The 72089-nt window shown below is 39.7% G+C and overlaps 1 protein-coding gene and 1 long non-coding RNA gene across 3 annotated transcripts; one reads left to right on the top strand and one right to left on the bottom strand.

Moving 5' to 3' along the window:
• Window positions 1–3140: 3140 nt before the first annotated feature.
• On the bottom strand, window positions 3141–45455 carry OBI1 (ORC ubiquitin ligase 1). Its single transcript, XM_069601862.1, has 6 exons — window positions 45279–45455; window positions 32266–32401; window positions 30022–30113; window positions 27695–27943; window positions 24385–24473; window positions 3141–5876 (listed from the first exon to the last, which is right to left on the bottom strand). Exons 1-6 carry the CDS (start codon window positions 45348–45350, stop codon window positions 4361–4363), a joined length of 2154 nt encoding a protein of 717 aa, XP_069457963.1. The 5' UTR covers window positions 45351–45455; the 3' UTR covers window positions 3141–4360.
• On the top strand, window positions 44956–47301 carry LOC138446648 (uncharacterized). 2 transcript variants are annotated; one of them, XR_011259490.1, is made up of 3 exons: window positions 44956–46169; window positions 46377–46441; window positions 47130–47301. It is a non-coding gene; the product is annotated as an uncharacterized lncRNA (long non-coding RNA). The 2 variants fall into 2 exon arrangements; XR_011259489.1 differs by lacking the exon at window positions 44956–46169 and having other exon boundaries at window positions 46357–46441.
• Window positions 47302–72089: the final 24788 nt, after the last annotated feature.

Raw genomic sequence — 72089 nt, forward strand, 5'->3', positions numbered from 1 at the left:
AAATAGCACTTCAGAAGCCACCAGGTTTCCTCTCTGCTCCAGGCTATCCCCGGTGCAGACACCTTTGTATTCACCAATGTTACATGAGAATTAGAGTGGGCCAGACCTAGGTCCTCCTTGGTATATGCCTATGTGAAATCCTTGCCCTAGGGTATTGGATCTTTACATCCTCAAATTATGTCACACTAGGCGCACACTTCTCCACACTTGGTTAATCCAACTAACACTGGAGAGGATCCACTCCCTGTTAAGACAAAGCAGACCTAGGAATGCACCTAGTTTCAAGTGGAGCTTCAATCAAAGGTATTCTAGACTGCCTCTGTCAGAGCAGACTGAAGATCAACCGAGCCTAAGCTTCAGACGGGTTCTTAAAAGAAAACTGCAACTTAATAGATGCTTCCTCTCTGAGTGGGGTTCCGAGAATTAGGCAATAAATGTTCACTATGCACTCTGAGATCATTGCTTAAAAGGTTTTCTCTCTGCCAAGTATTATTAAAAGGATCAGGTTACATCATGATAGGCAAAGACTGTGGTAGGACTCCCTAGAATAGGAACAGAGACCTTCTTAAGAGGCCTCAGGAAACACTTCTAATCTGATAGGCCAAACTCCATAAAATGAAACTGTTCTCTACATATATCATTCACAGGTACAAAAATGAGGGGGGAAAATTCTAGTGCATGAATTACACTTTGAATAATTGAATACCATGTAAGTAAATAGAGAGGCAATGGCACCCCACTCCAGTACTCTTGCCTGGAAAATCCCATGAATGGAGGAGCCTGGTAGGCTGCAGTCCACGGGGTTGGGAAGAATTGGACACGATGGAGCGGACTTCACTTTCACTTTTCACTTTCATGCACTGGAGAAGGAAATGGCAACCCACTCCAGTGTTCTTGCCTGGAGAATCCCAGGGACAGAGGAGCCTGGTGGGCTGTCGTCTATGGGGTCACACAGAGTCGGACACGACTGAAGTGACTTAGCAGCAGCAGCAAGTATATAGAAACACCTTAAGAATCAAGACCAAAGTTCTTCCCTTGTTCAGCAGTACCATTAGAGGTTTCAAACCAGTAAATATGAATTTATAAGAAAACACAGCAGATTTGATATTAAGGGACTATATATCTTAATGGCTGCCATTTTAAGGCTCAGTTGATCCATTAAAAGGAAAAAGACATGTAATTTTGGATGGGATGGAGATCTTAAAAACTAAAACACTAAAGGTCATGTCAAAAAAATACCTAGCATCTTGCCACGTTCGCTTAGCCATAGCATTTTAAAGAGATGAGCAGTCAAAAGGTACTGTTTTTATAAAGACATGAAGTGGTATGTCTTTCCCCTTTACCACTTGCACATCTTTTTCAAACAGTTTTAGTGCTATTTTGAAATTCGTCTAAATGTCAGAGTTAATGTGAATCTTTATAAACTTAAAAGTAGCACACACATAATTCCCATCACTGAGCTTCCATTTAGGAGCAGACTTAGACCCAGGGCACAGGCAGGAGTTAAACGCTACTTGAAAAGAAACATACTAATATTTCCAAAATACTTTAAAAAGAATCCTTGGAAATTTCAAATCCACTCATCCTTTGGCCTGCAAATGTGAGCTCCCATGCATCTGACACTTGAGGGATGAAGACTACAACCTCTGGAGTCTGAGGCCCAGTTCCAGCACAGGGTTCTAAGCTCTGTGATCACTAATTCTCAATTCACTTATTGGTAAACTGGAGAAAATTCTTGGCTCAGTTTGAAAAGATTATACAAGACAGAGGCTAGCAGAGTACTTGGTATCAATAAAAGGTAGTTTTTATTTGAGTGTGTATATACAATAGACATATTTTAAAATGGGACTGGGCCTTCCTGATGGCTCAGTGGTACAGAATCCACCTGTTAATGCAGGAGACTCGGGTTCAATCTGTGGGTCAGGAAGTTCCCCTGGAGAAGAAATGGTAACCCACTCCCGTATTCTTGCCTGAAACATCCCATGGACAGAAGAGCCTAGTGGGCTACAGTCCATGGGGTCATAAAAGAGTTGGATATGACTGACTAAACAACAACAAAATGAGACTACCATATTTGTCATGACATTTGAAATTATGGTAAAGAGATTAGGAGTACAGAAGTGTCATTAAAATCAAATCCTGCACAGATTATTTCCTCTAATTGAGTAATGTCAGGTTATTTTAATATGATACATGAGTTAGTGTTTTAGAGAGGATGAAGCAGTGTTTCTGAAGCAGCTGGGAAATACTCCAGCCCAAGAGAGACACCCTCACCCCCATTAGGCATTAGTCAATCAGGCTACACACTCTGCATTTCCATGACACAGTGTCAGTTTGTATTAAAAACTAACACACTCATGGTGAAAAATAAAAAAAATTACAGACAGAATTACAGTGAGGTTTACCCCCAAGTTTACTCTATTCAGAAAGATTTTAGATTTCTACATTTCATAGAATTTCAAATGCATATCTACATTGTCAAAGATATTTAAATGGCGGTTATCTATGAAAGTTTATCCATTAACTTAAAGATTATCAGAAAGACAAAGTCATGCACAAATAATTATTGGAAAAAATATGATAGAACAAAAATTACGCTTTACATTAAGCCTTTTGTGTGTGTGTGGGGGGGGTTCTTATTATTTTTAAAAGCAGAGGTCATGATTTTCCAACTCATAAAAGTGGTTTTTTATATTTCTATGGTTTCATTGAATCCTGAGTCAATTATAACAAAGGTCAGCAAATTTCTCTGTAAAAGGCCAAATAGTAAATATTTTAGGCTTTGTGGGCCATATGGTCTCTGCTGCAACTATTCAGCTCTGCTCTACCAGTGCTAAAGGAGTCCTATCGGATAAACTGTAAAATGTGCAGCTGTGTTCTAACAAGACTTTGTCTAGGAATATTGAGATTTAAACCTCATATCATTTTCCTGTGTTACGAAATATTCTTTGTATTTTTAAAAACCATAAAAATGTATAAAACATTTTTGGTTCACAGGCCTTTCAGGAAAACAGGCACAGGCCAAAATTGGGACCATTGGCCAAAGTCTGCCAACCCCTGTATAATAAAAGCAATACAATAAAAAATGCTAAGTTGTACTGGTCTTCGTAGGCTAATTCAACATGGGACAACAACAAGGATTACAGTGTTTATGACATCCTTTATTCAGTTCACATAGAAAAGCATGCAGTATTAATGTAAAACAGTACAGTATTAATGTAAAATGTTCAGTGCACATTAGATAAACAAGTCATTAACATACAAACCATTTTTAAAGGCCTATCCGGGCATACCAAACATGTTTAGAATATATCTTTTAAGAACCTAAATTAAAAATTGTGCTTAGCTCACCTATTCTCACCCTCCTCTCAACATTCTTCATGAAAAACAATCTTTTTTTCTGTCCTACATAAAAGATAATCTTTTAGCCAACTGAAACTTCTTCTTCTTAAGTAAGTAAAACAGTGCAAGCAAGACTGCTACCATGCATACAGAGTTTCCATGAAGAACAGTAACATGCAAACAAGAACTGTACCACTCCAAAGAAAGCTCCCCTAGGGCATAAGTGGATCAAGAACTTGGCAATGAGTGCTTTTGCACCTGTATATCTGAAATAATGAAAAGCCACCATGTTTAATCTTCTCCAAACCTGCCTTCTTGCTAAAGTAGGCAAATTTCTGACTTTCAACACACACAAAAAGATAAAAGAATGAGAGCTACCAGACATAAAACAAATATTTTCATACAGAAAATGATTTCTCTCTTCCTAGCAACATATTTTCACAAAAACTGGACAAAACACATTGTTAAAAATGCAAACATATATGTAAAACCTAAAAAAAAAAGCCAGTGAGTACTGGACTAAGGTTTGAGTGCTGTTTCTCCATCGTGGCCTTGAATAAAAGACTATCACTAAACATAAATTAAAAGGGGCAGGAAAAAGAATTTCCACCCTAAGAAGCTTTAAAGAAAAGTGTCTTATGAACAGTATATAGACTGCACCAAAGCTTTTATTTAAGAAATCCAAATTCTGAAGATAACGGAGACTTACTAATAGGTCATTGTATCCAAATAGATAAATCAAGATTCAAGAAAACAAAATATACCAAAACCAGACACAAAAGGAACCCTCTCCCTAACTTCTCTGGTCAAAAAGATCCCTAAATGAAAATGAAAGACTAAACTCTTCAAAATGAACAAAAGTATCCAGGGTACAGGCTAATCCACCATTCTGACTTGACACCTGACTAAAGATTATCAATTCAAAATTGTACAGAGCTTTTATGAGGGGAAGAAAAAGTAACTTTAAAACCTTATATTCCTCTCAGGACAAAAACATAAATGACATCTTTCTAATTTGTCAACTTTTAGTTGCTTTTGATGGGCTGGCATTGGAAAGGCTGCTCTGGATTTTTCTTTTTGCTGATTGATTCACATTTTTATTCCTTTTTTCAGGCACAAAAGAAGCAGACCAAGGAGACTGAAGGTGGTTATGAAGACCAGGCATCTCTGAGGACATCTTAAACAAAGATGACCCAAACCTTTGATCTTCAAATAGCCGGTTTGTACTGCTTAACAAAACACCCTGGGAAAACTCAGTCTGAAACAAACAACTTGGTGGTTTGATTTCATTGGTTCCTGGGTTTGAACTGGAATGGAGTGAAAAATCTTCATTCATTTCTTGGTCAGATGGAGAGAGGAGAAAAAAAGAATTGGGTTTCCATTCATTTCCATTTTCTAACTGATCAGTAGTTAGAGAACCTTTAGAAAGGTTTGGTTTAGTTCTTTCTTCCAACTTATCTGTTTCCTCAAGGAATTCACTGCACTGAGATGACTTTGATAACCCATCCAAGTCCAGCGACTTAAAACCGTTATTACAGGGGCTCTTGCTGTTGTCTGACTCTGACATCATTGAATCCAGCTCTGAGATTTTGTCAAGGTAAGCTGCATCCATTGATGCTTCACTGGATGTTCTTGTCCGATTCATTTCAAAAGAGCGGAGAGAATTCAACCTCTTGGATAAACATGAACCTGGTTTCTCACTCAATTTTGAAGAAATTTCTCCAACACAATTTGCTATTGTGTTCTCTTCTGAGCTTTCAAAGTCCAAGCTGGGGGAATAGCTTGTGGAACAACAATCCCAAAACCCTGTCTTCGGGGAAGTAAAACACTCTGATTTCTTTTCACTCTCACTTCTATCATCTTCTGAAGAATCTTTATTACACACATTCGGAGAATCACAGAAATCATCAAACATCAATTTTCTAAGATGGTTTGACTGCTTTTTAGAACCTCCTGCTTTGACTACAGAGCTCTCTCTATTATCTGGCGTATTGAGCTGAAGACAACTAAGGGACAAAGGAGCACAAGAAGCTGGAAGATCGTAGAGTTCTTCATCTTTATAGGGCATGCAGTCACTTGGCTTATTTCCCCACTCTCTTTCCAGATAGGTATCCATACTTGTATCTGTCACAGTGAGCATTGTTTCCACTCGCTTCTGATACAGGTCTTGGTTCTTAGAACAATTTGGTTCTGTTTTGCTGGTGCCCTCCTGCCTGACAGAACTGCTAGAAGGTTTTGCCAGGTGAGAACTCGAGGTGGCTGAGCCTAGCTGCTTTCTTGCACCATCACCTTGGTTCTTGGATGCCATATCCTCCTCGGTGCCTTTGCTTCCCTTGCTGTCTGTAGAAAGTGCTCTCTGACAAATGGCATTCATCGCTTCCTTCTCGTCGCTTGAATTCTTCAGCTGTGTAATTTGAGACTCCAGTTCCTCTATATATTTATCACTTCGTTCCAGTGCTTTCTTGAGACGATTGGTTTCACGTTCATACTGCTCTACTTTGGACTGCAGAGCAGCTACTGTAAACCTTCCAAACCTGCAAGGAATGGAAGGATAGTTAACCTTACAGTTTAAGCTTTCTTCTTTCTAAAGTTTAAGAATGCAAACTGTCTCCACCCATCCTAATTTCATGTAACAGTGACATTTCAGACTGCTCAATGAACAGGATAAGAGCAAGGGCAGATGTACTATCTTCAAAAGAGGGTTTCCCCATTTATGTAATTACAAGCATATGATAATAATAGGAAAGACCTAATAGGATACTTCTGTGGTCAAATCACGCTAGTGCTGACAGCGAGGCAGAAACTTGCTGATGATTCCCCTCCCCAAGTGCTGGCGCTATCAATCCAGCTCATATATGCATGAAGAGTTACACCCTAAAACAATGGCAAAGATTTATGATAACATTTGAACAGTGGTCCACATCTTGAAATATTTACATTCAATCATTTTCCTATCGTACAGCAGTGTTTTACAATACATTTCTTATACAATGTCACCTTGTCAAACATAAAATGCCAATTTGAAATTCAGAAATCTTAGCAGTTCCAGCAGGGAGTGGTTTTAAATACTTATTTGGACCCTTTCAATTACAGCTACCCTTGATCTGAAGTTTTCACTTGGCCTTTTTGAATACTCGGCTTTAACTCATTTCAGCTCTACTTATTTTTGGCATTTTACAACCGTGTGGGACATCAATCTCATTTCTTCTAACTTTGAGATACAAAGTCAGTGCTTGAGATTCCAATGTAATACACATTAAACATTTTCTGAAAAGTATGGGAAAAAGAACACAACAATAATTCACTCCTCTCACTTGGGATTATCTTGGGTTCACTATTCCCTTAAGAATGAGTACTGGGTTTGGCTCAGAAAGCAGTTTTTGAGCACCAAATGTTTGGATGGTGGTATATTTGGAGTTGATGATAAAATGTTTGGTAGGACTGTCCAGCTCCAAGGGACATAAAATATCTACCTTAAATTCTATCTGATCTGGCCACCAAGGAAAATTACACCTTTCAGGAAACTGCTTCATAGGAGTCAATAAACATAGGTTTTATATCCTAATCCCATGAAAAATAACTTCTCTCCACAAAAGTATTTTAAAAGGCTTTTTATTAATCATTTTTTCAATGACTTAAATAGACATCAATCTTAAAGAATTCAAGGATTGTCTGTTTGGAGCACGGTACTTGAGAAGGTGATTTTTAAAACTTGCTTTAATCTATGGATTTATATTTTTCTTTTTTTTTCCCTAATTACAAAAATAATTAAAATTAATAAAATGTACTAAGTATTAAAACATAAAAAAGGAGAGGGAGTCAACAGTAACTGTACCTCTTTGAGTCAACCACTGTATGTTCTATGACTCCCACTCAGCACCCATCACCTCCTCCTAAACTAAAGCCCAATTCACTCCCCAGCTCTCCCCTAACATGATTCCTGCTCTTGCACTGAGGGACAAGAATAAGGGCAAAGGTAAATATAGACTCATAAAATCTCAGGATTAGAAAGGGCCTTAAAAGACAGGTTGCTGAATATTCATCTACTCCCTGCAATTAACTGAACTCCCAAAAAGAGCATACTCCCTTCAACTTCTAAAAATCAAGCAGGCACCACAAGTATAACAAAAATAAAAGCAACTACAATAACTAGCCTCCTTGTTTTAAAGACAAAGTTTATGATTACGAGTATTTGGTTAAATCAATGATGGGTGGTTTTCCTTCTTCGCCAAAGGAAAATAATTTTTGTTTGTAAAGGTGGTATTTGACAGAGCGGCAGTTTCTGCAAGAGAATTTTAAAAGGTGGATAAAGACCTTTAAGTTCATTCAGCAAAAATATATATGTGGGGTTTGGGGACTTCCCTGGTTGTCTAGTGGTTAAGACTATACTTTCAATGCAGGATGTGCAGGTTCAATCCCTGGTCAGGGTCCAAAGACCCTGCACAGCTTAGTCAAGAGCTAAAAAAAGCAAAACAAAACTGTGAGTTCCTGACTGTAACTACTCTGGCATAATGAAACCCACATACTTTTTAACGGAAAAACTGTGCAGCATGTTTAGTTAATGCAAACAGCAAAAGTGACAGTCTTAAATTTGCTTACCAAGATAAAACTTTTTTCTTATGCAGTTTTAATAATAAAACTATCCTCAAATGAAATATCAATAACCTCAGACACGCAGATGACACCACACTTACGGCAGAAAGCAGAGAAGAACTAAAGAGCCTCTTGATGAAAGTGAAACAGGAGAGTAAAAAAGTTTGCTTAAAACTCAACATTAAGAAAACTAAGATCATGGCATCTGGTCCCATCACTGCATGGCAAATAGGTGGGGAAACAATGGAAACAGTGACAGACTATTTTGGGGGGCTCCAAAATCACTGCAGCCATGAAATTAAAAGACGCTTGCTCCTTGAAAGGAAAGTTAAGTCCAACCTAGAAAGCATGTTAAAAAGCAGAGACATAACTTTCCCAACAAAGGTCCATGGAGTCAAAGCTATGGTTTTTCCAACAGTCATGTATGGATGTGAGAGTTGGACTGTGAAGAAAACTGAGTGCTGAAGAATTGATGCTTTTGAACTGTGGTGTTGGAGAAGACTCTTGAAAGTTCCCTGGACAGCAAGGAGATCCAACCAGTCCATCCTAAAGGAAATTAGTCCTGAATATTCACTGGAAGGACTGAAGCTAAAACTCCAATACTTTGGCCACCTGATGCAAAGAACTGAGTCATTTGAAAAGACCCTGATGCTGGGAAAGATTGAAGGTGGGAGGAGAAGGGGACAACAGAGGATGAAATGGTTGGATGGCATCACTGACTCAATGGGCATGAGTTTGAGTAAGCTCCAGGAGTTGGTGATGGACACGGAAGCCTGGCGTGCTGCGGTCCATGGGGTCACATTGGACACAACTGAGCAACTGAACTGAACTGATCCTCAGATGAGGAAAAAAATCAAATCAAATAATGTTACTAGACAGTAAGTCAGCTATTCCCATAGGATGTCCTTGGAGACTCAGTAGTGACAAATAAGGAATGTTTCCCAAAATATTAGCAGCTTCTTATTCTAGGTTTTAGCCTGAAATTCAGATATAATGTCATTTTATGATGCTATATTTGATGATGCCCTTCATTTTTTACTATTATGTTTTTTAAAAAAGTTAGTTAACAAATGTTCTGAGTTGAAGTCAAAATGATAGCCTAAGTGTATTTTTTGTATCACTTTGGAGAGAAAGCCAAAGCGGCACGAGAACTAAAAACAGAGGCCAGCAACAAAGCAGATCTGAGAGGGACAAGCAAGGAGGAGTCACTGATGGAGCTGCTATTTTCTAAAAGGTCACTGCCCTCAATTCTCCAAAGTTCTACTTCAATACATAATATTTTGAATGCTGCTGCTGCTGCTGCTGCTGCTAAGTCGCTTCAGTCGTGTCCAACTCTGTGCGACCCTATAGACAGCAGCCCAGCAGGCTCCCCCGTCCCTGGGATTCTCCAGGCAAGAACACTGGGGTGGGTTGCCATTTCCTTCTCCAATGCATGAAAGTGAAGTCCCTCAGTCGTGTCCGACTCTTATCGACCCCATAGACTGCAGCCCACCAGGCTCCTCCATCCATGGGATTTTCCAGGCAAGAGTGCTGGAGTGCCATTGCCTTCTCCAATACTTTGAATAGTCAAACCTTTTTTCCATGCTAATAAGGACCCTGGGCTGGTGGGCAAACCAAAAGATATATATAGTGAAAGTCAATGAACTGATCAACTAAATTAACTGATCCATGTAGTTTATCTGTTTTCTGTCTCTCTTTCTCATTAGAACATAAGCTCCAAGTAAGCAGGAACCATGGTTAGCTCCCTAGAATAATCCTCGGTACACAGTAGTTTCTCATTAAATATTTCTTGAATAAAAGTTATTTTCTTACTTTAAGATACATCAATGCTTTACATCAAGACAGAGCCAACACCATAGGATAATCCAAAGGTCCTTGGGCCTCTTTTACATGTATTGTGAGTCACTATATTAGTAAACTAAATGTTCCATGTATCTGACTGTTTATTTCCTTTCTTTTCTACTGACACCAAGGAAAGCAACAGAGAATGACATACACAGTAGAGTTCTTATTATACAGGCTTGCTGTTCTATACTCCATTTAAAATAACTTTCCACTTTCACCTTAGGAAGAGAATGAAAACATATGAGACTTCTGACATATTTTTAGCTTACCCTAGATACTGATATTAAATTTGGCAAAACACAGTTTACTTGCTCATATAGAAATAACAATTAGAGATGCATAACTGATGCTATACTTCCACGGAAGAAAACAATGAGGATAAGAGCTTATTTAACTTGGGTTTTAATACTTCTTTATTCTCTAATTCAAGATATTTCCAGAGTACATAACATTAAATGAATCAATGCCAAGGCAAGCTAGAGGGATTTCTAAAATCATTTACCATACTTCCTTTTCCTGAGCAAATTTCAAAATGGAGTATTTTTATAAACATTCCATTAGAGACCAAAGGCTTTGATTTTCAAAGCAGCAGTGATGGCCAAAGGCTTCATTACGTCAGAGAAAACAGAAAGCAGTTTGGGAGCTGCATCTGATATCAGAAGTATGTTTTGCTAGAATCTAAGAAGTTTAAGGGATTTTCCCTCTTGCAGCGTTAACCGATGTACACGTTCTGGCTGAGGGCTCTCCTGTCCAAAAAACGACATAGGTACAAGAGTGTTCCTGTCTCTACTAGAAGTAAGAGAAATCAAAGTCCTACTGGTTTGACCTCTGCAGTATTATAACTAGAATAAAGGCATCTCTAATAATGAAAAAGTCCCAAGACCACATTTTCTCATAGCTCATCATACAGGAGGAAAAGAATGTGTTTGAAGGGGTGAGAGGAAGCAAATGTGGTAAAAAGAATAAATATCAGAACCAGGTGTGAAAAGAATGAACCTCTAGAGCTCTTTGGCCATTAACTAGCTGTGAAACTTGAGTGATTGAGTTTGCCTCTCTAGTTCTTAATGGTAGCCCAAACAAAACGGATTAATGCGGCAAGCCCAGTAGGTTGCCAAGACCACCAAATTTCAGAAACATCTTCTTTTTTTTTTTTTAATTTTTAGTTTTTTATTTTTTAAATTTTAAAATCTTTAATTCTTACATGGGTTCCCAAACATGAACCCCCCTCCCACCTCCCTCCCCAGAACATCTTTCTGGGTCATCCCCATGCACCAGCCCCAAGCATGCTGCATCCTGCGTCAGACATAGACTGGCGATTCAATTCACATGATAGTATACATGTTAGAATGTCATTCTCCCAAATCATCCCACCCTCTCCCTCTCCCTCTGAGTCCAAAAGTCCGTTATACACATCTGTGTCTCTTTCCCTGTCTTGCATACAGGGTCGTCATTGCCATCTTCCTAAATTCCATATATATGTGTTAGTATACTGTATTGGTGTTTTTCTTTCTGGCTTACTTCACTCTGTATAATCGGCTCCAGTTTCATCCATCTCATCAGAACTGATTCAAATGAATTCTTTTTAACTGCTGAGTAATACTCCATTGTGCATATGTACCACAGCTTTCTTATCCATTCATCTGCTGATGGACATCTAGGTTGTTTCCATGTCCTGGCTATTATAAACAGTGCTGCGATGAACATTGGGGTACATGTGTCTCTTTCTAAATGTAAGATCAGAAACTATAAAACTCCTAGAGGAGAACATAGGCAAAACACTCTCAGACATAAATCACAGCAGGATCCTCTATGATCCACCTCCCAGAATGCTGGAAATAAAAGCAAAAATAAACAAATGGGATCTAATTAAAATTAAAAGCTTCTGCACAACAAAGGAAAATATAAGCAAGGTGAAAAGACAGCCTTCAGAATGGGAGAAAATAATAGCAAATGAAGCAACTGACAAACAACTAATCTCAAAAATATACAAGCAACTTCTGCAGCTCAACTCCAGAAAAATAAACGACCCAATCAAAAAATGGGCCAAAGAACTAAATAGACATTTCTCCAAAGAAGACATACGGATGGCTAACAAACACATGAAAAGATGCTCAACATCACTCATTATTAGAGAAATGCAAATCAAAACCACAATGAGGTACCACTTCACACCAGTCAGAATGGCTGTGATCCAAAAATCTGCAAGCAATAAATGCTGGAGAGGGTGTGGAGAAAAGGGAACCCTCCTACACTGTTGGTGGGAATGCAAACTAGTACAGCCACTATGGAGAACAGTGTGGAGATTCCTTAAAAAATTGCAAATAGAACTACCTTATGACCCAGCAATCCCACTTCTGGGCATACAGAAACATCTTCTTGAGGAACAAGAGGTGCTCTGGGGAAGTGAGCCCCTCTGCCTCATGTACCTTTGATTTTATATCTTTTCCTAATTTGGCACCTGAGCTGAGAGTGAAACAAAGTAAAAACAATCTCTGGATCTGAGCCAGCGTTTGTGATTCAGCCTGTGACCAATCGGGTCATTTCTCTCCAAGTTTGAAAGTGACTGTGCATGCGTTACCCACTTCACACACAGACAATAAAACATAGAGTTGTGCTGTGACATGACATTTTTACAAAAACGGAAATTCAAAACACAAAACTGGCCAACAAAGATGAGATGTAGCAAACAAATGGTAAAGTGATTAATGCTAGTAGTCAGTCAGTTGAGTTGCTCAGCTGTGACCCCAAGGACTGCAGCACACCAGGCTTCCCTGTCCATCACCAACTCCTGGAACTCCATTGAGTTGGTGATGCTAGTAGTAAAGTTAGAATCAAATGGAAATATAGAGAAGAATAGCTGACTTAGGAATGCTGAAACTGTTGCTATTTAAGAAAACCTAGGTAAGCCAGAGGAACTGGGAAAGGCGAACTTACTGATGCAAACTTAGGTATACGACAATTTGTTGAAGTGTCAGAAAAATTTCTGCTTTTATTATCATAAGCTATATGATAAGAAGGCAAGCACAATTCAAATTATTGTCCATAAGTTTTCAATAAAGAAATGACATTCCAATTCTCAATGCTTCTATATGTAATTCATTGTATATGTAAATATTAAGTACTAAATAGGTATCAGTTTTATTATTTTTTCATCTTTATATACTTTATAGAGATTCAATGTTTTGATAAAATTATTAAAGTTTATAGAACAATGTGATTTTTCTCACTGATTATTAAGATTGCTTTGCATTGTTTTAGGTTCAATGGTCATTTTTATGGTTCTGCACAACATGGAAAGTGAGGATTACCTGTAGTAAAGTAATGCTTGGTATGTGGGAAAACCAAGTAAACTTAAGTGAGTCTCAAACAATTGTTTTTTAAAGAACTATTACACATACCTAAGAAAAAATGACCCGTCATAGAGCACATTTTATTGCAGCGCTGCCTGGCTACACAGCTGCAGTTGTATGCCTTCTCATCCCCTGACTTGCAGAGACACCAGCAAGTATCTTCTTCACTTTAAACATGGAGGAAAGGCAGACCTTCAGGAGAACAAAATTTTCTATTGTTCCCTTCCCTCACTATTTTCTCATAAAGCATGATGTGCGAGCTGGAGATTCCTTAAGTCTGCAAATGCCTCTCTTTGATTCAGTTCAGTTCAGTCGCTCAGTTGTGTCTGACTCTTTGTGACCCCAAGGACTGCAGCACACCAGGCTTCCCTGTCCATGACCAACTCCTGAAGCTTACTCAAACTCATGTCCGTCCATAGACCTGGTGATGGCATCCAACTATCTCATCCTCTGTTGTCCCCTTCTCCTCCTGCCTTCAATCCTTCCCAGCTCGGGGTCTTTTACAATGAGACAGTTCTTCACATCAGGTGGCCAAAATATTGGAGTTTCTCTTTGATTAGACATAACTTAAGTGAGTAGTGTGTAATAGGAGCTCCTTGGGACCTGAGTTTGGCTAGAAGCGGGAAGAAAAGGAGAGGTCCCAGCATGTGCTTTGCCATGCACATGTGTGGAGAGAATGGGGAGGGGCGTATTCCAGGGAAAGCGTACAGGGAGGACCAGCACTGAGGGAGCTCCAGCCTGTATCTGCTGGTGGGGGCCTTTCTCTAACCCGCTCCCAATGACCTGTATGTGTGTGACCTGTATCTATTCTCATCCTTCTGTGTGTAACGGAAGGACTGGGGAAAGCGTTCTGTCTTTAAACTGCAAGAGAAGCTTTGGGAAGTGCCCTAGACATTCAGCCACTGCTGAACCCAATGACTTGCCAGGGTTTCTTCAAGAGAGTTTCTCTGTTTAAAATGAAAGACTCAGTTATGAAAATGGTACATTTCTTGAGACTTTGGTAATCATAAAAGTTACTATCTATGGCCAATCCTGTCACAATAGTTGAGTCCACAAAAATTTATTAAGCCACATGAAGCCTACTGAGAGAGAACTGGAAAAAAACCTTCCCTCCTGAGGACCCAAAACAATGTTTCCATTCCCTGGCCCAACATCCAAATAAATAAATAAAAGTGAACTCTGGGGATGGACATTACCAAAAGTGTAACAGGTAAATCTACAGTAGTGTAAGTGACGATTAATGACAATGATGGTGACAGTTAACAGCAGTAGTCACAATTTACTAAAGTTTACTTGTGTCAAGTACATTGCTATATACTTGATATATATCATCATGTCACCTTTATGAAGCAAGAGCTATGTTTCTTATTTTAAGGATGAAGAAATGAGACACTTAAAGCACTTGTCTCTGGTCCCAGGTTATACAGAAAGGAAGCAGCAGGAAGCCAAGTCTGCCTAAGTCCAAATACCATGTATGAAACCATGAGATGCCCAAACGTGAGATCCCTGCTTAAGTAATATCAGCACCTATTTATACTATGACATAGTGAAAATGCTAGCATGTCTACTGAGTGCCAAGTCTAGCAATGTTGTAATATTTATTAATACATACATTTGCTAATATGGAGAAGAAATAACAAGATGTAGGAAGACATTCAGATCTGTCTGCACAAAGCCAATAAACATTTATCAAACATCTATCATGTTCTAGACATAAGTTCAAGAGCATTTTCAAGCTGCCAAAGATCATTTATTAAAATGGCCTTCCAGGAAACTGTAGCACAGATCAACCTGGCAAATGCCAACCCAAAAAGGGTGACTATTTTAACCAGAGATATGTAAACTAAATCTGAACTAGAATCATAAACTGGAAGCTCCATCTTTAATTGTTCTATGTATAAAAAACATACATGATCTTCTTGTCTACCTCATGCACAATCAGCAGGCATTTTCAACTACAAAGAAACAAAGCTACTGATGAAATGAGCAAAATTTTAAATGCAAAAATTTTAGGACCTAAATATCACATAGTACTTACTTACACAGGAGTATAATAGGAATAAAAAACATAAGCTATGCTACACTGCATCTTAGTTTTATCCCAAAACAGAATGTGCTCCAATATCTGCAAGAATTAAAAAAAAAAAAAAAAGCCACAGTTCCTCCCTAAAGACAGAGGTCAGCCCTTGCAGCCATTCCTTTTTCCTCCACCTCTCAAAAAATAAAGGCAGTGTCTGGATTTGCAAGTTTTCAAACACAGAACCGAATTTAAAAATAATAGTTCATATTACTAATACGACTTTAAAGAAAGCTTTTGTGTGCATATTTATATTATTAAACTAATCATGCATCGGCCACTTCAATTCTACCTAGAAATTCTTAATAGAGAACACTCAAGTGTTGGGCAGTATATGCAAATTGAAAAGGAATATGTTCCTTTTGTGGTAAGTCTCTGAAAAGGGCCATCCCACATCTATATTTGCTGCCTGTGAAGATGGACTACTCTTTTTACTGTGAAATAAATTCCATTCTATTTGATAAAGGTATTTCAGCTCCATAGAGGAATGCCCTAATTTTCTATCCTCTAAGAGCAGCCTTGAAGTTGACACGACATAAATGGCGATCCTAATCTTTCACAGAAGGAGAGAATCTTGAGACATGCTATTTCGTATCTTTTTATAGTCCTCAGAGGAATAAAGGATTTCATACCTTTCCCCAAAGTATACTAACCTTAACAACAATAAAATCTCAATAGTATAAAAGAATACAACTGTGGTTGGGGGAAAAAAGCATACTTAAAAATCTCTGGACTAATACGATCTACACATTTGTCACTAGAGTTAAATCAATCTCTCTCTCTCAGTATGAGGAATAATATGAAACAAAATAAAACAAAAAACTGTGATACAGCCACTCCGTAATTATTACTCAGATGACAGTTACTGAAGACTAATATATGCTGAGGGGCGATGAGGAAGAAAACAAAAGGACATTATCCTTGTTCTAAAGCAGTTCGTAATCTTTCTGACAACCTTACCGCTTAGTCATTAGCATGCACTGCAGGCTCCTAAAATATCTTATCAATACAATAAAGACAAGGTGACAGAAAACTGCAGTAACTGTCCACCCCCAATTAGCTGAATATCCAGAGAAGGGCCCCTCAGGCGGCTGAGGGGCCTGAGCACACCCAGCTGTCACAGTCTGGCCCCAGGGTATCATCAGGCTCCCCTGACAGTCTACAAGTCCCCCTTCCGGGAAAACCAAAGGGCATAGCAGAATCAGTCAGTGGATCAGGCTGGGGTCAAATACCAGGAATCATTGTGTTTGTCAGAGCAGAATCATGAGAAACAAAAAAGGCCAGAAAAGGTCAGGAAGAGAGAACAGCCGAGGCCAACAAGAGCAGAGGTGTTGCTGAGGAAGCTGAAAGCCAGGCGTGGTACTGGTGGTATGTCTTGAGACACAGTTGAGGAGGAGTTTAGACCTGGGAACTAGGAAGGGGCGCAGCTCACAGTCAGCATGGAGACGGGTAAGGGCAGGAAAACCTGTTCAACTGAGGAGACTCAGACTCAAAACACAAGCCCTGGCACTGTCTCCCCTCTTCCTCTTTCAAACTCTCAAGCTCTAGGACAATTTTGGAAGACTTCAGGGAATCCCTCTGCTCCCCTCATTTGGAGAATGCCAGGAATCTCTCTTTGCCTTCTTAAACCCTATATACCTTAAGCTTCAAGAAAGCTCAAGTCTTAATTCCCTAGTCAGTTCCCTCCAAGCAGCAGTGTAAAGCATTAGAGTGTGAGACTGCTATGTCCTTTTGTTATGTCCCAGAGGAAAAATACACATACACACACACACACACTTTATACAGATACACACTGAGTTCATCACATACACAAAAAGAGTCTTGGGAATTCCCTGGCAGTCCAGTGGTTAGAATTCTGTACTTCCATTGCAGGGGCATGGGTTCTATCCCTCGCCAAGGAATTAACATCCTGCAAGCCATGTGACATGGTCAAAAAAAAGTCTTAATTCCAAGGAGTTGGAAGATTAACTGAGCATGACAGTCATGGAACTGATCAGTATACAGCATAATCCTTAAAACAATACAATAAAAGGACAATAGGAAATCTTAAGAGAGTCTCATAGACAAAATGACAACTGGGCTCAGTCTCAAAGGATGGGTAGGGATTAATCAAGCTGAATAAAAAATGAAAGGGTAATGGAGAGGACCAGGGGCAAACGAAAAGACATGAGCAAAGGTACATGTCACCACATGCAAATCCAGGCCCAGTGAGAAATTCATCATGGCCACAGCAGCGTACTTGAAGAGGAAGGCTGGAGAGGAGCTAAGAAGGCTAAGCTAAAGTCCTATTAGTAAAGAGGCTCATGTACTATACTAAGAAATCCGGCCTTCAATTTGTGAAAAATGGGAAATCGCCCAAGGTTATTAACAAGAGTGAGATGATCAAATTTATATTCTAGAATTCAGGCAACATTCAGCAAATGCTCCAGAGCTGTGACAGGACAAGAGCAATGAGGCAGAGGGCTATTAAAATTGGCTAAGCATGAAATCACGTGGATTGAAACTAGTGGGAACAAGAAGAAGAGGCATTACACAGGAATTTAATAGACAGGATAGAATATACTGGACAATAAGGAATGGGATGAGAAGAAGCAGTGGAAAATGCGGGAAAGGAAGACTGAGGTTTTTATCTCGGGCAACCAGATATGTAGTAGAGCCATTAACGAGGACAGAAACAAAGCGAGAGGATAAACAATCTCTAACGTGGGATGGATAACGGATCCAGTTATTTAGACGCAAACCTCTACCAGTTCTCTGTGCTACGTGGTGTGCCAAGGACATACAATTATTTCATCTTCAAAGTGGTACATTATGCACAGTTTACATAAAGAAAGTAATGGCTCCAACAAGTCAAGTAATTTATCAAATGTTATTTATCTGTTTATTTAATTACTCAACAAGTATGTATCAGGTGCCTTTCAGGTGCTGGGGTTTTGCAAGTGAAGGAGATGGGCAGCAAGGTTAGAATCAAGTCATACAGGCTTCATTCAGATTTCATGTCACCTCAGAAGGGTTATTTGAGAACAAGCCTTCTGTACTTCAAGTTAGTTGTTTGAAATATTTAAGAATTGCTAACAATGTATTTCGGAGCTGCAATCTATGGGGTCACACAGAGTCGGCCACGACTACTGAGCGACTTCACTTTCACTTTCATGCACTGGAGAAGGAAATGGCAACCCACTCCAGTGTTCTTGCCTGGAGAATCCCAGGGACGGGGGAGCCTGGTGGGCTGCCATCTATGGGGTCGCACAGAGTCGGACACGACTGAAGTGACTTAGCAGCAGCAGCAACAATGTATTTGCAAACATTAGTGTGAAGTAAATTAAATTTCATGTTGAATATTTTCAAGCATTCAACTCATAAAGCCACCATTAAATGTTAAAGAAAGGGAAGGAACGAAGGGAGGGAAGGAGGGAGGGGAAGCTAGGAAGGAAGCGGCCCTTTGCTTCTGCACCTTCTACTTCTGCAGTCTTGACTGCAGTGATAAAATTATGGCATGGTGAAGCAATACAGCATAAGATTATTAGCACAGACTCTGGAGCCAGACTCTCTAGAACTGAACTCTGGCTTTGTCTACCTTCTAGCATTGTGATTTGGGGGAAGATATTTAAAATTTCTGTACTTCAGTGTTTATCTTATGAAATGGAGCTAGTAGTAGTACCTATCTAGTAGGTGGGTGAGGTTAAATGAGTTAAAACTTGAGATGTACTGATAATAGAGCCCACAGTTAATGCACAACCAATGTTACAGTATCACCTGCCTTCTTAGCACTTATTACTGTCTGAAATTACTGTGTTTGTTTAGTTGCTTGAGCTCTTGTTCTGTCTTCTCCATTCTAAATTCCACAAGGGAAAGGTCATGGGGACAACTTCAGAGGACTGCTTTAGACGGAATGATCAGGAAAAGCCTCTCTGAATCTGATAACAGGAGACAGCCATATAAAGATGTGGACATTCTAAGAGATGGAAAAATTCTAGCATGTTTTAGAAACAGAAGGCAGCCAGTATGGCTAGAGCAGGATAAGGCATGGGGATGAGATGGAATAGGCAAGCATCGTGACTAGGTGGCAAAGTGTCTGGATTGTATTTTAGGAAAACACTGGACAGTTTCAGATAAGAGATTTAACAGCGTGATTTACACTTCATAAAAAACCATTTTGAGTATAGTGAAAATTGAATTGGGTAGGGGAAGGAGAGAGTAGAAGGGAAACTTGAATCCAGGTAGTCTGTCTCCAGAATTAGGCATTTATTTAACTCGTGCTTTGCAGTGAATTTAAGGTACAGGATCTTGAGTGAAAGTATAAAATAGACAGATGGAAACATGAATCTACAGTTTAGAAGAAAAGGCAAGGCCAATGATTTAGATTTTATTTTGTAATCGCTGACATATTAAGAAATTATTAAAGCCATGGGAGCTGATGAGATGGCTCAAGGAACACAAACACAGCATGAGGGGAAGAAAGTACAGCTTATGATTTATGAAGTCTATTCTGTCCTCCTCAGAACACTTCTTTTCATGTCCTAATAGAATACTGATCACCACTCAGGAGTAGCTGGAGCATTCATCTTCCTCCAGAAGTTGCTGAGGCATGGGTAAAAACTGGTCCATAATGATAAGTCTTAGGGTTGCTGGGCAGTAAAAACGATGCTTGCAGGGAAACGTTATCAAACCCACAGATCTCACTAAAGATACAATAACATTACCAAATATATATTTATAGAATAGAAAGCCATTATTAATCCAATTATGACCAAGTTTGATTTAAATGACCTATGCAATTCTATGTATACAAAATTTTGTATATGTACATATATATTTCATACCCTACACTATTAACATAAGTTAGAAGCTAAGGGCATGGGTCAGCTGCTCTGTTTAAGCCTCAAAATAGGTGGCAACATGGCACAAACTCTGCCCAGTGAGACTAGAGAAAAAGAATGGCACAACTGAACAGAGCGACCTCGGAGAGAGGGCATAATACTTCCAAATGCTTTACAAGTCATTAATAAGCTTCATAATATTTGAAGCTAAAAAATCACTAGGAACTCCTAACTCTATCAAGGACAAATATATCCACACTTCTAGGTACAGTTTAGGAATATGAGAAATGCAGTTCTACCTTCCTTCAGCTTCTTATTTTTGTTTCTTACTATGTGGAGGTGTGACACTCTCGGGATCCCCCATTAAATGGGAGATGGAGAAGAGGAACAGGAAAAATGACTAAATTTCTTCATTAAATCTTTGGCAAAATGGAAGGGGAATTCTCTCAGGAGCTACATTTTTATTCATTTACTCAACAGATATATACTAGGAGCAGAACTCTATAAAATGCATGGCTATAATAGTGAATAAAACTATAGCCCTCACTCAGAAAAATATGAAGTAAGTAATAGTTGTTGTTCAGTCACTAAGTCATGTCTGACTCTTTGCAACCCCATGGACTGCAGCACTCCAAGTTTCCCCGTCCTTTACTATATCCTTGAGTTTGCTCAGATTCATGTCTATTAAGTTGGTGATGCTATCTAACCATCTCATTCTCTGTCACCCCCTTCTCCTCCTGCCCTCAAATCTTTCCCAGAATCAGGGTCTTTTCTAATGAGTCAGCTCTTCGCATCATGTGGCCAAAGTACTGGAGCTTCAGCTTCAGTCCCTCAAATGAATATTCAGGGTTGAATTCACTGGAATAATTACACAAAACTTTAATATTCATCGAAATAATTACACAAAACACTAATTATTAGTAACTGTGATTATGTGCTAAAAAGGGAAAGTACAAGATAGTAAGGGAAACCTAACCAACTTTAGGGGTCAGAAACAGAATTTGTACAGTTCAAAGCATCTACGATACTGTCAAGTAAATAAACTTTCAGTATTTCTGGGCTGGCGGGGAGAATGGCTTTTCTTCACGTACCAGTCTTGCAAACTAAAGGACATTATCACCCCCTCTTTAGTCCAAATATAAAATCTGATTCTCTTAGAAGTCCATGTTAGAGAAAACTGAAAGGGCAGGCAGATGATTTTCTTCAGGTAAAACAAATTAGAAGAGAGAGACTAATTCAGGAAGTGGCTACATCAAGTCAAAGAAACAGCTGCATTTTTCTGGACCACCAGTTTAGCTATCAGGACAATGAAGTGTTGACAAAGAACAGAATGGATATTACTGAAATCCAGAAAAGTATGCTTAGTGGGACAGCTGCCACACTGCACAAAGGGGTTTCTAAGCTAAAGTTGAAAAAGGAAAAATATCCAGGTACACATTGAGATTAAATATAATGGAGGGTAAAAGACTAAAAAACAATAGCAGAAGAGATAAATGATAATCCAGATTTCATTTTAAAGATTACACCACTGTTTTTAAAAATTATAAAATACATTACTTTTATATAATCCTATTTACTTGAAATCAATGTACATTTCTAAGTCCCCTTTGTTCACACTAGACTGCAGTCTAGTTTCGGGGCAACAGCATGATATTTGCTTGAGTGTCCTAAAAGGGGGGCTTCTCAGGTGGCGTAATGATAAAGAACCCACCTGCCAATGCAGGAGACATGGAGATGCGAGTTCAATCCCTGGGTCAGGAAGATTCCCTATAGGAGGAAATGGCAACCTGCTCCAGTATTCTTGCCTGAGCATCCCCACAGACAGAGGAGCCTGGTGGGCTACAGTTCATGGGGTCACAGAGAGTTGGACACAACTAAGCAACAGAGCACCATGCAAGTCCTTAAAAGAAATACCTTCTGCTATGGACTGAATTGTATTCCCACTCTCCCTACCCACCCCCACCAAATTCATTTGTTGAAGCCCTAACCCTCAGCATGACTATATTTAGAGACAGGGTCTTTAGGAGGTGATTAAAGTTAAATGAGACCATAAAGAGGAGGCCTAAATCTAACAGGACTGGTGCCTCATAAGAAGAGAGACCAGAGTACACACTCTCTCTGACATGTCAAAGACATGTCAAAGACATGTCAAAGAGAAGGCGGCTGTCTGCAAGTCAAAAAGAGAGCCCTTGCCAGAAAACCAAACTGCTGAACTTTGACCTGGGATTTCTAGCTTCCAGAACTATAAGCAAATAAATTTCCAATGTTTAAGCCACCCTGTCTATATATTTGTTACGGCAGCCCAAGCTAACAAATACACCTTCTTAACTTTTTTCCCTTTCTAGTATCTAAATTTTAAAGCTCTCTCTTCTGCCTGATTCATAGAGTATGTCTGAACAACCTGAAAGATACATTAGACATTCAGGCCACGTATATAAAAAGTACACCTTGACAACTAACCAAGTAGAGGAGAAAAGTAATTGGTCAAAGCACTTCCTAATCAAGGAAATGAAATGGAATGGATGGTTTCTGTTTGCTTGCATTTACTTTTGAACTCTCAAAATTTCATACTGTTTTCAATACAAATAGGAGCGCTCCTCAAGAGAACCAGATTTGGGTATTTTCAGCTGTGGTCAGCTTCTCTCTGACTCCCACTAGGATTTAGTGATGCAGAGGTAAACAAGGCTATAAATCAATGCCACACTTTTAGTACCTCAATGCATTGCAAATTGATCGGGAACAGGGGTCAGTTCAAATCGTTTTTTAAGTGAACTTGTTCCCTTCCCCTGAAGGGAAGCAATGGAAGCTAAAGAGAGCAAATCCCAAAGTTACATGAGATTCAGAAGTGTGACTGCTTGTGAAAACAGAGGTGAGGTTTCTTTAGGTGAGATTCTTCAGTTGTTTATCAGGTAGGAATCAAGGATATTTAAAAACACACATCCTGGTGGCTAGTGCTAAATCTGAAAATCTGGTGGGCAACTTTTCAAGAAATAAAAGCTACGAACAAAATGGCTTTACTTCCATTCAGCCTGCTGTGGGAAATGGCTAATGGATAAACATTATTATGACTGGCAAGGCGAGCTGCCAATAAATAAGAAGAGCAGAGATTCAAACCACCATATATTAACGGCAACACTTCCTAAGCTTATTTCACTAATTCATCAAAGTAGGACATTATCTGAAGTGAAAAGAAAAATGAGGTTGGAGAGCACAGGGGAAGGAACTATTTAAAAGTAAAAGCTATGCTTCTTTCTCTATTGGTTAGTTATCTCTGCTTTGAGTAATTATGGTTTACTTCTACCATTTCCTGATACCACAGTTGGTTTTACTGAAGGCAATATTTTCTCCTTTTCAAATGACAAACAGAGAACTACTTCTGGTAGGATGAATTTCCAATGTTTGTTTATGCCTTTCTCGTCTTTTTCCATTAGGAGAAAATGGCTGGACAGGAAGAAAGTGTGGAGTTCTGATATGCCACTCCTCAGAGGGATGGGGCTCACACTTTCTTTTCACTTGTCATTTTTTTTCCCCTAGAACAATAACAACCTCAAGTGCTCTCTCTTTTCTTAATCTTCAAGTCTTAATTCTCAACTGTGTCTGAGCATTTTAAACTAACTGTTCAAAATTTTGCAATCTTGTATCTTTTGGAATGGAGTGAAAATATCCCCACCATAAAAGAATTCATTTAATTGTACAGTTCAAATCAGTACAAAATTCAACAAATGAAGCCTTAAATTCTATTTCAGATAGGCTTTTTAGGGTAATGGGTAGTATAACAGCTTTCAGTGTAATGTAACAGAGCACAGCTCTGGGGCTGGACTACCTGGGTTCGAATCCTATTTCCACCACTTCCTAGCTGTGAAGATTTAGAAAAATTAATTTGATCTCTATACCTCCATTTTATCATCTGTAAATGGAGAATAATAGTAGTTCTATGTCACAGATTGTTGTACCTGGTAAAGACAAAGCAATGGATGAATTTTAACTATCATTAAGATTATTTCAAAAAATATCCAAAAGGCATCATGTTAGTCTCCGTACTCTTTGTTGGGATCATTAAACAGTTATATGTAAAACCAAGTGGAGGCTCACCAGTCTTAGGTCACATAAAACAAACCTCTTGATAATTAGGTGAGGAAAAAAGATAAGAAGGAAATCCTTTCTTCCGACATTAGCATTAACTGAGACTAAGATTTCACCAATAACCTAAGTATACACTTTTGACATTTACAGGTAAGACATTCTACTTAAACTTACATGTTTCAACAAAGAATCCAGTGAAAAACATAATGTAATAGCAGCTTATTTTAAAATACTGACATAACCTGAAACATTGCTCTATGAACAAAATACATACTTCTGAGGTGATCTGTTATCAACTTCAGCTTTCAGCCGCAAATTCTCCCTCACCAGGCCACCATTTTCCAATTTCAATTTTTTATTTGCCTTAAAAAAAAAGTATTGAAAATAATTAAGCACACGTTAAAAACAAATGTGTAAAAATTATGACATGAGCCATCTGTATGTTTTAGAGCAACAGTATGAGAAAACTGAACACCAGAGCATGTCTTCAGAAACTTAAAATCACCATTGGGAATGACTTGGGAAACTGAACACGATCACACATTTTTAATCCAAATTCCCCAAGCACTTTGCAAATCTTCTATCCAGGGAAATAAACGGAGCTATGTTAGTTAGCTTAGAGTTGTTATGGGACTATCGGCAATTTTTTTTTTTTCCTTTTTCACATAACTGAATACTCTAAGCATGGTAACAATATACCACATGCAATTATTCACAAAACTAACAGCTAAGTAACTTGCATTATGAGATTGATTTTTGGTTGCTATTTTAAAAGTTTTTAGTGGTAACATATCTAATATCGTTAAACTACTTGCTTGCTTTCTTCAAAATGGCTTTCCCAAATGCTCTGGCTCACAACCTCTTGGATCAATATTTTCTAATAAATTGTATGGATTCTTTTTTGATTTTTTTTCAGATTGCAAGTATGATTTCCTTCTTGGAGTTGCATACCTAAAAACTGCCTGACAAAATATTTATTGCTAGAAAATCTAGAGGGTCAATATTGATCCTGGGCAGCCCCAAAAGTAGAGTGTCTGTTGTAGAATCTTAGAAGTGACTTCTTTTAAATCTGCTAGTCATTGTGTTTCTGAATTCCAACAAAAAATAAGACTTCCCAGGCTAGGAACCAATCTCACTAACCTAGCAGGAGAAATTCATTGTCTGACTATTAACATTCAAAGTGTCAGAACAATTGTCAACAAAAAGGTTTAAACTAAGAAAATCTGAAAATAGATTTAAAAAATCCGACCAATAATTTCTAGAATTCTTGACTATATTACTTGCCCATCCACACACAAATGCCCCAAGAGGAAGGGAAGCAGGGCGGAGGACACTCTTTTCAACACCAGACCTAACTCTCTCAGATGTATCCAGGTTCCTTTTGGATTGAGTACCTGCTTATCTTCATGGATGCAAACCAACCAGGACTGTGGAGAGTTAATTCTTTACGTGACTGATAAACACCATTACTGCCTCTCTGAAGACATAGGAAAGGTAATATACTTCCTTATACACACACACATGCACACACAATGAATTAAGCCCTCAAGCATAGCACTGTAAGAGGAGGCACTTAGTGAATGTTTTTTGATGATGAATGACAAGCTTAAATTAGAACCTCATTTGATTTCTTTTCCCCATCCCCCTGGACAAGGTCTCTCACCAGTCCCGAGGCTTTCTAAGATGCTCTTTATGGGCTGGCTAACCCTCAATTATCAGAGATATTTTCAAGTTCAGGAGAACTGGATGGGTAAAGTTACAAAAGGGAGAGTCCTTCCTGCCTATTTGTTGCACCTAAAAGAGTAATAAAGACGTCAGCTAACTATTATACTTGGTGATCTCCACACTGGCTTCATAATGGTTCAAAACGCACTTGTCTTGGAAACATGAGGAAAAAAGTCCATTTCACTCAATCTAGGTAGTCCTTTATTCTGAATCTTCAGCATTCCTATATTTGTTTTATAGTATGCTGTTATTTTGTATTTTGCATTCAAGTTTTGCCTCTGCAGTCCACTTTTTTTTAGTTTATGTTCCAGTTTTTTGCCTAGTTCTACCTAATTCCTTCACTAGGTATTCAAAATGGGCTTTTCAAGTATCCCAAATAATTGTGAGGTCTCAAGGTAACTTTGGGTATTGAATTTAACATATGATCTTTAAAAGAACAAAGAAAAACTATATTTTATGTGCTTTTCTTTTACATACATCCCTTATACCACTCTTACAAACTCAGAGTCGAGTTTTCATACATATCTTCATGCTCTAAGAAGCATTTATTGCCAAATATTTTAATGAAATTCAACAATATAAAATAAACCATACAAAACTTACTGATAGTGCAAGGACAGTTAATGAGGACATGGCTGATTGACAAACACCGTGACTTCTCAGCTACCTTTCCATGTCCTTTTCTCCTCTCAAACTAACACGGTAATGGTGGCCACTATAAACCAAAGGAACAACACACTTCCCCTAGGCTTGTAGCAAACTCAGTGCAATTACATCCATAGTTTTTTTTTTCTCTAAAAGTACTATGTTTCCAACTTTCTCTCATCTTGGCCTTCCTGAGTCCACATGGCATTTATTTTATACGTGGGTATGCAATTTGACTTAGTATTCACACAGAGTTGCAGATAATTCTCTGCTATTTAATCTCACTGAGCATCAGAGAGCCGGTATGTGGCAGTACATCTCTAAAATATGTAGAGCATTAATGATTTCAGGAGGTGGAATTCAGTAGTTCAGCACAGTGACAGTATTTTAAGAGAATGCAGATAGGTTGAATGGGGGCTGTGAATTTGGATACCACAAGCCCATCTCTGTTCAGCACAACAGGCCTCCACTGTGGATAAACCTGAAGCCAAGACAAAAGGCTAGTCCCTCTGGCCAGCACAGCTCTACATCACTTCATTACCTCTAATGCTGATGCCATGCATATCACCTCCTTACCTAGACTGGAAAATCCTAGAGGATTGCCCTTTTCACCTATGCTTTCTCTATCTTCTTGCGTGGATAAAGAATAACTGAAAAAATTAAACTGCCTCTCAGCGACAATATTCTTTTGCGTGGAGTAGTCTGAAGCCATCACTCACAGTTCTCTTGGAATTAGTAAGTCTTTAACTATTTACAATATTAAAACATCAGAGAAAGGGAGTGCTAGAGAAAAGATGGTCCAAACCTTCCATTTTATAGGTAGGGAAATGGACAGGCCTGTCTTTATGCATACATGGCAGTTACTGACATAAGCTTTTAAAAAAAAAGGAAGTCAAATCACAAAGCGGGGGAAATAGAAACACATCCTTTAAACTGATGTCGTTCTTTCACAAGAAGATGTAAACTCATATAGAGGCACTACAAAGTCTCCAATTACAAAGTCTCCAATTACAGTCACAAATAGGACCACCTGATATTTCTTGGCAGCTATTAAGATTTAAAGAGAAAAAGTTTTCTTATTGTTTCTAAATGCTCATCCAGGGATTTGTCCTTTCTCCCCAAATCATCTAAAGGATGACTCAAAATAGTATGGCTATTTATTCTTTTGAAGGTACTTAAAATACTACGGAATTTTAAACACAACCACAACTTACCTCTTTTAGCTTATCCACGTCATCTTTCACTTTTTCATAGATTTCATTAGCTGTTCTAAGCTTTTTCTTCCACTCTGCTACAGTTTCTGGGTCAATTTTACTTGGATTATCTGCAACTGGAAGTTTATCGTCATTTTGGTTGCCCTGCATCAAGGTTAAAGGATCCAGAATAGTCTTGATCTGTGATTCCAAGCTGACGTTTTTACTCTTAAGCTCGTCTACCTCTTTCTGCAGACAATCTATTTCATCCTGAAAAAACATTGCACAGCCATCAGGTAGACACAGACACTAAACACATACACATGCTAGAGTGAAGTCGACATGTTTTTAAAATTTACATTAAAAATCCTGTAGACACACAGATTCTTTATGCATTAGAATAACTTTGTAAACAGAAAGTCACATACAGCTGAAATTCTCAAAATGTATTTTGACTGATAAAAATTGGCACCTCTATTGCTTTTAATTCAATGATCATTCATGATTAAAAAATGAAAATGTCAAATCTTTAATTCCATTTTAAATATTCAGAAAATATGAAAAGTCACATGAATTCAATAAGGAAGTAGATTCTTCAGAAGAAAATTCTGAGGCATGTTTAATTCCTTTACTAAGGGGCATTTAAAAATACAGTTTTGATCAAGGAAATCCGTAGTTTTGGCTGATGTCTCTCTTTTGCTTCATATAGAAGTAAAACTATATACCATGTCCTTTCACCCTCCACATCAGAATGATACCTGCAATTGTGAACTCTTCTGAATTCTAGCTCTTTAGCTACTGCTGTGACTGTTTCAAGTATTAGTTTTCCCCATGTAGAACATCCTTGAATCCAGCAATGAAACACTGGGGCTAGAACTCTCTTCTGTGATACCATTTATTTACCTATAACGGATATTTCACCTTAAACTACAATTATTAGGAATTCTGTTCTCAGAAAATAAACATGCCAGCACTCTCCTAAAGCATTAATCTGATTAGTATCTAAGTGTGATAAATATTCATTACATAAATAAGAATACATTTTAGAGTTAACACAGAACTATTTACTATTTTAAATTACAATATGTTTTGAGTTAACTGGCATTATAAAATGAGAAAAGGGCTTTACTTGTTTGAATAAATTAATGAATAAATATAAACAAGAAAACACATATGAACGAACATTTATTCAGTCATTTATCTATGCCCTATTTTATTTCAAAAAATTTTTGAAGCAGCTGAACTGGTTTCCATTTATGTAGTGTAATTTAAAGATATTTTGTGTCAAAGGAAGAGAGCAATATTATCCCCCATTTAGTCAATATAAAATGACAACTGGACTTAATGTTTATTCAAAAGTATATATATCCATTAGCATGAAGCTAATTTAGAAAAAATTCCATCACTATGTCAAATCACCTGCATGTCAAATCACATGCAGAAAACAACTGCATGATCTCACATATATGTGGAATCTAAAAGAGTCAAACATATAAAAGCAGAGTTAAACAGTGGTTACCAAGCATGGAAGGTGAGGAAATGGGGAGGCAGGAGAAACAGGGAGATGGTTCAAGGGGTACAGAGTTGCAGCTAGAGATAGTCTAGAGACCTACGATATAGCATGATGACTACAGGTAACAATATTGTCCCGTCTACTGGACACTGCTGAGTAGATTTCAGATGCCCTCACCACACACACACACACAAATAGTAACTATGTGAGGAGATGGCTATGCTAATTAGTTTGACTGAAGTCATCACTTCACCCTGTATATGTATATCAAAACATGTTGCACACCTTAAACATACATAATTTTTTAAAAACATCATTTAAAAATTCAACAAACATTTTAAAAATGTTTCTTAAAACATGCAACAAAAAAGAAGCAATAGCATATCTCAAACCAAAATCTCTTTGTCGGTAGCTACCATAAGTATATTTTCTGTATCAGAACTTATCAGACTTATAAATGGCAGTGAATTTACAGGTAGAAACAAACACAGAATGAAGGTTACAGTACTTGTTTGCAATCATAATGCCACGTGGGGTTGGAAGACTGACTTCTACATTGAGAGTTTCCTTTATCTCCCAGCTTCTTGAGGGAGCAACTTAAAAAATGATGTTTCTGTTGAGCACAAATTTAAAATTAAAAGCAAGAAAAAGAGGAAATGTTTCCATCTGTTTCCCTATTTGAAACAGGAAAGGAAAAAAGAATTTATCAGATATTTTTAAACTGGCATTTAACGTAAGATTCCATTGGATACTTACTCTAAGAAGTCCAGACTGATAGCTCAGTTTTATCTAGAATTCAATGCTGTCATCATTTAACATTTTACTTAGTATTTACCTCGTACTCTTTGTGGAGTAATTCAAGTCTGGTTTTCCGAAGATGCTTCCTGACTGTATGGCTTAGCATAGGTTCACTTTCACTCGTTCCTCCTATAGGGGCAAAAATAAAATCTAACCTTTCATTCTGATTTGGGTAGAATGAAAATTAAAATGAACCCTTTCCTTATTGTTCTATGTAGTCTCTAGTTTAATTCCTATCCTTTTTCTTACATCCACTTTGTGTTGCCATCCTTTTCTGTACTTCAATTCTGAGAAAAAATAAGTAAGTAACACCATCAGAAATACCTTCAGTAAAATATCATGTTATGTTTACTTACTTGGGTATCTTATTAAACTCAATGAAGGCAAAGGCTATATTTTATTAACTCATTTGAACTAGTGCAAATTTTGAATACCAGACACCTGTTAATGATAAAACCAGTGATTACATCTAACCAATAAGCTGTATAATTAAAATATTATTTGTTGTATAAATCAATATTATATATATGATTATTAAATATATTATCTTATATGTCACATATATGATATACATATTATAATGCATATTATTATAACTAACGTATTCAAATATATATAGTTACTAGTAACACAACTGAAAAGATGAATGTGTCTTTCACTGACTCTAACAACCCAGTTACGATGGATTACAAATCACAGCATTAATTGTATGCCCACAATAACTCACATATACACACTCAAAATGTATTCTTCCTAAGAGCTCTTCACTTACCCTGTGGTTACCTTCTTTGTACTTCTTAGCATCATGATAACAAAGGCATTTACAAATCTTTTTCACAGGACTCCATCCAGATGCAAGGATGGATGAACCATTTTACTTCAGAGAATTTATAAAATATCACTTAGATACAAATGAATGAAGAAAGAAGGGATGCAAAAAGAAGCTGGGAAAAAAACATCTAAATTATTTTAATCAACAAAGCTCACAGTCCGCAAAGAAAGACCTGACTCCTGGTAAAGATCAGTGCAGATAAAAAAGTAAAGGCTGAGAGATTAACACTCCAGTTTGCAGCACAGCACAGAAATATTCCTCTGTAAGACTTCACCCAGGTACCCAGGAGAGAAACCTTGGAGCCACCTCTGATTCCCTTTCAGATCGCTTAGTTTCAAAGTTCCAATGGTTCTTCTTTCATTCTAGCATATATATCTTCCTTTCTATTATAAAAACTTTATATAAGTCCATTTTCCCTAATTTGGGACTATTACAAAGACGAAAGTTTTTTTCCCTATAATTCATGCTATCATCAATTCACTTTCAATTTTTCCTAAAGCAGAAACAAATAAAAATCATTTTAACAATCTAAAAGAAATAACACTATAAAAGCTCTTTAAATGTTTCATTTTCTAAGAATCTTCCAGTTCAAGTTTTACCCCTACCACCTGCCCCCAACCCCACTTTACCTACATGACTGTAGCACTGAACGTTCTTTTTCATGCCCTTAATCCAGACTCACATTCTCCCTCACCTGGGCAAGAGTCTGACCTACTCATGTCCTGTTTCTCCCCTGGAGCCCAAACTATGTATCATCACCTGAGTAATAGCCCTAGTACACACTTTGGATTATGCCATTCCTCTGCTCAAAACCATCATGCCCACCTTACCCTTCTCACCCATACAGCAACTCCCTGATTTAGTCTGTCACTCAAGATGCTCTGTGCTAAAGTCTTAATTTACCTTTTCAGTCTTACTTCAACAGTGAGACCCAACTAGACTTTCCTGTTTCCCAACTGCAGTGAATGCTGCTCCCTCTATAAGAAATGGTCTCTCTCACCTCTACCAACTGAAAATTTATTTATCCTTAAATCTTAGAGGCCACTGTTTCATGAATCCCTTCTCCATGTTCCTAGCTGAACTAGCTTGTTTGAACTTTGTGGGCGTTTTTGTTTGTCTGCTTTTTAAGCTGTCGGCTGCAGTTAAGAACTGGTGCACCCAAATATATATATATATATATATATATATATATATATATATTTTTTAAACTTCATCCATATGGACAGTCTCTACCGGAATCAAAGTTCCAGAAGGCTCAGTGATTTCTCACAGTGCTTCATGCTCCTCAGTTGCTCCACTTATATATATTAAGCCAAATGACCAATCCACCCAGTATGATACTGGGAAATAACATCACCAAAAGTTGTCTATTTCAGTCTTCCTCCAAACAGACACTATTTAAACCCTGTTTTAAATCAGTTTCTATGTGTTTTTACAATAGACCCTTACCAATAATTTCTTTGCAAGGATTTTCAGGAGTGATGGGGACTCTGCAGGCTGGACATTGGCTATTATTCTTCAACCACAAGTCGATACAAACTGAACAAAACACATGGTTGTTGATGCATATGACAGGCTGGCGTACCTTTGAAAAAAGAAACACTACTTTTAGTACAGGGCAACAGTCGTCACCAGAATCTCAACAGGTTTAGCTTAGAGCAAACAAACCGCTGCTTTAGAGCACGGCAGTAGGTGCTTTAGGAGGCCATATCTAGTATTCATAAAAACACTGCTTCCGCTACCACACTGTTTCTTACACACGTGTAACAGTTACTAGCTTACATATCTGGTCATAAAGATGGAAACGTTTGATACATTAAGAAATGGTTTTATTTTGTTCCAAATCACACTTACTGCCAAAGAGAAAATGCATTTTGTTCCATTAAGACTGGGGCAATTTTTCTTCAACTATTCTAGCCAAGGATTATAAAATGTCAGATCTAGAAGGTTCTTTGAAGATTATTTAGTCTAGTCATCCATATGATGCTTGAAATCCTTCCCTCAATTCATTCCACTATATTACAGAGCAATAGCAATCAACAATTTAGCACTGATGTCTTACAAGAATGCCCTCAAAACCAGAGGCACGAAAGTTGAAACAACCCTAAAAGACATGACATACACTCAAGTGGTTTATAATCTAAATAGCAAACAATGCTGAGAGAAATACTGACGTACATCAAATAAATAAATCTTTGACTCAATGTAATCAAGTACAAATACTTTACATTTATATTGTCTTATATTTTACAATGAGTTTCCCATGCATATCCTCTCTCTCTAATCCCGAAAGATAAACAGTAAATATACTTTACAAATAAGGAGACCAAGGTGAAAAGATCAGGTGGCTTGCTCAGGGTTAACGACGTAGGTGTTTTGTTTTGGCTGTGTGTAGCCGTTATATCAGAAAGAAAATAGAAGAAAGAAGCTGATTTAGTTTTCTACCTGACTTTATATGTTTGTTTACATATTTCTTATAAATTTGTACTTCTCTCCCCTTTTAGAATGGAAACTCCGGAAGGGCAATAACTTCCTTCATCTCATTCACTTTTGCTCTTGTACCTAGGGACAGCCTAGTACACAGCAGGTACTCAATAAAGGTTTGTTGAATAAAGTAATTGCTATTAAGACAGTATTTAAAATTCCACATATTGGGGAACTTGCCAGAGGGAATAATGACTGAATATTTTTCAAATAGCACAAATGTAACAAGATAAAACAAAAAATAGAAAAGGACACAGAACGGTTTCACTTTATTTACGTAGTATTTTTACCGTGGGACTCAAGATACTCTATAGCCATTTTCAATATTTAGTTCTAATAATAAAAACACTACCACTGTGGAGTCCTTCTGCAGCAGGGCCTAGAAGATCAAGGGAAAGTGGAATGAGTAGAGGGAGAATGAAAGGCAGAACCACCACAAACCACTTTTCACAAACATCGATGCTGCTCTCTCTCTGCCTCAGAAGGATACTGAGTATCTTGCTCACTAATTTGAAAGGGGTCCCAGCTCTCAAAGAAATCACAAATATACAATGATCCATGCCAGGCAGGCAGTCATTTTAAGTCTCCGAGCAAAGAGCTCTCTGGGTTTAGTTTGGCTTTCCAAACATTCAGACGCTCCCTTGATTATGAGCACTAACAGAAGAAAACTAAACAGAGAAGATAACTCTGCACAGCTTTAGACTTCCTCTTGGAGAAATACCAATTCTAATTCATTGAGTTCAACTGATTTGGTAGGGCTGATTAAAACACAGACAGACAGACTTTCAAACACAGTAAGACCATGAAACACAGCACTCCTTCCAAAGCGCTCCTACCAACAACAAGGAGTGAGTGCTCATCTGGGAGGTACTCCTGATCAGGGTCTCAAGAGGCAGACAAACCTGAACTCTCTCTGAAGGTTAGTTTTTCCTAAAAATTCATCTGTTTCTAAAGTCCAGACCATAATACATTCACGGGTGTTTTAATCTTATCCGTAAGTCAGGAAATGTTTTCAGAACAAAAAATTCTCAAAGGAAGTACCAGGAAGATACTACTCTGCCTATCCGGTAGCTTCCCCAAACACAGGCATACACACACACACACACATACAAGCACATACTCCATGTTCCTATAAGGCTCCTGGCAGGATGTGTACCCCCCAGTTAAGATGGCTGGTTAATAGTTATCTCCTTGGACTTTTAGGGCAGTGAGTTTATTTCTGTTTTTGGTCATTAACTCATCTGAAAATGAATGAAAGTCAATGCTCAAAACTTAAAACTGTGCATATTAAGAGGATTCAAAACACTCTTCCACTCTGTCTAGGCTTCCCTCATTAGAAGCACACATCTAATTGGCATTTTCTACGTAAATGCTCTCATAACAAAGATTAAATATCTCCCCAAACTAAAAACTTCCCTGGTAGCTCAGCTGGTAAAGAATCCATCTGTGATGCAGGAGACCCTGGTTTGATTCCTGGATTGGGAAGATCTGTTGGAGAAGGGATAGGCTACCCACTCCAGTATTCTTCGGCTTCCCTGGTGGCTCACCTGGTAAAGAATCCACCTGCAGTGTGGGAGACTTGGGTTCAATCCCTGGATTGGAAGATCCCCTGGAGAAGGAAACAGCTACCCACACCAGTATTCTGGCCTGGAAAATTCCATGGACAGAGGAGCCTAGCAGGCTACAGTCCATGGGTCGCAAAGAGTCAAGACACAACTGAGCAACTTTCACTGCAAAAAGGAAGGCCTCACACGTGGTGGAAATCAAGAATTCTGCTTTGGTCTGTTAAGTCTGTGATACCAACCTGGCTTTTAAATGGACAAGGCAAGGTCTGAGGATCACTGGCATAAAAGATGGCATTTAAAGTCATAGCACTGGAGAAGATCCCCTGCATGGGCAGAACAGTATATATTCCAGCACACAGAAGAAGAGGAAGACCAACTGGCAAAGGGAAATGAGGAGGAGGGGCCTGTGCTGGAGGACAGGAGAACATGGTGTCACACAAGGAAGTTTGTCAAGAGTGGTCATGCATGTCAAACGTTGAAGAGAGACTGAATTTGATGTGGACAGAGAAGTGACTACAGGATTTAACTGCATGGAAGTCACTGTGGTCTCTAATTGACAAGCACTGTTTCCAGTGCATAGTGGGGATGGAAACTTGATTTGAGAGTGTAAGACAAGGAAAAGTGAAGAAATGAAGACAGAGACTACAGGCAGGTCATCTTTCATGTTTTGCTGTAAAGCAGAGAACACAACATGTGGCCATGGAAAGGAATGATAATGCGAATGGTACAGTAAAAAAAGCAGATATTTGTTAATGATGGAGGAAGACAGGGAAGGATCAGAGCCATAGATAGCAACGTTGCTAAGCAGTCAAGAGGGGAATGAGATCCAAAGCACAAGCAGGGAGATTGTGGCTCATATGGAGTGAGGTGCTATCTTCCAACTTAACAAAAGGGAAGAAAAGACCAAGGCTATAAGAACAAACACAGAGGATGGACGATCTGTTGATAGAAAGATGAGAGAACTCATGTTCCAACTACTCATATTTTGTCTATCAAATAGGAGGTGAGATTACCAGCTGCAAGTGGGAAGCAGGGAGGAATATCAACTGGAGAAAATAGATTAAAGCAATTATTTTGAAAGATAAGAAAGTACATTTACTAGGGTCATGTATAGAGCAGGATGGTCAAACACTGTTGAGTCTGTGAGTGGCAACGATGACATGAAAAGGCTGAAGTAACACTGGAGGAGTCGCTGTGATAAGGAGGAGCGGAAAGATGTTCACAATCAAATTACAGGAGGTGGCACAGCTGCTTTCCCTAAAGTTTTGTCCTGGGACATCTTATCTGACAAAGTTCTATTTTCTCCAATCTCATGTATTACATAGTGTTAACATCTTTTCTACAGTAATAGTTCCTGAGAAGCCTCTGTAACTGGATCTCAGTAACTGGCAGAGCTTAGGCTTCAAAAGAAACCTGGGGCAGACTCCAGCTCCACAACTTATTGAGCTGCTTGACTTTGGATTAGCCCGTTAGTTAAACAATGTCATGTTTCCTGTTCTGAAATATATCGTTTAACCTAGTACACTTTTCATTCAGCTGTTAAGATTTAATAATATAAAGATGTACGCACAGAGACTTCCACTTAGCAATTCCTCAAGAGAAAAGAAAGAACAGGAAAGGAAAAGAAAAAAGGGTGGGGAGAGGGAGACAAGGACCACATTCACACGCCCAGGAGCCAACTCCATGTAGGGATCTTAAAGCTGCCCCAACTATAGTATGCCCAAAGACAAGCCCAGCCTCCACACATTCACCCCACTCCTGCACTCCCTCTTGTCTAAGTTAATGGCATCTCCACCTCATCCCTTGGTCTAGAATACTCAGAGCTGTCTCTGACTCACCCTTTTTACTCATCTTCACCATCCAATCTGGCACCAAATTCTGGTATCATGTATCAGTCTAAAAGGCCAGGGATTTTAAGATATATCCATATCTTATGTATCACCAGGAAAAAAGGATGAAAAATGTAAGATACTGGAGTGGGTAGCCTTTCCCTTCTCCAGGGGATCTTCCCAATACAGGGATCAAACCCAGATCTCCCACATCACAGACGGATTCTTTACCAGCTGAGTCACAAAGGAAGCCCTGTAAGATGCCACGGCTTATAAAATACAACCAGACTCCAGAGATGGTATAATGTAGGGGAAAAAAGTATACCCCCAAATAGTCGAAATGTAGCAAACCTACCACTAAATGTTCTTTTACTTACCATCTATCCCTTCTTTTTCCATCTTCAACTCAATGAGTTCAGGTTCCCCTTCTCTTACCCCAGCTACTGCAATGTCCTCCTCCAAGCATCCTTGCTGCCACATGTTCACTCCTGTCCACCTCTCATATTGATGCCAGAGCCACCCAGCTACAATACGGAGGACTGCTCTCCTGCAAAACAACCTTTTCCCCCTACTCACAGTTTTGAGTACAGCATCCAAAGAATAATGCAATCTGCTTCTTAAATGGCCATTTCCTTTGATCCATTTCAATACTGGACAAAACCAATACTTCAACCACACAGATATATACCTGATGTTCATCAAAAAGAATATGAAGAACAGAGACTTATTATTTACTGGGCTCTCATTTTTTAACTTGACATGTTCTGCTGGCCTGCAACTTACCCAATCAAAACAAAATCCTTCCCATCTTTTGAGACAAAAATCAAAGTTTACCTCTTCTGTAAGGCCTTCATTAATCTTTTTTAGAATTAATTGGGTCCTTATGGAATTCTCATAAGGGCATTTCTTATGCACTGATTTAATGTTCACTGGACTTGGAAAATTGTTTATATCCTGCTTTCCCTATTAGATTTTAGGCTCCCTGGGGGCAGGGGCACTGTCCTGCTCATCTTTGTATCTACCACCAACAACTTATACAATGTACACTCTAATATTAATATAAGTGAATTTTGATGTATTAAAATGAAAGGCTGAGATAATGCTCCTAAAAACATCTCAAGAAGCAAAAGGTCAACAGCCACTGCCAAATTTTGAAAAAGTGAAAGTTTAACCTTTCCATTTAATTTGCCAAAATGATACAGAGGAACAACCGCAGGCAGACTACTTGGCTCTGTCAGCTGAAAGCTGCTGGCAATGTCACCCAAAGGAGAATTGTTTGCACTGTCAATGCCCGGTATTATCACCACCATTGTGTTGGATTTTGAAACAGCTGACTGCTTCATTTCTTTGAACCATGTACTTATCAGATGAAGATTTATAGACAATGGTTTAAATTTACTTAGCAGAACAGGAACTGATAAACGAGAAGGAACTCCTAGAACAAATTACTTGTTATTTATTTGACCATAAATTACAGAAACAAAAGACAAAGAATGTAGCCCTCCCTCAGCTCCTGTCCACCCATCTCCTCTACTCAGATCCTGCTATATATAATAGCAAAACACACACACAAATAATTTCCTTTAATAAGATCTTCTCAAGATATGAAATAGTCATAATTTGCCTATATTATTAGACTTTTTATCCTATTTACTCTTAAATGAGATCTGTGGCATTTACATAGTAAGCACTCATATGAAAAAAACATGCAAGACAACAATGGCAAAGACAAGTGGCATGTACAATTCCAAACTCATCTGGAGTAAGCATGCTGAAGTGGTGTGCCAGGGTAATGCCCAGTGAAGCTGGTGAGGAGAAGAAGAGAGAGAAGATGAAGGAATGTGTGAAAAGAAGGCTCTTCTCTCACTGGAAGGGGCCTAAAGAGGCAGTCCTAGGTAAAGAAATATTAGCCCAATTATATATAATTCTACTACGTAGCGTCTTTTATCTGAAGACGTTTCAGTTTTGAGAGACTTTACCACCAAAAATCCCTTTCTTAAAAAGCAAATATCTGGAAGGAGTCATGCCTAAAAGTGCAGCCCGTTAATATCCATCCTGTGCTTAGTCACTCAGTTGTGTCTGGCTCTTTGTGACTCCGTGCACTGTGGTCCACGAGGCTCCCTGTCCATGGGATTCTCCAGCTAAGAACACTGGAGTGGGTTGCCGTTCCCTCCTCCAGGTGATATTCCCGACCGACGGACTGAACCCAGGCCTTCTGCACTGCAGGCAGATACTTCACTGTCTGAGCCACCGGGGAAGTCCAAAATCTATCCTGCTGGCTGCTGCTGCTGCTAAGTCACTTCAGTCGTGTCCGACTCTGTGTGACCCCATAGACTTCCCTAACAGGAGTTACAGAGGGGTTTAGCGCAGGGTTTGTCAATTTTGGCACTACTGACATTTTGGAACGAAAAGTCTTGCGTTGTAGACGGTTGTCCTATGTATTATAGAATGTTTAGCTAGCAGCATCCTGAGGCTCTGTCCACTAGATGTGAGTAGCACCGCTCTGAAGACAATCACAAATGTCTTTCAGTTCAGTTCAGTTGCTCAGTTGTGTCCGACTCCACGACCCCATGAAATGCAGCACGCCAGGCCTCCCTGTCCATCACCAACTCCCAGAGTTCACTCAAACTCACATCCATCGAGTTGGTGATGCCATCCAGCCATCTCATCCTCTGTTGTCCCATTCTCCTCCTGCCCCCAATCCCTCCCAGCATCAGGGTCTTTTCCAATGAGTCAACTCTTCACATGAGGTGGCCAAAGTACTGGAGTTTCAGCCTCAGCATCAGTCCTTCCAATGAACACCCAGGACTGATCTCCTTCAGAATGGACTGGCTGGATCTCCTTGCAGTCCAAGGGACTCTCAAGAGTCTTCTCCAACACCACAGTTCAAAAGCATCAATTCTTCAGTGCTCAGCTTTCTTCACAGTCCAACTCTCACATCCATACATGACCACAGGAAAAACCATAGCCTTGACTAGACGGACCTTTGCTGGCAAAGTAATGTCTCTGCTTTTGAATATGCTATCTAGGTTGGTCATAACTTTCCTTCCAAGGAGTAAGCATCTTTTAATTTCATGGCTGCAGTCACCATCTGCAGTGATTCTGGAGCCCCAAAATAAAGTCTGACACTGTTCCCACTGTGTTCCCAACTATTTCCCATGAAGTGATGGGACCAGATGCCATGATCTTCGTTTTCTGAATGTTGAGCTTTAAGCCTACTTTTTCAGTCTCCTCTTTCACTTTCATCAAGAGGCTTTTTAGTTCCTCTTCACTTTCTGCCATAAGGGTGATATCATCTGCATATCTAAGGTTACTGATACTTCTCCAGGCAATCTTGATTCCAGCTTGTGCTTCTTCCAGCCCAGCGTTTCTCATGATGTACTCTGCCATGTAAGTTAAATAAGCAGGGTGACAATATACAGCCTTGACGTACTCCTCTTCCTTTCTGGAACCCATCTGTTGTTCCATGTCCAGTTCTAACTGTTGCTTCCTGACCTGCATATAGGTTTCTCAAAAGGCAGGTCAGGTGGTCTGGTAGTCTCATCTCTTTCAGAATTTTCCTCAGTTTATTGTGATCCACACAACAAAATGCACTTCCATCCTACTGAGAACTGCTGGTCTGGGAAATGTACACGAATTTCTCTAACAATGCAATGGGGTTGATAGTATCAAATTAATTTGCAGCCAGTGGAAACTGAGACTCAAGGAAATAATGATACGTGTTCTAACTGGCGGAGCCAGCATTCGACCACCATTAAACATGCAAATTGAGTGCTCTTTCAATTAAGAAATAGTTCTTTCTTCCTGAGTGCAAGTTTAGTAAACAATAATCAGGGAGTAAGAAATCGAGGAAACACACCTGAAAGAATCAACTGGGATCAGCAGGGGTTGCAGAAAAGAGATACAGTATTAATGGAGGTGATGGAAGGGAAAAAACTGTAGATAAACTTTACCAACTGGTCTGGCAAATACATTTAAAATCAATTTCTCTGCTCTTCAGTCACCTTTACTAGAGACTAGAGCTAACCTTTCTTTTCCCTTCTCTTGCACCAATATCAAAACTTCATGGGTTTCACTAGAGGAGACCTATTACAGAAAGACTGAAGAACAAAGCTGAGGGATAAATGACTGTAGGAAGAGCCTACCTTCTCAACCTTACAAATTTGGCAATTTTTAAAAACAAAATTCCTGGATTGCTCTTGCTATGTTGCAAGAAATCTTTGGCTCTGGGCCAGAATTTAGGACTAGAACTTTAAAACTGTGTGATCCTGAGAACTAAACTACTTAATGCCTATTGGTCTGGGTCTCCACTTCTGTCTGGGTTTGAAAGAAAGATAATACACCTCCCCTCTCCCGCCTTTATCCCTACCTAGAAGGCTTTAAGGATAAACTGGAATCTTATTTGTGAAGTAAATTATATGCCAAACTTGAAAATTACTAGAATATATCAACATTTTGAATTAATTTTTATTATACTCTATGTGAAAACACATTATTGTTATACTTTTCTGGAAGTATCTGCATTCTTGAAGCTTATTTTAATCTAGATAAGGGGAAAAGAGCAAAACTTATACTCCACATGGCTTTTTTTCAAAGCAAACTTCTTGTGATGATTATGTACAAGGCTGGTTCTTAAATCCACTCTTGGGAACTGAGGGGCAATCAGGACTCAAACATGGACTCAATGTACTGAGAAGGATGGCTCGCTGGCCAATCAACAGCCCCTATTGAGCACTGATTAATGAATTTAGTCAACCGAGAGTCAGGACGCTAGGTTGCTAAGGTGTTACCTCTAGCCCTATCTTTTCAACCTTTTAAATCAATGATATGTGTAGAAAGCAAAGCAAGAAGTCCTCCCTGAAAGAAGGGTTCTTTCCCATAGTATTCCCAGTGGAAAAGAGTCTATCCAACTACTGGACACATCATAAGAAAGCTAATTTCATTTCTGATTATTTCAGCCAGAAAGTTTCCATTTATATTAAGTATAAATCTTAATATTGTAGAGCTACACAAAGTTTGATTCTCTTCCAAACGAAAATACTTTTAATTATTTAATGAGTTGCTATCATGTCTGTTCACTCCAACACTATTCTGTTCCATCTATATTCCAATCTCAATTTCAAATCCTTTCCAAATGATTTCAAATACTTCAGTTTATGTATATTTATCTTAAAGGATGGTACCCAAATTTGGATTCATACTCAAATGAGACATAATTGGATATGCTATATCAATGTTAAAGGGTATTAGAAGTCTAGTCGCTTGCCACTTCTCTTGAGAATCTCCTTTGTCCTTTGATTAAAACCAACTGCAGTCCACATTTGGCTGTCACTCATGGCAAAACGCAGAGTCAGTCAATAAAACTATTACGTGCAACAATTTCTTTTCACAGCTTGAATCCTAATTGAAGAGATAAAAGCCTGGAATTATCTAGAGATAAACTGGTCTGTCTAATTGTGGCAGCAGTACCAAAATGTCACTTAACATATCCTGGGCTGTATCATTTCAGCTTGCTGGCTTACTAGCCCAAGGCACAGTAAAAAAATTAAAGCGGAATAGGCCACAAAGTGTTATATATGAATTGTCCCACAGGGTGTACTTCACTTTTCCAGGTCACACAGAGCTCTTTCTTACAATATTGGCAAGGTTGCTAAACACTGAACAGAGAAAATCCACCTTTAAGACTAAGGTAGAGTTGGGGGTGGCAAATGCAAAATGTTTAAACTTTTCAATTTTAAGTACATTTGTATTGAAAAGGCAAAGCATTAACCACATACATATTTGGGCTATCTCGGACTACTGCTCCCCACCATTCTTCACTTTCACCCACTTTCCAAGCAGCAACTATCTTATCTCTTCAAATTCAAAGTCTCTCCCACCCCTATTTTCCTTAAGTAATATGCATCTTTTTTTTTTTTTTTAACAGTAACTCTTCGAGATAATGGCCCCTGATTCTGTTGAAAAATAAAAAATGAAGACTTGTTACCTCTGTAAGGGACAAATGGCGAGAACAGCAAAAGATGAGGCCTATCCTGGAAGGGCTTGAAGGCAGACTCCAGAGGTGGCCAGAAATGTGTGTGTCAGGGAGATGGAAGGCTGTCTCCAGCACCCCATAAATACTGGTGTGGAGGAGAGGCCGAGTAGCACAAGCAGATCACATTTGCTTTAACTACACAAAAGGCAACAGGAGTATGGAATCAACAACAACAACAAAAATCACTGGATGTACTGTGAAAATTTCCAGAACAAACAGGTCCTACTCTTCTGGAAATGTAAATCTTCATCAACTGAGTGTCCTGGCCTCAGGAAGCAATTGGGAGGAGCAGTGACTGAAAAGGTTGGTTTCCTCATTTTTGCGGGTTTGTCTGCCTCAGTGCCCGTAACAAAGGTTAACATTTCTTAAATGATTAAGTGTCAAGATTCACACTATGTTTGTATGTGCTTAGTCACTCAGTCATGTCCAACTCTTTGCGACGCCATGGACTGCAGCCTGCCAAGCTCCTCTGTCCATGGAGATTCTCCAGGCAAGAATACTGGTTGTTATGCTCTCCTCCAGGGGATCTTTCCAACTCAAGGATTGAACCCAGGTCTTCCGCACTGCAGGTGGATTCTTTACTGTCTGAACCACCAGGGAAGCCCTAATACTATTATCATTCCCACTGTACAGATAAGGAAACTGCTCTTAGGGACGTTAAGTAATTTGTATAAGTTAAGTAACTGGTATAGAATTAGTTAAGTGGAAGACCTGGATTAGAACTTAGTCTAAATACAGTACTCGGGGCTGTCAACCAATCGCACCTTTCTGTCTCCACAGTAGATATAAGAAAATGTCTATTTACAAACCATTAACCTTTTGTTATTAGATTTAATTCTAGAATACAGCTAACCAGTATAGGAGGGGAAAATTCACCAAAAGTGTCTGCTGTTATGCATGAGTTCATCTGAGTTTTTGGATGTAACTTACTGAAGACACAAATGCTAACCACAGAGGTTCAAATGCTGGAGATTCTATGCCTTAGTTTCCTTATTTGAAAAATGGGGAAACCAGCCCTACCTATCTCACAGCACTGGTGAGAGTGGTAAATGAAATAATAAAATGCATACAGAAGCATTTTGTAATCTGCAAATCACTATATTCTATTAGTTATCTTTTTTGTTAAAACACAGAAAGCAAAGGTATGGAAAAAATCAACCAGGCAGAAGACATCTTCAGCATAGCCTATTAACTAATGGAAACTAGATATAATGTGCACAACTACAACCAAATGAAAATTATTTCCCAAGGATATTTTATCAGCCTTTTAACAGGCTACTGTTGGGAGTAAATTCAATCAGAAGTTAACCTGTGGAACTTCAAGTCAGGAGCCAAATGTAGACTTCAGCAAACAGAAACATCTTCTCCTCCTCCCAGCTACAAAGGTAGGCAGTAGTAGCAAGTGCCAAGCTCAAATAACCACCCTCCAAAGGCCATTCTTAAGCTTTCCAGTCAGAATTGATCAAGCTATCTCTATATTCTCTCACAGCATCTTTGCTATTTCCTTGGCATTTCATTCAGATGCATATCAAGAGCTATCAGTTTCTCCCAAGCCTGACTTCCTACTACTCCCTGAACTCAGAAAATTCACCTCGACTTAAAACAGAGGATTAGACGATCATACTGACTGGCACTCAAATATTTGCTCCATGAAATAACTGCATTTCCTAACGCTATGCCTGTGGCTGCAGTTTCAGTGTGGGGCGTAAAGGCAACACCTTCACCCATTCCCCACAAATGTATAAACAATTCACCGTGGGGGGTGGGGTAAGTTTCATTTGGACCTACATCGTAAAACAATATACTCTTTTAAAAACAGAACGAGAGGCACAAATGGAAATAAAGAGGAGACAAACGCATGAGAACCTTCAAAACTCCGTTTCTAATTCAAAACTCTTACAACTTTCTCCACCTGGTTTCACAAACACGGTAGACAGCTCTTGCATCCCAAGAGAGAGGGTATTCTACCTCGTGGCTGATCCGTTCTTGGAATTAAAGATCACATCTCCCATTCTAAACGTCATTCAGGGGAACGTACTATTTACTTTTTCCAATTTTGAACCCAGAGCAAAGGCCACTCTCAAGGCCGAGTGAAAAAAATTATCTTGAAAATGGAAAAGCCTCCCCAGCCAGCACCGAAGGCCCAAGAACAAAACACTCTAATTCGTGCAGGGGACGAAGGAACCGTCGCGAGGCTCTCAGAAAACGTGATTTCAGCCGTGATGGGGTGGCACCGGGGGGCGTGAAATGCGGGGATTCATTTCTGACCAGGCCTCCTTCGACGCCGGGAGTCACCCGACTGAGGCCTCCTTACTTCCCCACCCCAGGCCGCTGTCATCCTCCTCCGAAAGGCGCACAGATGACCCCGTGAGTCCCGACTCGTCCCCTCTGTCCCCCGGGGACGCGGCCTCCCTGGCCAGAGGAGAACGCAGGGTCGGCGTCCTCACCTAGCCCGCCGCGTCCCCGCCGCACACCCAGCTAGCCCTGGGCTCCGGAGGGCCCCTGCACACCCAACCCCGATTAGGAGCCGTGTCAGGCATCACCCATTACCTTCCCCAAGCAGATGTGACACGTGATGGGCAGAGTGAGCGACAATGTAACGTTCTGCACGGTCTGAGCCATGGCAGCGTTCAGAATCCCGCCAACACGGAAGTCCCGCCGACCGCGGCTTCTCCCAGCGACTGAGGCCGCGCGAGGCCGGCTACGGCGGCCGGGCAGGGCCACGACGCGCCCGCCGCGGAAACGAAAACGCGCTTTCCTAACGCGCGGCCGCCGGCGTCTGGTCCCTTCCTCCTTTCCTTCCTTTTTAGCTCGAAAACAAACTTTCCTCTTTTGGGGAGCTGCAAAGATTCCTGAGAACGGGAAGGAAGGCGGGTTGCTACGGGCGTCGAAGATCTTGAAAGTTTAAATGAAAGTTTGATTGGTAGCGAGAGGAGAGAAAATGCTGAAAGGCGATTTGAAATCCCAGGATCTTTCCCGGAAGATGGGGAGTTGGGGGAGAGTTTTCCACCTAAAGATTAAACCTGACAGTCTGCAAACGCGGCGCAGTCAAAAACGGAAGAGGAAAGACACTGTCTCTACGTTTGAATTTTTCCAAACAACTTTGTGCGCTCAGCTCTCTTTGCATTCTTAAATGATGTAATGTCACCTTAAAAACGACACGCGGTGGTTATCTCATTTGTTTCAGAAACGTTTTGGGTACATTAATCGCTGCTCTCCGTGAAGACATGCTTTCACTGTTGGTTCTCCTGTAGTTTCTATTTGAAAGAGACTTAACGATCAGAGCCGTGGACTGTGATTTACACCCACATGTGAGAAGCTTCTAATAGTGTGAACCATCCACACTCCTCTACAGCAGTCGCACAAGCGTTTAATTCTTCATTTCAGGCGCCTGGCTGGGAATGAAATGTACCCCTAGGCTGTTAAGCTCTGAAGAAGAATGTGAGGCTATAAGTTAGCACTTCCTACCAATGGGGCGGGGCGGGGCGGGGCGTGGGGGGGGGCAGTGAATCTTAAGTATAAATAACAGATTTGGAGTTTAACTTTAATTTAAGGAAGAGCCAGTGTGCTCAATTATGTAAACAAATGCAACCTGTGAATAAGGAGGTTTAGAAACAAAACTGTAACTACTTTTAGTACTCTTTGCAGGGGAGAGCAGTATAATTACAAGAAGCAATCTCATGGTTAAAAGGATTCTGCACCTGGACTGCAAGGTAGAAATCCCAGCCTGAACAAATTCCTGGCTGTACAGGCTTTTATTTGTTTAACTATTGTTTAACCCCTCTGCTTCTTACCTTCCTCATTGGTAAAGCGTGTGAGTGTGTGTGTGTGTGTGTGTGTGTGTGTGGTAAATGAGGTAAATGTGTGTTTACTATCACCTCTATTAAAAAAACAGATAATCATGAGATTGGAGCAGCCAGCAATTCACTTGAAGCAGCCAGTTCCAGTTCAAAATCGACTAACAAGTGACAATGAAAATTCTTCCATACAGCTCAGTAACTTAATTTCCTAAGAATTGGAGACCATCCCTGAGCTTGGAATGGAGATCTGAGCAAAATAGTCACATTGTTTGTCTGTTTAACAGCCACTTTTCCAGAAAGCCTGGGCTAAAAGTCATTTGGTTTGGCTATTTTCTGGCTGTTTGAAGTCATATTCAATGGGGTCTAGGCTTCACATGTTTTGCTAATGCATCTTTCGTATTCCTGGCTGTAGGTTAAGGCTTAAGAATGAGAAAGATCCAGGTCATTACCTACTGTCATTCAAGGTTTGCCTTTTCCCCATCTTACTGTGTTCTTCCTTGTTCTTGTCACCTTGTTTAAACCTATCATGGTGTTTTAGTACCTATCATCCCCACAATCTTGAATGGGATAAAGAGCTGAGAATATTCTGTCTCTCCCACAGATCCCTGGAGACTATGCAATAAGAAGATATGTTGAAGATAATCTGAAAAAAAAAAAAAGACTTTTCCAAAGCTACTAGGGAAAGTTCATTTCTTATTAATCATCCTGATGATTGGTGTTAATACTGTCACAAAAATATATTTAGAAAATAAAAACCTGCATTTTAAGTAGAATGATTAAAGTGAAAGTGTTTGTCACTCAGTCATGTCCAACTCTTTGCAACCACATGGCTTCTCTGTCAATGAAATTCTTCAGGCAAGAATACTGGAGTGGGTAGCCATTCCCTTCTCCATGGAATCTTCCTAATCCAGGGACTGAACTTGGGTCTATCACATTGCGGGCAGATTCTTTACCATGTGAGCCACCAGGGAAGCCCCAGAATATTTAAACCTAAACTATTTCCTGAAACTCCAGTACTTTGGCCACCTCATGTGAAGAGTTGACTCATTGGAAAAGACTCTGATGCTGGGAGGGATTGAGGGCAGGAGGAGAAGGGGACGACAGAGGATGAGATGGCTGGATGGCATCACTGACTCGATGGACATGAGTCTGAGTGAACTCTGGGAGTTGGTGATGGACAGGGAGGCCTGGTGTGCTGCGATTCATGGGGTTGCAAAGAGACACTACTGAGCGACTGAACTGAACTGAACTGAAACCATTTCCAACAGCCCTCCCCATGTCAGCTATCATCATCATAGCTTCTGAATGCTCTTCTAGTGCTCTGACCATGTAGCTATTTCTATGCTAAGCTAACTTTATTACATTTTATTATAGTTGTTTATGTGCTTGCCCCCACAACAGTTTCTTGAAGTCTGGGATTGTATTCAGTTTATCTCATATCTAGTACTGAGTGACTAGTCCATGAACCATAATATTTTCATTAGCCACAAACTAACTTTATGAGAGACCCGGCTACCTTAAGCATTGTGTTTACTTGTTTTTCACTTCAAAATGGAAAACTGTTTTACATTGTGCTAATTATAACCATAATAAGAATCATCTTGAAAATGATCCCATTTGTAAATATATAAAATAATAAGCAAAAGTTCCCCTAGCCTTATGCTTCACCTCCAGATCCTGTGTGGTAATCCCTATCTTTACATTTTCATTCATATATTACTGTGTGCATAAGCACAGATAGAATAATACCATAACATACCTGCTCTGCTCTTCAATGCTTCGTAGATAAGTAACACACACATACACACACACACACACACACATACACACACACACACACACATTTCTGAGTAATACTGTTAGCAACATAGGCTGATTAGGACTTTCTCTAGGTCTGGATTGATTCTAGGTCAATTCCCAGGCTTTGCTTTAAGTAATGCAAATGCTTTAAGGCCAGGAACTCATTCTTCCCTCTGCCCCATGAAAGGCATTTCTCTTTTTTGACAAATCATATTCTAAACAGACATTGTATGGCCCAAATCATTAAATAGTATTGCTATTATGTTAATAGGCAAGAGTACATGGCTCATTAACTTTCTGCTCAGTTTCTTTCTCAACTTCTTTATAGCCCCATGAAGCATCCTGTGACCTGAGAAGTTTGATCAGATACAGTACCTGGAATGGGCTAAAGCCCCTCAAATCCTTAGAACTATAAATTTTTAGAACTTGGAAGGATCTTTAGGGGTTTATATTCAGGCCTTTCCTTTTACAAATGGAGAAATCAAGACCTAGATAAAATAAATCACCAGATAACAGTGAAAGAAAAACTAAGTCCTAGATTGCACTTAGACTCTTTCAGATTGTTGGCTAAATGCCTTAGTATAAGTGCAAGATGTATTATTATTAATAAAGTAGTTCAGTAATAAAAAATCAGTCATAATAGAATTTCTTTGCTAAGAAAACCATTAAATAGCCATGGAACACCTTTTACCCCTTGTTTAAATCAGATTCATTTTTATGATAAATTATTTAAAAGCAAGTTAAAAAAATATAAAATCTTAAGTGCTATTAAAAATTGATTAGGAATGCATTATTCTTTCATTGACCCAGTTCAGATTGTTTTTTAATTTTTTTGGTCAAAGCTAATAAATTTGAGTAGATGTTTCAGACAGACGTTTTGTAATCATTTGGTCATCAGTCAATTAATCACAACTTCATAAATATTGATTTCATATTACATTTATTTTTCATTCCTGAAGACGATCTTTTTTCCCCTTGGTTTTAAATTTATACACCCCCACTTGAATTGTGGTTAACACTGAGAAAACTCATAAAAGTTGGATTAAAAATTAATCAGAGGTACTGGCCCAATTGTGTGGATGTCAAGCATGGTGCCATCTTCTCACGGACTGGAAATTCTGAGCTAAAATGTCTCAAGATGTTGTCATGAAAGATGCTTGTTACTACAGCAGACAGAGGAACTTAGGTTTTTCTTCCACAGTGATTTTTTTGTTGTCTTCTTGCCAGTTTTCTTTTTAGAATAGATGTTGGAAGTTAGCATTCATTCATTTAATGTATTTTTGTTTAAAACATTTCAGAAGACTAACTCAAAGTTCATCGCATGGAGCTTACATTCTAGTAGAAAAGTTGCAGTTATACTGCATTGGCTTAGAACCAAATCCTGGCCTCCTGAGTAGCATTTGAGGTTTTAATACTGAATTTGCTCATCAAATTTGTATGTAATCACAATATAAATGATCACAGAATAAATAAACAAATGTAATTAGTTGTTATTCCACCAACATTTAAATATTCTTTATGTGCCAGGCACTGATGTAAGAGTGGGTAGACAGCTGTAAATCAGACAGTGTCTCTGCCTGTATTTATTCATTCAACAAATTATTGATTATCAGTGATGTGCCAGCCCCTGTACTATTAATGAGTCACTTTATAAATGGGAGGACTGGGTCCAAGTCTTCTATTCCACCATAAAAATGTCTATTTCGACAGTGATTTCTTTTCTGGGTGTTCTCATTGTTGGTTAGCCCCTGGCATTATGATGTAACAAGTTATAATTGTTAATATTTTTAAATGTTGCAAATTGGGTGGTTGTTTTAAATCAGGTAACTTATTTTTGTGGGCTCCAAAATCACTGCAGATGGTGACTGCAGCCATGAAATTAAAAGACGCTTACTCCTTGGAAGAAAAGTTATGACCAACCTAGATAGCATATTCAAAAGCAGAGACATTACTTTGCCGACTAAGGTCCGTTTAGTCAAGGCTATGGTTTTTCCTGTGGTCATGTATCGATGTGAGAGTTGGACTGTGAAGAAGGCTGAACGCCGAAGAATTGATGCTTTTGAACTGTGGTGTTGGAGAAGACTCTTGAGAGTCCCTTGGACTGCAAGGAGATCCAACCAGTCCATTCTGAAGGAGATCAGCCCTGGGATTTCTTTGGAAGGAATGATGCTAAAACTGAAACTCCAGTACTTTGGCTACCTCATGCGAAGAGTTGACTCATTGGAAAAGACTCATGCTGGGAGGGATTGGGGGCAGGAGGAGAAGGGGACGACGGAGGATGAGATGGCTGGATGGAATCACTGACTCGATGGACGTGAGTCTGAGTGAACTCCGGGAGTTGGTGATGGACAGGGAGGCCTGGCGTGCTGCGATTCATGGGGTCACAAACAGTTGGACACAACTGAGCGACTGAACTAGAACTAGAACTAGAAGGCTAAGAGGTACTTCACAAATGTTTGTTGAATACTGAAGAATAAATGTAAGAAATATTACCTCCAGGAATATCATAGCAGGAATCATAAGACAGATTGTAGGACTTGCCAGAGTAGCAGAATAGGGACCGCAGCTCTAAGATCCTGGCTGGTTTGTCTTTAAGGTGCCCCATAGGGACTCCCCTGGCAGTCCAATGGTTAAGATTCCTTGCTTATGTACCAAAAGAATGTGGAGTCCGACTGCTTGCCACTCAAAAGCCAATAGACAGTCCAAGTTGGTGGAAAGGAAAGTTTATTTTATTTCAGATGCTGGCAACTGGTGTTGGGGGATGATAAATGCCTGTCCAAAGGCTGACTCCCCCCACTGACAGATGGGAAGAGCTTTTTAAGGTGGAAGGAGGGGGCTACCTGTAGAAACAGTATAGTCACCTCTGACAGCTTCAGATTGATCATCAGTGGTCTGACCAGCATCATCTTGATTGTTTTAGGTACAGTTAGTCTTCATTCCCAGGGATGGTTTATTTCCATTTCTTTGAGGCAGTTCTCAGAATTGTGGCAGTTTATGTCATGGGTATAGTTTGGTCATCATGTAGTTAACTTCTTCCAACTGGCGTTTCAGTAGTTATAAGATAGTTTGTAGTATATGGCTCAGAATAGTATCTATAGCCCTTGAGAAGGAGCTTAAAGGTCCTTGACTATGCTTAATGACCACATTATCATTATTTGCTCTCCTTTGACTGTTTTATTTTGTTTCTGCATTTCTCATTCCTCTGATTAATTTTATTCTTTGACTAAAGTTTTCCACAGATAAAAGGCAGACAAAGGATATGGTGGGGTGGAGGAGGGGGTGGGGCAAGGACTATAGGGTCCTGCTCTGTTTCACTTGCACTGCAGGGGGCATGAATTCCATCCCTGGTCAGGAACTAAGATCCCACACGCCATATGGTATGGCCGAAAAATAAATACTTTTTAAAAAGAAATTTAAAACAATACTTTAAAAAAAAACCCAAAAAACAGTTAAAAAAAGATGCCTGACAGATAACAATCCTATTCTTCTTGCCCTTAGTTTAGGTGTGAGCAGTCTTTCCAAGGTGAGAGTCTCCCACAGGAACTCAAAGCTAGGACGATGTTTATCCTATTTACTGAAGCCCTACAATTAACTGCATTTCACGTCTGAGTACCTCTCTAGCAAATACATCCTGCACTTGGCCATAGTGTCCTTAGCAGCTGGCTGGTGTCTTGCTGAGTGGCTTTACCTCTTTTAGGTAAACCCTCTTTACACACTCAACATTCCCAGCCATTGTTTTAGCAATTGAATCATTTATTACAAATGTTATTTAAAATATAGCTTCATTTCCCCACATTACCACCCTCACCTCTTTGATCTCTGACTTCTCTTTCTTCTCCCCCTCACTCCATTCATGGAGCTGACCAACTCCATGACCAAGTCTTCAGTCTCACCTCTTTCATGATGCTGCTTCTGTCTGTTTTAACCTCCTTATAATCCTCTTGCCTTTCAGATGCTTGATCACTTATGATCTATATCCACCAGTTTTTGTACCTCAAGCATTTATTCTGCCAACTATTATTTCACACCTATAGTTGATCACTTGAAGGGGGGCATGGCAACCCACTCCAGTATTATTGCCTGGAGAATCCCCATGAACAGAAGAGCCTGCTGGGCTACTGTCCATGGGGTTGCAAAGCGTTGGACATGACTAAGCGACTAAGCACACAGTGCAGTGGATCAAGCACCACCATGACAGATGCTAAAGCTAAAACGCTGAAAGACAAGACCAGCCCCATCCTGGTGAAAGTTACTTTCTAAATGCAGGAAGTCAATTATACAGTGAGTTAATTCCTACAGGAGTTGAGAGGGGGAGCACCCAGCTGAGCCATGTGCAAAGCAGATACACCTCTGTGGGGCTCTACATGTTTTGGAAAAATCTCTTTATAACTAAACTGGAAGCCCCTGAGCAAAAGGAATCCTGCATTATCCATATATGACACAAGCCGCCTTGGGTCTCAGCAAATAACGGTTTACTGATTGGCTATCTATCCCCTTTTATGCTCTGTGTCTCTATATTTATATATCACCATTTTAAAAATATGTATTTATTTGAGCTGTTGTTCTCAGGATTAGAAAGAACATTGTATGTGTGTGCTTGTGTGTGTATGTATTCTTACGCAAGAAGGGTGTTTTCAAATAGTCATACAAATTAAACAGTGGGATCTGTCTGGAAAGGCAAGTCTCTGGGCAGGACAGTTGCACAGTAAACTAGTGCAACGGCCTCTTCTGTTACCCAGCATGTAAATTCAATTTAGAGGAAAAGGTGCAGCCACATCACAGAATGGGCTTCCCAGGTGGCTCAGTGGGTGAAGAATCTGCTGACAATACGGGAGACGCAAACAGCTGTGAGTTCAATCCCCTGGAGGAGGAAATGGCAACCTGCTTCAGGGTTCTTGACTGGAAAATTCCATGGACAGAAGAGTCTGGAGGGCTACAGTCCATAGTGTCGGAAAGAGTCGGACATGACTGAAGTGACTGAACAGGCATGCACTTCACAGAATAGGTGATAGATGATATTTTCTCACAAACAGCTGGGGGATCATGGCATAAAAGTGCCTTTCTTTCACTCTTACTTCAACAACTGCTTCCACGGTCTTCATTACCCTCCCTTAGACAGTGCTGTCCTCTACTTTCAGAAGCTTGGCATGGCCTCCAGAGGGACAGTAAACTCCTTCCTAGTAGCTAGTTTGATGACCATTCAAAGAAAGCATTAAATTTTATGATCCCTTTAGAACTATCACATACACAAAACAGTTTTGAAATTGTGGTCTTTTTTCGAATATCTGTTCAGAAGGTACTTACCAGACTCACCTTAATCAAATTCATGGACACTGAAACAAGAAGAATGCAAAGTCATGAAACTACAGAGGCAAAGCCCTTTCTGATGACTTGTATCTTTCATGTAGTGATCGTTGTTTCAGGAGGATGAAGAGTCTGGAGGGACCTTGTTCCCAGCTATGGAATCCTGTAGAGATAGACATCAGAAAGTTCTCTTTTAAAAAAAAAAAGTTTTTTTAATTGGAGGAGAATTGCTTTACAATGTTGTATTGGTTTTTGCTGTGTAACAACTCGAATCAGCCGTAATTATACATGTATATATCCCCTCCTGAAAACTTTTCTCTGATCTTTGGAATCAGAGGCTCTCTTTACTGGACCGAGTTGGATACGCAGATGTTGCTGATGAGTCTCTGTGCCTTGGAGTCTTGGCACCGCTGTCCTCCTTTAGTGACTTATTTGTCCTGTTGATGTGCCATTACTACTGATTAGCTGCAGCCAACCTCTCCTTCCATTCACCTCTGAGGCCCTCTGCCTACTGCAAGTGGTATGTCAGAGGCGCACATTTAACTTTCAAAGGGTGGCCTGGTCTTTGGGATAGATAGCTTATCACCCAAAAGGTATAAGAAGTACCTTTTAGAGGTCAAGCGGCTGGACCAGTGAACTTTTTGTCTTTTATTTATTTTGAAGATTCCTCAGTATATTAAAAAATGAGAAAAAAACCCTCCAAAATAGTTATCATAAACACTGTCATGTATTTTGAATATTGACATTTAACAAATTAGTTCCTTTAGTATTGTTGTTGTTCAATCACTAAGTTGTGTCCAACTCTTTGTGACCCCATGGACTGCAGCATGCCAGGGATCCCTGTCCTTCACCATCTCCCGGAGTTTGCTCAAACTCATGTCCAATGAGTCAGTGATGTCATCCAACTATCACGTCCTCCGTCTACCCTTCTCCTCTTGCCCTCAGTCTTTCCCAACACCAGGGTCTTTTCCAATGAGTCAGCTCTTCATATCAGGTAGCCAAAATATTGGAGCTTCAGCTTTAGCACCACTCCTCCCAATGAATATTCAGGGTTTATTTCCTTTAGGATTGACTGGTTTGATCTCTTTGCAGTCCAATAGGCTCTCAAAAGTCTTCTCCAGCACCACAGTTTGAAAGCATCGTTTGTCCATCCTCTGGCATCAATTGTTCATCCTTTAGAATGAAATATACCAAATCCTTCATGGCAAAATAAAATACAGTATAATTACTTTCACATTGACCAAAATAACTAGAAGATTCATCCTATAATCTTAATTCTTGGCATTAAAGGCAGTGTTAACTTGTTAAAATTTGATTTGTTTTTGTCTTCAATCATGGGTCGCATCCCCATTAGTGGGCCATGAAATCAATCAGTGAGTGAAAAGCAAGGTATAAACAATCTCCTTTGCCCTCTTTTCCCCCAAAGCAGGATGAACTGGCTGAAATTTTTTACCTGGAATTTGTGTTTTCCCATTTCTAGACCACAAGCCCTCGGTAATTTATACTGATTTTCTTCCCTTTTCCCATTCACCTTCACCTCCATCTGTCTTAGTTGCAGCCAGCACATTGAGAAACTTAATAGAACAGAATATAAATACGCAAAGCTTTGCCTGTGGTAATGGTATTATTTTGTGCTAGGTTATGATGCAAAGTAGATAGTTCTAACTGTGGTTTATACTAAAGATGTTAAGAGAGAGAACTATTATCTTGATATACAAATTTAGGCTGAATGATGGATGTTTCTTTTTAATATCATCCGTGTGTCTAGGATGAAGTCTTTAGATTCTGAGATAACACTGAAAGTCAAAATTTGAGTCATCTGATAAATGAATCTTCTCATCCTTGCCCTGCTAAGCAAAGAAGGTCATTTGCAACCCAAAGGGGCTTTGATGGAAACTTTCTTTCCCTGTTCCCATTCCCTCCTCCTCTTGCTGCTGCTGCTGCTAAGTCTCTTCAATCATGTCGGGACTCTGTGCTACCCCATAGAGGGCAGACCACCAGGCTGCCCCGTCCCTGGGATTCTTCAGGCAAGAACACTGGAGTGGGTTGCCATTTCCTTCTCCAATGCATGAAAGTGAAATTGAAAGTGACATCGCTCAGTCGTGTCAGACTCTTAGCGACCCCATAGACTGCAACCTACAAGTCTCCTCCATCCATGGGATTTTCCATGGATTTACTCCCCTTTCCCCTCCTCCAAATTTAGTAATCTCTAAATAAATAAGAAATCATCTCAATTGCATTGCTTTAACTTTGCAGAAACTAAGGAGGAGCAAAAGGAAACGGTCTGACTTTCACCATCATTTCCTTCACAAACATGTAACTCTGACAGAGCTGCAAAAGGTAACCCAATGAGAATGGTGGTCCAGCCCAACAGACATTTCTGGAAAGTGTTCCTTACAAATGTGATAGACAGCCCTCCATTCTTCCTGTTTTATAGCTAGAAAGTCAAGGTTCAGAGAGGTAGCGAAACTACAGAGCTGTTAAATGCTGTAAATAATTTTTCTGTCTCATGTTTCAGTGGCTGTTCATTTAACGATCATTTGTCAAGGATGTCCAGTGTTCCAGAAAACGTGTCTTATACTTGGAGGATATTAAACTGAATGAGACATGGGATCTGCCCTCTAGGAGCTTGAATCACCCTGGGGTTAAAGATACGTTTAAAATTTGATCAAATGTAGTTGGATAAGACAGCCGTAATAGCCAGAATAATGGCGCACTTATTCTGAGTCCAGTGGGAGGTCACAACCCTGTTGGGACCTTGAGGAGAAAGTCTTTTCAGCATAGGGATCAGGGAAGTTTTTCCATCTCTAGGAAAGGACAGTTAGAATATCTAGCAGTCATAGGGAACAGCAAGGCCCCTCAGAACAATGGGAACCATGAGTGCAGAGGAATTCTTGGTAAGAGAGAGCCTTCTTGTTAACAGGATGTAGGGAAAAGGGCAGCGGGGTGCAACCTATCAGAACCCAAGCGGGCCTTCCCTCTCCACATCCTCTGCTGTAGCTCATCGCTGAAGTACCCAGATAAAAGTATCTCATGCATATTTCGTGAGCTTTTCAGATGCTAAGAAAGAACCGCCAAATGGAGGAAATCAACTATAGGACAATCAGGAACACGTAGCCCTCAGACCTTCTGGCACTTCCCATTGTTACTATTACTATTGACTTCTGTGACAGCACCCTGTGACCTCGTGCATGCTTGCATGGTCAGTGGTATCCCATTCTTTGCAACCCCAGGGCTATAGTCTGCCAGGCTTCTCTGTGCATGTGACTTCCCAGGCAAGAATACTGGAGTGGATTGCCATTTTCTCCTCCAGGGGATCTTCCCAACCTAGGGATTGAACCGGTATCCCCTGCATTGGCTGGCTGATTCTTTACCCCTGAGCCACCTGGGAGCCTGTGGCCTCATCATCAACCAATCAGAGAACTGACCAGGAGCTGATTGTGTACCCCACACCAACCCCTCCTTATTTGGCCTTTGAAGATGCTTTCCTGAAACCCCTGGAGGAATCTCGGGGTGGTGGGGGTGGGGGGGGGGGTTGAGCATAAGTCCTGCATTCTTCTCAGATGGCCCTGTGATAAACTTTTCTCTGTTCCAAACTCCAACATCTCAGTTTGTTTGGCTTCACTGTTCATCGGGCTCAGGAACTTGTCTTCAGCAACAAGGATTGTACCAGAATTTCTAGCTTGCACAACAAGGTAAGGAGTGGAATATGGGCTATGACTGAATTTTATAATTTACTCAGTTTTCAGCATTGTGGTCCTCAGTACTCTCTGCCTGGAAGAATGAACACTTTCCAAACTACTAGGTTTGTGTGTATGCTAAGTCACTTCAGTCGTGTCTGACTCTTTGTGACCACATGGACTGTAGCCTGCCAAGCTCCTCTGTCCATGTGATTTTCCAGGCAAGAATACTGGAGTGGGTTGCTATTTCCTCCTCCAGAGGATCTTCCCAACCCAGGGATCCAACCTACGTCTCTTACATCTCTTGCTTTTGGCAGGCGAGTTCTTTACCACTAATGTTGTCATAAATAAATAAGTTATGGACAAAGCTGATGTAATGAAAATCAGGTTTTTAAAAAAGTGTTGCAGGAATTTATTTTAGAAAAACAGAGTATAACTTGGGATACTTCAATATACAAACCTCTCCATGAAGGAGTCTTATGTCTTGATTTCAATCTACACATAAAAGATTAAAAACCAGATTAGTGGACTAGGCCAGTTCAGTTTTAGAAAGTGTATATGGATATGGGAAACTAATGCAGTCAGTGGATAGTGGACAGGTCTTCACCAGAAGATCCAGTTTTATTGAATGATAGCAGGATACTATTAAAAATAAAATTTAAATTTATCCAAGTTTCAAGGGATATGTCATTATTTTGGAAGTTCTACCATTATTTGGATAGAGGCGCAAGAGGTAAAATACCATCATACTCTTTAAAGTACAAAAGAATGAGTCTTTGGGAGTCAAAGCACGTGCTAAGTGGAAAAATGGTAAATTATTGCCTAAAGCCTTTTTTTTTAAGCTGGTGAAAATGTTTTATTAGAATATCCCATGCTTTTCAGGGGAACGTGGAGGCAGTGTTCTAGAAGAAGAAAGCAAAGCAGGAAGGAAATGTATATATTCTATATTTATACTGTGTGTGTGTGTGCTATATACACACCCTATCTCATACACACCTCCCTTCACATACCTATATAACTGACATCTCTCATAGTGAGTTCAAACAACCAGAAAGCTCAGATAATCAGTGTCAATACTACACAATTATAATCGAAATTCTTTATGATGATTCCGAGACTCTGAAGAATCCTGAGATGCCTCTGGGATCCTCAAGGGTATATTAAATTATGTCAAGGTCAATATTCTTGTTAATTATATTTTATTATATTATTTAAATATTGATTATCCTTCCATGTTATACATGTTGCTCTTATTTGACCTAAATAGTTAATTAACTATGTTTTAATTTGTGTGTGTGAATATTTGTGAAAAAAGGTGCTAACATGCACATTTAATTTCATAACTGGTCTTCAATGGTAGCTGCAAATGTGATGCTTAGTAAAACACACCTTTAACATAAAAAGACTATAATCTAGATATCTTACCACTGCCTTATTCATATGCTTGCTTCTACATTAAATTTTTGAGACATTTGGTTGGAAAAAAGGGTTTCATTGGTTTATGAAAAAAATTGACAATGAGCTCTTTTTGTCCTTTACTTTAGGGCTTAGTTCCCAAGTTTTTGTTCTCTCACTCTGTTTGTCTGTATTTGTTCCAAATTCTGATCTTCAGTGATAATGATTGGCTTGAAAGAGGCATCTCTGGGCAATCAACATTTACCAGAATGTGCTCCCTAATTCTCTCTAGATTTGCTATTCAGAGTAAGCAAGACTGGGTATTCAGGTTAGGGCACCCATCCTTATGAAGCCCTCTCCTCACCCCCAGCCCCAATCGGTAGGGATGATTTTTAGGATGGTACTAATGCTCAGCTTACAGGATTCCACTTACTGGATTCCAGTCACTGTTAAGAGCTTTAAGTGCTTCTATTCATTTAATTCTGGGGACAACCCTATGAGATTGTTACTATTTCACTTTTGAAAAAACTGAAGTCCATTCATTTGTTTAAAGACTGAACATTGAAGTCACACTGTGGACCAGGAGCTCATCCGGGTTTGGGTCCACAGCAATGAATACAATAGACACAAAATCTCTGTCTTCTCAGAGATTACACTCTGGCAGAGGCTCTGAGAGATTTGGAAACTCTGCTTAAGGTACGACAGTTACTATGGGACATACAGTATGTGCTCTAACCTCTGCTTCAAAATTGTTTTCTCAGCCTTGTAAGTTCCGCAGGGAACCTCAATCTATGATGACTTTGGACTTTAAGTCAACTTGTCACAGAACTGAGACTTCCCTGGGAGTCTGGTGGTTAAGAACCCACCTGGCAATGCAGGAGATGCAGGTTTGATTCCTGGCCAGGAAACTAGGATCCCACTTGCCACGGGGCAGCTAAGCCCACATACTGCAGCCATTAAGCCCGTGCACCACAACTAGAGAGTCTGCAAGCCACAGGATTCTGTATGATGCAACTAAGACTCAGAGAGTCACAACTAAGACTTGACACAGCCAAATAAATAAAGATTAAAAAAAAAAAAACAGAAAACAATAATGTTTGAGAATCTATTTGGTTCAGCAAGTATTGCTGAGTGCCTGCTATTTGCGGGCTCCTCTGTCCATGCAATTGTCCAGGACAGAATATTGGAATGGATAGCCGTTCCTGTCTCCAGGGGATCTTCCCAACCCAGGGATTGAACCCAGGTCTCCCGCATTGCAGGCAGGTTCTTTATCAGCTGAGCCACCAGGGAAGCCCTTAATGGAAAAAACACAAGACTAAGAGTTGTGCCTCTGACACTATTTAGGGACAAAGTTCCACACTTCTCTTGCCGTAGACGAGATGTCACCAAGTTAACTTGATTTTTAATGGTTCTATATATCTAAAACTTTAAATACAATGCTTAAAAATGTACACTTTCTGAAAGCATATGCCCCATGCTGACTTTGGAGGCTGTAAGCCTCTTGGAGGGTTTTGCAGTTTTCAAATACTTCATCTGATTAGCTCAGCATAATGGCCCAGCGAACAGGTTGGAAAGATGCTATCACTTCAGTTTTATGTTTGTGGAAACTGAGGCTAAGTGGCTTACCCTTGGGCACAAAACTAGAAAATATGGTGACAAACACTCAAATTCCTGTCTTTGCACAGACCCTGACCCAACTGTCTTCATTTGGAGGACAAGATTGAGCTTGTCTTGGAAAGAATTGTTCTTTAACCTCTTACTATACTGAAGACACTATGAACAATGGTAAATGGAATATGGTCCCTACATATTCTTAAAGCACCTGTAGTTCAGCAGTTGGGAAGAATGCTTGTACATAAATAATGCCTCAAAAGGAATAAAATGGCAAGAAACTTTATGCAGCAATAGAAATTGCTTGGTGGGAAAGAATAGTTTAAGTTGACTAAAGAGAAGACTTCCTAGAAAGATGCTGTTTGAGTTTGTTGTATACAGATATATGGAGTAGGGGAAAGATGGGAGTGACAGCATAAACTAAATTATGGGAATGTCATTATTGTTGTTGTTTAGTCACGAAGTTGTGTCCAACTCTTTCGATGCCCCATGGACTATAGGCTCCTGCCAGGCTCCTCTGTCCATGGGATTTTCCGGGCAAGAATACTGGAGTGGATTGTCATTTCTTCCTGCAGGGGATCTTTCTGACCCAGGGATCAAACCTGTGTCTCTTGCATTGCAGACGGATTCTTTACCGCTGAGCCACCAGGGAAGCCCCATAGAAAAGCACCAAGGAGAAACCCACAGTTCAATTCAGCTGAAGCATAAGTAAGTCATGAAGGGCAGCTATAGAGAGACTGGTTGGATGGGCTGAGACCAGTGGTGGAAGGTCCCAGGACCTAGGACTTTGCTTAGTAAGCTCTTGGGAGCCAATGGAAATTTCTGAGCAAGGGAGTATGTGATCAGAGTTATTCTTCAGAGAATTCAACCTATCAACCAATGAATAAAATGGATTGGATTGTGTAATAAAAAGGCAGAATATTATATGTGCTGAATACAGCCCAGAATGAGAGAGATGAAGCTCCACAGGCTAGAATATTGAAAGAATTCCTGGAGCAAGAATAACTTGGTCTGGACTTAAGAGGAATGGCCAGATTTGCTGCAGGAAGTCTTGGTAGATGACTTGCTATAAGATTATAGCATTCACTCTCAACAGGGCACTTGCTGGTCCTTCAGGGAATAAAAAGACATATGTTCTTTGAGCAACAAAGTGAATACTAAACAGGAGAGTGCCCTCCAGAGTGAATCCAAGGGTTCAGGAAGCTCTGAAATTGGCCAGAAATGCCTCCTGGGCTGCATGACCTAATCTTATGACAAGCTTAGGCCAAGAGGAATCCCTAGCACCTCTCTTGGGTCACAAAACTGTAAGTTTGACTCTTAGAGAGAATATCAACCTTTATGATATTCCCAATAGCATTAAAACGTAAGCAATCATCATTAGATTTATAGAGGCAAGATGGAAGAAATCAGACCAGGTGGCTGGACAAAGCACAGAAGCTCAGCCTGAAGCAATGTAGCGCTGCTGTAAACAGCTGGGAAACAGCTGCCACTGACAACCCCCGCTGACATGCTGCTGCTAGCGACAGGCACGCTCAGCGCCAGGAGAGGTGACAGGAAATCTGCACAGCTAAGCACTGGGGCAAGAGGACTCGTAGGCCAGGTCTGAAACATACATTCGAAGGCAGGCCTCTTTCTGCTGGTTGACTTACCCTATTTCTCTTGTCCAGGAAAAATGCCAGCCAATTATCCTTATTTCAGATTGAGATCAGGAGGCTCCATTTTGAGTGTCTTAGGTCTTATACGCCATTACTCTCTACATTGCAACCTTCTGCAATTGTCAGACTTCAGACTGTGTGAAACTGGCAAAGTGTTGTCCAAGGCCATTCATCACTGTACACTCCTCCCAACAGTGCTTGGGAAGTCCAGTTGCTCCATAACCTCTCCAACAGTTAGGTTTTATAAATTTAGCTATTCTAATAGGTGTGCAGTGTTGCCTGTTATTGTATTAACTTACATTTTCCTAAAGGATCTTTCCATGTGCTTATTTGCCATCCCGTGTCTTCTTTGGTAAAAATGTCTGCTTAAATCTGGATGCTTTTTTTCTTTTCTGGTTGAAAGAGTCCCCTACATATTCTAGATGCAAGTTTGTGGTCAGATATATGCTTTGCAAATAATTTTTTCCCAGTTGGTGGCTTCTCTTTTTATTTCCTTAATTGTATCTTTTAATAGCACAAATTTTGATAAAGTCTTGCTTTCTTTCCCCCATCTCGTTGATTCTTTCAAGTCTAGGAAAGAGGCAGAACTTGGCTGCTGTTTGAGCCAGGCTATAGCAAATAGTTCCCAACTTTAGTCCAGAAATTCCTCTTTCTATTTGATTGTTATCCCATGGTTTTTATGGCAAATAGTAGAGACATAGAGTAAGGGATCAGGTGAGGTGGATAGTTTTCTGGGAACTATCAACAGATCTTAAGTCCATCTAAAACCGGCATTCAATATACTCAAGGATTTCAAGGGAGTTTCTCTTCTATTCAGTGAAAGCAGATTCCTTGACACGTTGCTTCTCAGAGCTCCTTGCATCCTTTGATAAATATGATTTCTGTGAGAAGGAAAAGTTTGATTCTGAGCCTGTGACTTGTGCGGGTAGACTTCCTTGAAGGACACCTTGAGTGACTACGGTATTGACTATTCCTGATACACTTTCATCATCACCCAGACATTTCAGAGGTGACAAGATTGCTTTTTTTGTCTAATACATTTGTGTTTTTGGAGAGGATAGAAAGTCAAGACTAAGAATAATGACCTTACTTCCAGAAAGACATCTGGAATATCCTGTAAAAAGTATATTTCGTGTTCCTCTAAAAACTTTCTAAATATCAGAACCAGCTAAGTCATAGCAGATATTTGTTTCCATCCCTATGCTTACTAAATCAGTTTCTAGGCTGCTTGTCTCCATGTGATTTTCATTTACACCCCAGTTTGAGAACATGGGCAGAAATGTCTTTTCTTTTATATTTGATCAGTCATGTCATATGAATACCAGGCTTTGTGTTGGAGCAAAATGATCCTAGGAAGGCAGAATTTTTATCCAATCCTGTCTTTTATGATCAGAATTATGTGCTCCCAAAGAAAGTGTAAGGAAAACAGAAAGAGATTCCCATACCTGCCTCTGGGAGAAAAGGAGTTAACTTGCAGGATGCTAACTGATTATTACCTGCTCTAGGCAGGAATGTACTAAGTCTATTGGCTGCAGGCAACAGAGTCCCTGAGGGGTGTGGGGCAGAGGCTTGTGTGGTTGGGAGGCATTATTTGCTGCTTGTTCTGTGGGGCTGAGAAAAGTGGATGTCATTTTATTGAAGTCAGGAGTGGAGAAGAATGGCAGAAGTCATTTCCTTGAGGTTTGGCATTTGTTTGCAGAGGTATAATACATATTAAAAAGCATGATTTAAAATTTTTTTCCCAACAAAACTCTAACTTTCTTGTAGTTGTTTATGGTAATCGGTATGTTAACACAATGCTCAAACAGAAATGGTATTCGTGAAATACAAAAAACCAAAAGAAACCGTGGGCAAATAAGACATCCCTTCATTACATGAGACCATCCAAAGCCAATGGAACTGCCCATATTGGATATACACTGTTCCCGCCCACCCCCACCTCCTCCTTGCTCCTGTCTATGTATTTCCCCCTAAGTATTATCGTCATTCGATCCATCTTTTAATGATAGGCATAAATACCAAGCACTGCTAAACTCATGCCTATCCTTTACCCCCGTTGTTTAGCTTGAAGGTTCTCCACTTCTTGCTACTGTCTGCTTTCAGTTCTTCCTCTCTGCAGGAACTCATTGCTTTGCTCATCTAGGTATGTTTCCTCACTATCATCACAGTGCCAGACATGCATCAACATCTGTTTCATTGTACTTGCAATTTTTTCCCTTTGCCTAAAATGTTTTTCTCTTTCTACAGTTTTAATACCACTGAAAATTTAAGATCAGAATAAATTCCATCTTTCTCAAGTTCTCACCTGCCCGTGGAAGTCTACCATTATTTCTGCCTCTTCTGCTACTCTAAGAGTCTGTACCTCTTTGGCATTTTTCACAATTTATATGAGCCACTATCTTTTCATGAGTTTTATCTTCGTAACCAAATTGTTAGTTTCCTCTAGGCTGTATGTCTGCCCTCTCCTTCTTCACATTCTCCCTTTCTCAGAAATCTGGCAATTTTAGTACTTCCTGGAGAAATTCAATATACAAAGAGGAGATTCTAGAGACTGGAGTAATACAGAATTGTAATTTAATCTGCAGTTGAAAGCATATCTGAATTGTACCTGTACTCAAATGATTACCTAGTTCAAAATGTCAGTGGTGATGAAGCTAAGAAATCCTGTAGCAGGAGAGACAGAAATAATGGCTTCAATTGTGATGTGAAAAGTGTTTGCTAAAAGCAATGCTAGACGCTGTGCCCTCATCTTTGTATTATTTCTTTTTTCTGGAAGACTTTTAGATTTTCATGTACAGTTGGGAATGAATTTATAATCACAGCAACTTGTGATATGAGAGTGGAACAGCTTGGTTTCTAAGTATGATCCATGCTGGAAATTAGAAGTTAAAAGCTTTTGTTCATGCAGGGTTCTAGAGGTTTCCTAAAAACCTCTCTATGCAACTATTTGAATTAGTTTCAGGTGAATTTCAAGATGATCAAAGCTTCATGCATGAAAAATCAATCCCATAGAGATTCAGAATAGCTTCTCCTGGTCATTTATGAACTGAACTGGGGAACTTCTTGAGTTTTATGTACTAACTGTAGCCATACTCCCACATAAAACTGCAGGGGGATCTGTACTTACACAGGAGAAACTGTGGTATGTAGCTGCATGCACACACGGCTTTCAAATGACTTCCACTCACCTACTTAGACCAAAGAGGCTGTCAGTTAATTTAACAAACTATCCCTGTTCCCTGATCTTTGGGCCATAAAAATTGTTCATCTGCTCAGTCACAGGCCATTTAATTTTGGATGCATCGTTGCCAGTTGGTTACAGTAATTAGCATTCCCTATATTGTGGCAGCTTCCCCGAAGCTATGCTAAGTAGGGTTGCACTTTTGTGTAGAAACATAAGCTGGGTTGTGCAAATGAGCCTGGCCACCCATCTTCGAGACAGAAGCCCTAACTACCATCTTCTTGGCTCAGGGTGCCTTCCAGGCCCACCTGCAGACCTTATTTACTGATTATTAATGACAAGAACCGTAGGCAGCTGTGAAAGGCACAGCATGGCAACTCAAAGCTGCAACTCAGAACTATCCTCCGTGGGACTGTAATTTTCTTGAATGACACCTGACTTCATTTTAATTTCTTTCTTTGCCCCAAATGCACTTGTGCTGGAGAAATGCAATAGAAATTCAATGAGCTCCCCGTTTAATAGGCAGACTTGCACCATTTGTTGGTGCATCTGCTAGGTTCCTGGCAGAAGTGGGGCATTTGGAAAGGAAATATACATTTGTGTTTGTTCCAGAGTTGGCACACAACCCGGAAGGCAATGATTCAGCAGAGCCCCTGGTGAGATACCAAAGAACAAGGTTACCTAGTGGTTTACTAGCTGCCAGTCTATGGAGATCATATATTATATGGGCTTAAAAATCAAATTTGATTGAATACATGTTAATTTTCCAACATTATTGTGCATGCGCAGGAGATAAGATTTTTATTCCAGTTTCAAGGGACATGGTATTTTGTGGAAAACTCAGAAAATGAATTGGCTTCTTTAGGAAGACAGACTGGAATTAGTTCTTTGAAAGGCACACATCTGCATTTTAGTTTGTACATCTACAGAGTTTTCGTTTCCCAGGAAACCACCACGCAAGACTTTGTAAGAAGGGTTCACCACACATTGCTTTATATCCATGGTGATTTTATTTCTTTTTCTAATGTGCCAAAAGTAATATTTCACCAGTGAAATTCATTGTTGCATGTTTAATTTTTAGATTAATAGGATGAACACCTTGAATATAATTAAAAATAGGTTATGTTTTCTTCTATTGATGGATGCTAATGCAAATATGGGGCTTTAGCTCACATCACTTGCCTTCTTGTCTCTTACTGCCAGGCTGAATTGTTCAGATGAATGAAAGCATCTTAAGTTGAAATTTTTGGGGGGGTGAGGAACTCATAAATTTTATGATGGATTAGTCATTTCGCTGTCCTATTTAATCACCATATTCTCTAAGTACAGTGAACTCTGCTAATTAAAAAATGATCTACATAGTCGGGGTACAATTAATCTTTATTTGCATATGTTTTGAGGTAAAATAAAGTAAATATTACAAGGAGCAAAAGAGAGCTACTAGAGTATTTGGTGATTGTGTGTGCAGTGGGAAACAGTGAGTGCCACTGATGAGATGAGAGAAGCACTGCTTAGTGTAGTTATTTTGCTTTTTAAAAATAAGTTTTCAAAATGGAGTCTACAAAGGCTCATTTTCATAAATGTCAACATAAGCATAGGAACCCAATAAGAACAATGGATGTTTGGGAAAAAAAAATTGGGCCCAAGTACAATAGTTTCTCATTTCATTTGTTACCAAAAAGAAAAGAAAAAAGAAAAAAGGTATGGAAAGCCCAGCAGAATAGCCACAGCAGGAGAAGCAAGGAGCAAAAGGATTTCAGGACCCATTTTAGAAATTCCTTTAGCCCACATCACAAGCGCTACAGCAGGAGGAAAAAGTGGGGCATGTCTGCATTGTCCATGATGTATTTCTATGAGACCGGGCATCTTTCAAACTCATACCAGGAGAGAAAAGCTAAGGTCTGCTTTCAATGGCCTTCTACTGCTATTCATTTCTTTCAGGTAACAAAAATGATCTTGCTTTCGATAAGGGAGGAGGAAAGAATGTAAATCCTTGTCTGAGAATGTTGTGGTGAAGGGCTTAGGAAAAGCTTTATTGACAAGTTCAACCTCAGTTATAAATGAAGGGAAAGGCGAAATGTTTGTCAAGGCAGTTTTTTAGTGGGGTCTCACAGCAGGTGATTCTGGTCAATGTCCAGAATGGATCAAGAATGCAGGTATTCAGAGCCACTAAAATTCTGAGCTCCATTTACCACCCTCAATGACTGTGGAGGATGGGGGATTAGAAACTCAGGAAGTGAGCAATTTATTGAGTGATCAGGAAGGACTTTTATTTTGGCCAAGACTTTTTCTAGGAGAGTCTATGGAACAGGAAGAAATGAAGCCCTAAGTTTTTGAACTTTTCACTAAGGTATTACTAGTATGGGACAAATATTGTATTCAGTTTTATCTGTTAACAAAAACAGTTGATACCTCTTGGTGATCTCTTAGTGAACTGGATCCAAAACGGTGAGAAAATAAAATGACGGTGACAGTCATAAAATCATATAACTGAAGAACTGAAAGGGACCTTTAACATCATCAAAGTACAAAAAGCAATGAATTAGAAATGAGTTTCTTCCCAGGAAACAAGCAAAATACACTTTTTGCCCCACTTTAGCTTCTATTTAAAACAGTGGCTATGCCACTTAATTCTTTGTAGTTTGTTCTGCATTGCTATTGACACCAGGAAAATGAAGAACAGTTGTTAGATAATTGGAACCCAGCCTTTAAAAATTCTCTGAAGCGGGGAATTCCCTGGTGGTCTAGTGGTTAGGACACTGCCTCCATTGTAGGGCACATGGGTTTGATCCCTGGTCAGGGAACTAAGATTCCACAAGCCACACGGTGAAGCCAAAAAACAAACAAAAGATCAAAAGATTCTCTGAAGTGGATAGCTACCCTGTCATTGCAATCGTCACTGCAATTCAGAGGTGGGTCTGCACCTGCCCCCGTTTTCCACTTGGATGATACTACATCTTGAAAGTTACCTTTAAGGAAACCAAGTATTCTCCAGTCATCCTGGATATTCACATCTAGTACCACATGGATTTGGAATGGGGGTGGGGGGAGGTGTTTATCATTAAGAAATATATTTACAATTATGGTGACATTTAGGCATATTTAAGTTTAAGGGGGTATTCAGCCCCCCCCAAAAAAAAAACATCTGAGGCAGGTCAGATTTGCTGACTACAGTGAAATGTCCCTTGGATTTGATTTAATCAGATGTGATGAGGCCAACGGATCAGGAGACAACTGCCATGAAGGAAGAAGCTCTTACTTCCAGTTCCCTAGAAACAGGAGGCATGGCACACACGGCCACATGGGGAAGCACCTGGGTCAGTCAGGAGGCAGAGGGGGGATGGGAAAGCATGACCACAAGCCTGTATTTTGGTTGTTGTGGGAAAGGTGAGGCAGGACAGCGTAAATGCCTTAAGATAGGCTAGTTTGAATAATTTCAGTGGGCTATCCCTGGGCTTTAGGGATATAGGGCTATAGGGATATATATATAGGGATATATAGCCCTAGGGTTATCCCTAGGCTATAGGGATGATCCCTAGTTGTCTGGCATGATTTATTTGGAACAGAGGAGATACTGATTTGGTGTTTGAAAGTTAGTTAAAAGAAGTGTTTGAGGTTATGGGTTTTGGATCTGTCGGTTTGCATATCAGAGGCTCACTCTCAGGCAAATGGCTTGCTATCTCTAGGAATTAGCTGACCTTGAGAGAAGCAGGCCCTCCTCTAGTCCACAGGGTCCCCAAGATGCCAAAACATCATAAACTGTATAAAAAAGCATAATTTATTAACTCTACTTCAGTCCTAAAGCCCCATCCTGTAGGACTAACCGGCAATCAAAGGTGAGATCTTGAGGTTGACGGGATATTGGTCTTCCTCTCCAGAGGGAAAGTGGAGCCATGACAACAGATGGGAGCTTATTTTAAATGTTTGGCCAAATAACTCTCAAGGAAGCATAATAATAATCAGAATTACTACCTATTGATCTGTTACTCTGTCCCAGGTACTATGTTATGCACTTGGCATTTATTATTTATTTCTTTTTTGACAATGTAGGTACTGTTTTCTCCATTGTGATATGAATAAACCAAAAGTTTGGAGAGGCTTAGCAAACTTTCTACAGTTACTTCATCAATAGAAAGCAGAACAGGGCTTCTTATCCAACTCAGACCACAGAGGTTAAGGTTTGGATCCTTAACCTGTACACCCAGACTGTGAGATTTCATAGGACAGTAAATAAGAAATGGCAACAGAGATGAAGAGCCTGACAGAGGTTTGGCAGCATTTTAGCTTTGCAAAACAAGACCATTTAAAAATGGGGGCAATGGCCAGTGGGAATTTGCTATATGCTGCAGGGAGCTCAAATCCAGTGCTCTGTGACAACCTAGAGGGGTGAGATGGGGTGGGAGGTAGAAGGGAAATTCAAGAGGGAGGGGATATATGTACACCTATGGCTGATTCATGTTGTTGTATGATAGAAAAGAAAGAAAGTGTTAGTCGTTCAGTCATGTCCGACTCACTGCCATCCCATGGACTGTAGCCTGCCACGCTCCTGTGTCCATAGGAGCGTGGCAGGCAAGAATACTGGCAAGAATACTCGAGTGGGTTGCTATATCCTTCTCCTGGGGATCTTCCTGACCCAGGGATTGAACCCAGGTCTCCTGCATTGCCAGCAGATTCTTTACCATCTGAGCCACAGGGAAGCCCATACTGATGTATGGCAGAAACCAACACAGTATTGTAAAGCAATTATACTCCAATTCAAAATAAATGAATTTAAAACAACAGAAATAAATAAATAGATAGATACACATAAAAAAATGAGGCATTGTTATTAGACTATTCCAACAAAAGAAAAAAACAGAAGAGACATGTAATCTCAGAATACAAGGAATGTGTTTCCATGGAAATAAGTGTAATTTTATGAAAACTCATTGTAGTGTCTTCATTTTTCTCCTGCTACCAAGGATGGCATCTGATGGGCCAGGTCTGGAATTGGTGTGGGGCAACACAGCTGTACAGAGTAGTGATGAGGGGCTGTGGTAGCCCCTGATACTGCTCAAGATTTGCTGTCAAGCCCTGCAGGAGGGCATCCCCCAGTGTGGTGAAGGGGGCATGAGGGTGGAGAGGTAGATGAGAGCACACAGCTCTTTCTAGAAACACCACTTTCAGAAGCTCAGACGAGGCATGCAGGAGATTTAAGGCAACTACAAAGAGAAAGGGATGGATCTGGTATCTTATTTAAGTGGAAGACAACAGGAAAAATCATATTCAAGACAAAATTTAGCAAGGCTGTTGGGAACAAATGTGTGGATGATTGACTAAGAACACGGGAGCTTTTTGCAAAGATGCCAGGGGACCAAATGTCCTACATCCTAATTAAGGACAAAAAGGGGACATTGGTTAAAATAGCAGCAGCAGGAAGGTAATAAATCAGATGGAAAAAGCACATGATGGCTGTAAGTTTCCTAAAATACTGGAATTACGTGTACGAAGCTCGGTTCCAACACTTAGCCTCATTAATCCTTTGCTGTTGACCAATATGAACGATGGGATTCCTTTTCTTGTTCCTTTCATTTCTATTTAGAGCTGAAGTGAGTTCTAAGATGGTCTTTTCCATTTGCCATTGTGCTTTTTTCTCTTTTAGAGCTATTGTTGGAGAAGGCTACTGAGACAGCACAGTTGCTAGTTGACCCTTGAGCTGAACCCAGGCAGTCAGACACTCCTCACCCCTCCTGTGTCCTTGGAATGTACACGCTGCCTACCATTCCCAAAGTGGAGACACAGCCTTGAGGGAGTAAGGTGGTGTTGAGATCGCCTGGGCTGTGCCCATGACTGAACCCTGTTAAGGCCTCTTTATGAACTTTTAAGATGCTGGTAGGTGGGTATGGCGAGCTAGTCATCTTGTAGCCCCCAAGATGAGCCTTGTAAGTAAGTTTCCTTGCCTATTTTAATGGCCACCCACCCATTTGGAGTGGGTTCCCTCTTTCTCCAATCTCTCTTTGCCTTCTATTTACAGTGGCCAATTTGCAAACCAACAGCTCTCCAGATTAAAATAAGGGACTTTCTTTTTGAAAGCTGGCAAAAACAAGGTAAATTGAATTGGGAGATGTCCTACCTAGATCTCAATTTGGCCTTTAGAAATGACAGCAATACTATGTCTTTGTATAGATAGACTGGTGCTACCTATGACTGTGCCCAGGAGTTTATAACTCAGTGATTCAGGATATGACTTGTGGGGGAGGGGGAGGGGGAGGATGAGCTTTGTGATAAGGGTCCATCAAAATCAAACACAGTGTGTGAAAGAGAGTCTGGCACTCAGGAGACTTCAGTTCTTACTTTTGCTTTTTCCCTATCAGCTTTGGAAATGTTAGTTTCCTATTTATACCTTTGCACTTATCTTGTTATCCTAGCAAGCTACAGTTATTAGAAAAGAAATGGCAGATATGTCTCAGGCTTCTTGCACAATTTGAAGCATGATTTTATGAAGTCACTTTATCTTTATGACAACCTGGCAAGGGAGATATCATTTTATTTTATTTTATTTTATTTTTAATTTTATTATTATTTTTTTTAATTTTAGTTTTTTATTTTTTAAATTTTAAAATCTTTAATTCTTACATGCATTCCCAAACATGAACCCCCCTCCCACCTCCCTCCCCATAACATCTTTCTGGGTCATCCCCATGCACCAGCCCCAAGCATGCTGCATCCTGCATCAGACATAGACTGGCGATTCAATTCACATGATAGTATACATGTTAGAGATATCATTTTATATATTTCATAAATGAGGAATCAGGGACCCAGAAAGCTTAGCTGACTTACCCAAAGCCACACCATAGTGGAGCTGAGACTGAAAACCAAGGCCTTGTTCTGGTACCCTACAGAAGGGCTTCTCCAGCTGTAATGTGTATATGGGCTACTTGGAGACCTTGTTA

Source organism: Ovis canadensis, chromosome 10 (assembly GCF_042477335.2).
Source record: "Ovis canadensis isolate MfBH-ARS-UI-01 breed Bighorn chromosome 10, ARS-UI_OviCan_v2, whole genome shotgun sequence".
Classification (NCBI taxonomy): Eukaryota; Metazoa; Chordata; class Mammalia; order Artiodactyla; family Bovidae; genus Ovis; species Ovis canadensis.

Bases quoted from the DNA above. Each gene is read 5' to 3' on its own strand.
- OBI1 (XM_069601862.1), bottom strand. From the start codon at position 45,350: ATGGCTCAGACCGTGCAGAACGTTACATTGTCGCTCACTCTGCCCATC. The intron at 27,944-30,021 runs GTAAATACTAAG...ATGTTTTTTCAG, and splicing joins TACTCCACAAAGAGTACGAG to GATGAAATAGATTGTCTGCA. The intron at 5,877-24,384 runs GTATGTATTTTG...CATTCCTTGCAG, and splicing joins GATAACAGATCACCTCAGAA to GTTTGGAAGGTTTACAGTAG.